Genomic DNA, 72,089 nt, shown 5'->3' with positions numbered 1-72,089 from the left:
AGTCCCCTTCTGTTCAGCGTATTTATTAGATGAACATACACATATTCACACACCTTGAGGAGTTACATTTGGCAGGAATGTTTTTAAGCACTTAGCAAAGTTTATTTCATTTGATAACTGACAATAACACTGTATGACAGGTTTAACACCCTTTTCATTTTATAGATGAGGGAGCTGAGGCACAGATAGGACATGTGTTTTGTCCAAGGCCGTGCTGCAAGGAGATGGAAATACTAGGGTTTGAGTCTAAAAGCCTGTTCGTTTGAACCCAACACTTAATGATGTTGGCAGATGTCAAGATGTTAGGAGAGGCAGTTAAAAATAGTAAACGTCAGATTTACTGGAGTCTTTCATATTTCTAAATCTAGTCCAAGACTACTGAATTACCTCCTTTGTGATGGAAAGGATTTTAGGTTGAACCATGCATGCTGTCTCCCATTTTGCGTTATAACGATGCCTACCAAGCTCTCAAGACTCCTGTGCAGAACTTCTCCAGTGACTTATCTGGCTAATTTGTATAAAGTTTTCTAATAGCTTTTGTGATGTGTGACTTTTCTTGTGGTTTGCCATATTTGTGGAATGATACTTCTCTGCTAAGTAAAATACCCTATTGTTGGTCCTAACAGCAAACTGGGTATCTAATGGATCCAGTGTAAGTGAAGCCCATAAAATTTTCAGTAAATATTTTACAGGGTAAGAATTGTATGCATCGATATTTACATGATAGTAGGTAATGGTTTTAAAAGGCTCTTTCAATGTGCAAATGAGTGATGCAGTCTTAAATTACCTGAGTGCTTGCATTTTGTACATTGTCATTTGGTTAGCAAATAGAAACTGTAGATAAAGAAGTTTTATATATTTAAAATGGCAGAAATCAACTGAGCTGAGTAGATTTTACTTTTAAAATCTCTAGGCTTTACCAATTACTACTATTAAAAATTTACATGGTACCTTGTATTTGCAAATACTTTACAGGCAGCAGTTAACTATTTACCTGGGATAATTGTTGCTGTTATTTTCACCATTTTATATGTTGGTAAAGCTAACAAAAATTAAATCTTCTTGCGGGGTGTATGTGTGTGTGTGAGAGAGAGAGTTTTAAGGACATGGCAAATTCCTGATGAAACTAGTATTATAAATGAGACTTTCTGACTCCTCAAATCACTGTGGCTTTCATGGTAATTCAGTTGAAATGATAGTAATTTGATCAATAAACAACTTCAAATTTCAATAGAATGTGTTGCTGGAACACTCACTTGCAATTCTTGCATGTTTTCAACATTTGAGGGCATATCCATTTCATCCAGGTCTTCAGCCCTTGGGGGAAGATGTTACCTAACTAAATGTCATCTATGGCTAACCCCCTCATTGGCAATGGAATAGTGTGACTGGCATATCTTTTTAAGATTTTTATTCAACAGATACTTATTAATTCCCTATTTGGTTTCTGGCATTGCTCAAGGGACAAAGGACAAAAATTTAAAGGCCAGAGGACCCATTTCATTCTAGGGATACAGATTCATAAGCAACTACAGTTAAAGATGGTGAACTGATTCATAGTGATGTCTGACAAATCAAAAGTTGCTGTAGGAATGTAAGCAACAGAATGATTCTTTCTAAACCACAGAAACAGAGTTTGTATTTGATAAATATGTGTATAATGCTTACTATTTGCCAAGCATTGTGTGAAGCACTTTACTGATGTTGACTCATTTAGCTCTCAGCACTCTCTGAAGTGGACGCTATCAGTATCTCCATTTGTAGTGAGGGTTTTCAAGGCACAGAGAGACTAAGAAACGTGCCCAAGTCAAAAAATTAACAAGTATCAGAGGCAGGATTCCAACTCGGATTCAGCTGCTCACTGCTTGAAAGCTAATACTCGAGAGGCAAGTGCTGGTAGGAATGGAAAGGTTACTTTATTCAGGAGGCCTGCAACCTAGGCAGAAGGTGGACTTGTGTCCCAGAACCAACTCCAAAGACTCTGCTGGACCATGAAAATTTTTCAAGGGAAAAAGGGGAAATGATCTCAGTTAATCACTGAGGTAGGGGGTCAGACTCTTGGCCATCTCCCACTGTGTGCAGGCTTGTCGACTCCTTGCTGTCTTGTTCACACAGTGGGCTTGGGAGATTACTGAAGGGGAAGCTGGGGAAAAAATCTAGTCATCTGTTAATTATTTATTCTTCGTTTCTACTTCTTTAATCTAAGGAAAGAATCAACAGGTTAGGCGAGGCTTTGTGTGATCAAAAAATTTGAAAGGTGTGTTTGGGCTGGGGTTTAGTTAAAAATAGCTTGCTAAAGTGACAAGACAGAGGGCCTCCTGCAGACAGCTGTTTCCTGCAGAGAGCTGCTTACAAGGCTGTTCGGTTTAATTGTCCTTACTCCTAACCAGTACTCTACGTTATCTAAGTATTTGTGAGGTGAACACAAGAATGCAATTTATTTTCATCATATTTCTCAGTTACAGATGTATAATACATATTTTACTTTGATTTGAAATAAAATTTTTGAATTTTATATTAACCAAGTAGATGACTTGAAGATACCCCCAGAATGTCTTCAAATAGATGTTAGGAATCAAATAGAGCAAAGTTGATATCTTTAATGTGCACTGGGCCTAGACCAGTAACAAAAATGAGTGAAGTAGTTCAGGTACAAAAATTCGTCTTCACTTCCACAAAGAAATCCAGTCCCTCTCATTTTTCTTGAAGACTGTGGCCTTCCTGGTCTCTCCATCATATTCCCACTTCATGCAGAGAAATGAGTGTGAGAAATATTTCAGTGTCCTCTTGATTCTACAAGAGAAGCAGCAGCGCAGGTATGATGCTGAATGGCAGCCTGTGCTCAGAATCAGTGTCGGGAAATGACAGAGTGACAGAGGCACCTTGGCTCTGTAGATTTTTGCAGTGGGCAGATACGGCCTGAATGTAGATTTCCTGAGTTCTAAAAGAGGAGACAGAAATGAACTACATATACACACAACACACAGAGACACACACAGACACTCACAACTTAAATACATATCTTGAACCTTGATTTTCTTTATTTAGCAATAACTTAAGAAAACAAACAGAAACGACAATAAACCCACTGTTATGAGCAATACCATTATGACCAATACAAACGTGACTGCAGGCTGAACTTCAAAATCTAGACCATGTCACAGCAAGAGTGAAATCAAGGAAGTGAAATTGGGGGCACACACCAGGCCCCTCAGGTTGAAGTGAATGGAATGCTTCTGCTTTCTCTTTTGCCAGGAGCCCCTGACTAATGACTCAGCCCTCAGGGTTTGAAAAGTCAAATATCTTCCTCTTCCTCTCAGTGTCAGTCTATCACAATGGGCTAGTCTGTGGCAAGAAAACAATCCCAAATTGGCACTTTGAACAAGGGCTTATTTATTTATTTATTTATTATCATTAAAAAAAAGTTTTATTGAAGTGTAATTGATGTACAATGTTATATATTATAGGTGTACAATATAGTGATTCGCACATTTTAAAGGTTATACTCCATTTATAGTTTTTATAAAATATTGGTTATATTCCCCATGTTCCTACTAGAGAATGGACTTGAGGATGTGGGGGGTGGGCAGGAAGGGTAAGCTGTGACTAAGTGGGAGGGTGGCATGGACATATATACACTACCAAACGTAAAATAGATAGCTAGTGGGAAGCAGCCGCATAGCACAGGGAGATCAGCTCGGTGCTTTGTGACCACCTAGAGGGGTGGGATAGGGAGGGTGGGAGGGAGACGCAAGAGGGAGGAGATACGAGTATATATGTATATGTAGCTGACTCACTTTGTTATAAAGCAGAAACTAACACACCATCATAACGCAATTATACTCCAATAAAGATGTTAAAAAGAAAAAAAGCATTTGCAAAAATGTAAAAAGAAAAAGGCTTATTTCTTGTTAAGCCGTTTGTGGTTCGTCGGCTAGATTATGGAGCAGCAACCATTGCTCAAATATTGCGGGTCACTGTCATGGGGGCAGAGAGCTGGAGAGGACCTTTCTTCTCAGTTAAGTGTTCTGGCATTTACTTGGTCCAAACTAGACACACAGCACTTTCTAGCTACAAAAAAAAAAACAAAAACAAAACCAAAGCAAACCAACCCAGGGGAAAGGGAATTCTTGTGTAGAGAAGGGGAAAAAATAGACATATTTGGGTAAGAACTCAATTACTATTAGATTTTCCATTAAATATTTAAAAGACAGGCTACTCCTGATCAATGAACAAGCCAAACACATTTACTGAATATTGATTATGTTATGGTTTTCATTTTGATTGCCTGGGTTAAGCTTAAAGAAAGTCACGTGCAGTTTCTACCTCCCTTTAGTAAATATGGTCTGTAATTACTCTAGTAGCAGTTAATCTATCCTAATGCTTGCAGTGGGTGTGAGAGGAACTTTTTTACAGTGCTGCTTGTTTGCCCTCTTTTCCCCCCTAAAAGTTGGTACTATCAGAATCACAATATATTCATTACTGTAAGAGGCATCACCTCTAAAAGAGAAATGAGAAAAAGGCCAATATTAACTGGATAAGAAGGTATTTAACATCAGAAATTACATTCAAATAGGGCTTTGGAAACATTTACTGCCGTCTGTAAAGGACTTCTTATTAGGTATTTATCGAAACATATTATTTGTATACAAAATAGGCAGTTGTGTTTATTTAATGACATAGGGTCAAAGAAAATCATACCATAATCAGACCATACTAGTGGTGTGAACCACATAAAATGATAGACACATACAAAAAAGTAGGAAAGCAAAGTAAAAGAGAGGTGGTTGTGCAATGCTGTGTAGACCCAGAGATGGAATAGTAGCAAGAAATTAAAGCTTTTGCCTGATACAGCAACAGTGAAGTAAGCTCTTGGTGTATGTAATATTAAGAAAAACTCCCTTAAACACATAATCCATGTCTGTATGGCAAGGCAAACAAGGTCGTAAAAATTTGAAATGTACTCAGTGTTCAGCTGACAAGACAATTTTACTTATCATTTAAGTCTCATTCCAGATGCCATCTGTAGGGCACCTTGCCTGGAAGCCTTCAGTAAAATTTCTTAATTTTCTGTTCCTTAGAGTAAATATTTTCTCTTTTTTCAGTATTGCCCCAGCACTTGTTTATGTTTCTGCCAGAGTGCCTGTCAAATCTAACTTGGGTTGTGGTTATTTGTGCCTGTATCTCCCGAAAAAAATGCCAGCTCTGAGAGCACAGGTGTGTACCTGATTTGTTTTTGGGATTACCCACATTGACTATCATATTATGTGCTCTAAATAACTGTTAGGAATGCAGCTGAGTGTCTATATAATCTCCTCCTCCACCAGGGGCAACACATTGTTTTAGTACTCTGAAATGGTAAATATGAATTATATTTTATTTAGTTCTAAGTTCATCAGTTTACACATATGATGGAAATATAGCAATGAGTGTAATTGACAAGAATTTACCTAAGTACCACACATAACCTATTCATGAATAAATTCTAAATACAGAGGGAACAGCTTTTTCAAAAGTGTTAGCCTTTCCCAGTGAAATAGACCCTGTGGAGTAATAAAGCATAGTTAGCACTTGAAAGTAGAGAAGAGATGTGAAGTCATTTATTTTTCCCTGGAACTAAAGTGCTTTAATACATTTCTGATTCTTTAACAGACTGTTCAGTTAAAGAGTTTCTGTAGCAGAAGAAAAATCTGATCTTCAGGTTATACATTTTGTTTACTTTAAAAATACACTGGGTTGACCAAAAAGTGCCTTTGGTTTTTAAGTAAAAATAAAAGCCACATTTTTCATTTTCACTGAGAACTTTACTGAACAACGTATTCACCCTTTTGTTCCACTACCTTCTGCCATTTTTCAGGCAACTTCGTAATTCCATCTTCCCAAAACTTTTTATCCTTTTGAGCAAAGAACTGTTCCAGGTGCCTTTTACGGTCTTTCAGGGAATTGAAATTTTTTCCATTAAGAGAATTTTGTAAAGACCTCAATAAGTGGAAATCCGAAGATGCAATGTCTGGTGAATACAACGGATGAATCAGAACTTGCCAGCCAAGCTGTAACAGTTTTTGCCTGGCCATCAAAGAAACGTGCAGTCTTCCGTTATCCTGATGGAAGATTATGCGTTTTCTGTTGACAAATTCTGGACTCTTTTCATCGAGTGCTGCTTTCAGTTGGTCCAATTGGGAGCAGTACTTGTTGGAATTAATCGTTTGGTTTTCCGGAAGGAGCTCATAGTAGAGGACTCCCTTCCGATCCCACCATGTATACAACATCACCTTCTTTGGATGAAGACTGGCCTTTGGTGTGGTTGGTGGTGGTTCATTTCACTCACCCCACGATCTCTTCCATTCCACATTATTGTACAGTATCCACTTTTCATTGGCCATCACAATTTGTTTTAAAAACGGAACATTTTCATTATGTTTAAGTAGAGAATAGCACATGGAAACGCGGTCAAGAAGTTTTTTTCCCCTTAACTTAGGTTGAACCCGAACATCAAAGCGATTCACATAACGAAGCTGGTGCAAATTATTTTCAACGCTTGATTTGGATATTTTGAGTATGTCGGCTATCTGCCGGATGGTATAACGTTGATTGTTCTCAACTAATGTCTTGATTTGATCGCTATTAACTTCAACTGGTCTACCCGACCGTGGAGCATCATCCAGGGAAAAATCTCCAGCACTAAACTTCGCAAACCACTTTTGACATGTTCAATCAGTCACAGCACCTTCTCCATACATTGCACAAATCTTTTTTTGCATTTCAGTTGCGTTTTACCTTTCTTGAAGTAATAAAGCATAATATGCCAAAAATGTTGCTTTTTTCTTCCATCTTCAATATTAAAATGGCTATACAAAAGTTCACCACTTTGATGTCTTTTTTTTAAATGCATGCTGATATGACAGCTGTCACATGCAATCTAACAAAATTGTTTCGAATGAAGTTAAAGACAGTTAAGAGCTACTAGAGCCATCTTACAGAAAAAACCGAATGAACCTTTTGGCCAACCCAATATATGTATTCTACATGATTATCAAGAAGCTTAATTTTAAGAATCCATTTTCTGCTATGGAATAATGGATATTCAGTAAGAGTCAATGGGCATGAGGAGAAACTCCCCATTTAATTATGTTCCACAATGAGTCATCACTTAAGAATCCATTAGTTTGACTTTTGTGTTCTTGGTTTTCATAATCCAGAGAAATTAAAGTTTTCATTTTGGTGGTATTTATGATTGTTTATTATAAGTGTTATTTTAATCAAAGTAGTATGTGCCAATCATTAAAAATTAAATTGTCCTGAAGTATAGGAAGTGCTACTAATATACAACCAAGTAGAAGAAATGGAGTTTTCAATCTCTTTCAGTTGTTTCTACTGGAATAAGCTTTCTAATTCTAAGTAATAATAACATGCTTAGTTCAAAGTTGCCTTTATAAAAAAATGATACATATGATTATATATAATTTATATTGACTTCATATTTTCATAAATGGGATTTTTCTTTATATTCCATCTCTACCCTCCCTCCTCCAACTTCAGATAAATTGTATCATAATGTTGAGGTCAGTTAAATGTTCATGTTTAATTTATTATGTTACCTATATCTTGCTCACTACAAAGTGAGTGGCATACAATAATCACTTTATATATTTTTTCTTTTTCTGAGACTTAGCAATTGCCTTGGGTTTTTTTTTTTCTATCTACATTACCAAACATAATATTCAACCTGTTGAACACATCACAGTGTGATTTTCCAAATTCTTGAATATATAGGAAAATCAATTAATTGATTAACTTTCTTGATTGGATTCTTCCTTTCCAGAGTACTCTTTGCACCTGCTCCAAGGTAAACAACTCTTTGAGCCTATTGCCCACTTTTGTACTGGAAATCTTCTTCATTGACACTTCTCTTCTGTGTTGAAACCCCTTTTTCCTTGGTTCCATATGATCTTTTCTGTTGCATGATCATTTTTCTTGAGCAAATCCTCAATAGCTCCTAAGAATAAAGTGAAACAAGAGTATTTCTTTTCACTTCAACTTTTAAAATGTCTTCATACTTAACTGATAGTTGGACTCTTCAACCAAGTTCAAAATACCTTTTCTTCAGCTTTTTAGAGACATTTCCTTTTTATCTTAAATATTGCAAAATTACTGATAAGAAGTCCAATGCCATTGTGAGTCCTGCTCTTTTGTTTTTCTTTTACTTTATAGACATTCTGGAATCTTTATTTCTTTGTGATGAATTGCCTTGAGTAAATTACCGTTCATTCATTGTGTGAAGGACTTGATTAGAATTTCTAATCCAGAAAATTTTAAGTGTAGGAAGAAATTGTTTGTGTGTGTATGTGTGTAACAAATATATCTTACCCTTAGAAAAAGGTCCATAATTATATGTATAATTTAGAGCAAAGTAATAATAAAAGTAACAAATATCATCTGCTTATAGGAAGAAATCATTTTCCATAGTTTAGAAGTATCTGAGTACTCCAGTTTAGTCACATACCTCTTATTCCACCAGAGTAACTATTATCCTAATCTTTGTGCTGATTATATCCTTGTATTTCTTTGTAAGTTCACTGTCCATGTATATGTCAATAAACAATATATTGTTTAGTTTTGAAAAGATGGATACTAAGCACAAGCCTAGATGTGTTAAGAAGGGCAATGATAATAGTATTAATTGAAGGGTAGCAGGAAAAGATAAGTTAGATGAGCAGAGCCCCTGTGTCTTGGTGGCATTTCCTTGAAAATGTTTTAAAAGCCTTCCCTGTAGAAGCCAGTGACCAAGGACAGGAGTCCAGACTAATTTGCAAATGATTCATGGCCTTCAGGTCACCTGCTCAGGTATAGTGCATTGGCAGCTTCCAGAAGTAAGTTGAAACAGAACACCTCTGTGGAGTAAAGATGAATGTTTTTAGCTCTTCCAGAAGACAGATCATAGAGGGAAGAGGAGAAATTCATTTGCATATGGTCAAGACAAGCCAAATGTAGATAAGATTCTGGACCCAACTAACCAGGATATTCTCAGCTCAGGCTAAAAATGATTTAATGGCAACTTTCCATGTGTGTTTCTTTTGAGTCTGTCCACATGATTTTTCTTAGTTTACTCACTCATGCTGTTAGAACCTGGTCTCCTGGAGCATCTTGAGAAAGAGTACATGGGAGGCAAATTTTGAGACCTGACTGGTCTACTTACTTGCCTGATAATTTCACTAGATGGGAATTAGTTTTCCTTTAGCATGATGAAGGTATTGCTTCCAGCTTTATTGTTTAGAAGTCTGAAGACATTCTGCTCTTCTTTGTATATGACTTGTTCCCCTCCACCCTTAGTACTTCAGTGATATATAATTTCCTGATTATGGGCATGGGTGTTTGTTTGTTCACATCCATTGTTCTATGTGCTCTGTAGGCCTATTCAATTTGGTAACATTGATTTTTATGTCCTGGGACTATTAAAAAAGATTTTAGTGATTGTTTTTTTTCCATTTTTTTAATTCTTTCTTTCTGGAATTCTGTTATTTTCAATTTGGATATCCAGGAATGGTACTCCAATTTACTTATATTTTCTATGCTCATTTAATCTCTCTCTCTTTCTCTATTTTATTCTTCATATGAAATCCCCTTATTTAGTTTTTCTGTTTTTTGTTTGTTTGGTTTTTTCTTCCAGTTTTATTGAGATATAATTGACATATAGTACTGTATAAGTGTAAAGTGTACAGCATAATGATTTGAGTTATATACGTGATGTAATTATTGCCACAATAAGTCTAGTGAACACCCAGCATGTCATATAGATACAAAATCAAAGAAAAAGAAAAAATACTTTTCTTGTGATGACAACTCCCGGGATCCACTTGCTTAACAACTTTCTTATATATAACATACAGCAGTGCTAATTATATTTATCATGTTGTACATTACATCCCTAGTACTTATTTATCTTATTACTGAAACTTTGTAGCTTTTTACTACTACCTTCAGAGTATGTTTTTTTTAAGGGAAAAAGTGCAATTTTGCTCTAACAAAGAATGAGTGTTTTATCCATATGAGAAAGAGGACAAGAGTGAGACAAAAATTGAATGGATATAAGAAAAAAATTTATAGGAATTGTGGGGAAGGAATCATGGAAAAGAAATCATTTATTTTTTTAAGTTGAAAACTATATATATTTTTTTGGGGGGGTTCAAATTTTTATTCTTTTATCTTTAATTTTTTTAACATCATTATTGGAGTATAATTGCTTTACAATGTTGTGTTAATTTCTGCTGTATAAAAAAGTGAATCAGCTATACATATACATATATCCCCATATCCCCTCCCTCTTGCATCTCCCTCCCAACCTCCCTATCCCGCCCCTTCAGGTGGACACAAAGCACCGAGCTCATCTCCCTGTGCTATGTGGCTGCTTCCCACTAGCTATCTGTTTTACATTTTGTAGTGTATATATGTCAATGCCACTCTCTCACTTCCGCCCAGCTTACCTTACCCCCTCCCAGTGTCCTCAAGTCCATTCTATTTGTCTGCATCTTTATTCATGTCCTGCCCCTAGGTTCTTCAGAACGACTTTTTTTTTTTTTTAGATTTCATATATATGTGTTAGCATACGGTATTTGTTTTTCTCTTTCTGACTTACTTCACTCTGTATGACAGATTCTAGGTCCATCCACCTCACTACAAATAACTCAATTTTGTGTTTTTTTTATGGCTGAGTAATATTCTATTGAATATATGTGCCTCATCTTCTTTATCCATTCATCTGTCGATGGATACTTAGGTTGCTTCCATGTCCTGGCTATTGTAAATAGAGCTGCAATAAACATTGTGGTACACGACTGTTTTTGAATTATGGTTTCCTCAGGGTATATGCCCAGTAGTGGGATTGCTGGGTCATATGGTAGTTCTATTTTTAGTCTTTTAAGGAACCTCCATACTGTCCTCCATAGTGGCTGTATCAACTTACATTCCCACCAACAGTGCAAGAGCATTCCCTTTTTTCCACACCCTCTCCAGCATTTATTGTTTGTAAAGTTTTTGATGATGGCCATTCTGACTGGTGTGAGGTAATACCTCATTGTAGTTTTGATTTGCATTTCTCTAATGACTAGTGATGTTGAGCATCCTTTCATGTGTTGTTGGCAATCTGTATATCTTCTTTGGAGAAATGTCTATTTAGGTCTTCTGCCCATTTTTGGATTGAGTTTTTATTTTTATGATATTGAGCTGCATGAGCTGCTTGTATATTTTGGAGATTAAACCTTTGTTAGTTGCTTCGTTTGCAAATATTTTCTCCCATTCTAAGGGTTGTCTTTTTATCTTGTTTATGGTTTCCTTTGCTGTGCAAAAGCTTTTAAGTTTCATTAGGTCCCATTTGTTTATTTTTATTTCCATTTCTCTAGGAGGTGGGTCAAAAAGGATCTTGCTGTGATTTATGTCATAGAGTGTTCTGCCTATGTTTTCCTCTAAGAGTTTTATAGTGTTTGACCTTACATTTAAGTCTTTAATCCATTTTGAGTTTATTTGTGTGTATGGTGTGAGGGAGTGTTCTAATTTCATTCTTTTACATGTAGCTGTCCAGTTTTCCCAGCACCACTTATTGAAGAGGCTGTCTTTTCTCCATTGTATATTCTTTCCTTCATATAAAAGATAAAGTGACCATATGTGCGTGGGTTTATCTCTGGGCTTTCTATCCTGTTCCCCTTGTCTATATTTCTGTGTTATTGCCAGTACCATTCTGTCTTGATTATTGTAGCTTAGTAGTATAATCTGAAGTCAGGGAGCCTGATTCCTCCAGCTCCGTTTTTCGTTCTCAAAATTGCTTTGGTTATTCGGGGTTTTTGTGTTTCCATAGAAATTGTGAAATTTTTTGTCCTAGTTCTGTGAAGAATGCCATTGGTAGTTTGATAGGGATTGCACTGAATCTGTAGATTACTTTGGGTAGTATAGTCTTATTCACAATGTTAATTCTTCCAATCCAAGAACATGGTGTATCTCTCCATCTGTTTGTATCATCTTTAATTTCTTTCATCAGTGTCTTATAGTTTTCTGCATACAGGTCTTTTGTCTCCTTAGGTAGGTTTATTCCTAGGTATTTTATTCTTTTTCTTGCAGTGGTAAATAGAAGTGTTTCCTTAATTTCTCTTTCAGGTTTTTCATTATTAATGTATAGGAATGCAAGAGATTTCTGTGCATTAATTTTGTATCCTGCTACTTTACCAAATTCATTGATTAGCTCTAGTAGTTTTCTGGTGGCATCTTTAGGATGCTCTATGTATAGTATCATGTCATCTGCAAACAGTGACAGCTTTACTTCTTCTTTTCCGATTTGGATTCCTTTTTCTTCTCTGATTGCTGTGGCTAAAAATTCCAAAGCTATGTTGAATAATAATGGTGAGAGTGGGCAACCGTGTCTTGTTCCTGGTCTTAGTGAAAATGGTTTCAGTTTTTCACCATTGAGAACAATGTTGGCTGTGGGTTTGTCATATATGGCCTTTATTATGTTGAGGTAAGTTTCCTCTATGCCTACTTTCTGGAGGGTTTTTATCATAAATGGGTGTTAAATTTTGTCAAAAGCTTTTTCTGCATCTATTGAGATGATCATATGGTTTTTATCCTTCAATTTGTTAATGTGGTGTATCAAATTGATTGATTTGCATATATTGGAGAATCCTTACGTTCCTGAGATAAACCCCATTTGATCATGGTGTATGACCATTTTAATGTGCTGTTGGATTCTGTTTGCTAGTATTTTGATGAGGATTTTTGCATCTATGTTCATCAGTGATATTGGCCTATAGTTTTCTTTTTTTGTGACATATTTGTCTCGTTTTGGTATCAGGGTGATGGTGGCCTCATAGAATGAGTTTGAGAGTGTTCCTCCCTCTGTTATATTTTGGAAGAGTTTGAGAAGGATAGGTTTTAGCTCTTCTCTAAATGTTTGATAGAATTCACCTGTGAAGCCAACTGGTCCTGGGCTCTTGTTTTTTGGAAGATTGTTAATCACAGTTTCAATTTCAGTGCTTGTGATTGGTCTGTTTATATTTCTATTTCTTCCTGGTTCAGTCTCAGAAGGTTGTGCTTTTCTAAGAATTTGTCCACTTCTTCCAGGTTGTCCATTTTACTGGCATATAGTTGCTTGTAGTAATCTCTCATGATCCTTTGTATTTCTGCCGTGTCAGTTGTTACTTCTCCTTTTTCATTTCTTTTTTTTTAAAATTAATTATTTAATTAATTTAGTTTTGGCTGCATTGCGTCTTCATTGCTGCATTTGGGCTTTTCTATAGTTGCGGCGAATGGGGGCTACTCTTCATTGCAGTGCGCAGGCTTCTCATTGCGGTGTGCAAGCTGCTTATTGCAGTGGCTTCTCTTGTTGAAGAGCTTGTTGATGGGCTCTAGGCGCACGGGCTTCCACAGTTCTGGCACACGGGCTCAGTAGTTGTGGCTTGTGGGCTCTAGAGTGAAGGCTTAGTAGCCATAGCACACAGGCTTAGTTGCTTTGTGGCATGTGAGATCTTCCTGGACCAGTACTCGAACCCATGTCTCCTGCATTGGCAGGTGGATTCTTAACCACTGCACCACCAGGGAAGCTCTCCCTTTTTATTTCTAATTCTGTTGATTTGAGTCTTTTCCCTTTTTTTCTTGATGAGTCTGGCTAATGGTTTATCAATTTTGTTTATCTTCTCAAAGAACCAGCTTTTATTTATTTTATTTTCATTTTTTTGAATTTTTGAATTTTATTTTATTCATTTTTTTATATAGCAGGTTCTTATTAGTTATCCATCTTTACAAATCATTGTATATATGTGAATCCCAATCTCCCAATTCATCACCGCAACCCCCCCCCCCACATTTCCCACTTGGTGTCCATATGTTTGTTCTCTACATCTGTGTCGCTACCTCTGCCCTGCAGACCAGTCAAAGAACCAGCTTTTAGTTTTATTGATCTTTGCTATTGTTTCCTTCATTTCTTTATCATTTATTTATGATCTGATTTTTATGATTCTTTCATTCTGCTAACTTTTGAGGTTTTTTTGTTCTTCTTTCTCTAATTCCTTTAGGTGTAAGGTCCGGTTGTTTTTTTTTTTTTAAAGAGTTCATTAAACAGAGTTCTTTTTTTTTTTTTTTTTGATTTATTTATGGCTGTGTTGGGTCTTCGTTTCTGTGCGAGGGCTTTCTCTAGTTGCAGCAAGCGGGGGCCACTCTTCATTTCAGTGTGCGGGCCTCTCATTATCGTGGCCTCCCTTGTTGCGGAGCACAGGCTCCAGACGCGCAGGCTCAGTAATTGTGGCTCACGGGCCTAGTTGCTCCGTGGCATGTGGGATCTCCCCAGACCAGGGCTCGAACCCATGTCCCCTGCATTGTCAGGCAGATTCTCAACCACTGCACCACCAGGGAAGCCCGGTTCGGTTGTTTGTTTCAGATTTTTTTTATTTCTTAAGGTAGGATTGTGTTGCTATAAACTTCCCTCTTAGACTGCTTTTGATGCATCCCATAGGTTTTGGGTCATTGTGTTTTCATTGTCATTTGTTTCTAGGTATTTATTGATTTCCTCTTTGATTTCTTCAGTGATCTCTTGGTTATTTAGTAATGTATTGTTTAGCCTCCATGTGTTTGTATTTTTATCCCTGTAATTGATATCTAGTCTAATAGTTTTGTGGTCAGAAAAGATACTTGATTCGATTTTGATTTTCTTAAATTTACCCAGGCTTGATTTGTGACCCAAGATATGATCTATCCTGGAGAATATTCCATGAGCACTTGAGAAGAAAGTATATTTTGTTGTTTTGGGATGGAATGTTCTATAAATATCAATTAAATCCATCTTGTTTAATGTGTCATTTAAAGCTTCTGTTTCCTGATTTATTTTCATTTTGGATGATTTGTCCATAGGCGAAAATGGGGTGTTAAAGTCCCCTACTATGATCGTGTTACTGTTGATTTCCCCTTTTATGGCTGTTAGCAGTTGCCTTATGTATTGAGGTGCTCCTATGTGGGGTGCAGAAATATTTACAATTGTCATATCTTCTTCTTGGATTGATCCCTTGATCATTATGTAGTGTCCTTCTTTGTCTCTTGTAATAGTCTTTATTTAAAAGTCTATTTTGTCTGATATGAGAATTACTACTCCAGGTTTCTTTTGATTTCCATTTGGATGGAATATCTTTTTCTATCCCCTCACTTTCAGTCTGTATGTGTCCCTAGGCCTGATGTCGGTCTCTTGTAGCCAGCATATATACAGGTCTTGTTTTTGTATCCATTCAGCCAGTCTGTGTCTTTGGTTGGAGCATTTAATCCATTTACCTTTAAGGTAATTATCGATATGTATGTTCCTGTTACCATTTTCTTAATTGTTTTGGGTTTGTTATTGTAGGTCTTTTCCCTCTCTTGTGTTTCCTGCCTAGAGAAGTTAGTTTAGCATTTGTTGTAAAGCTGGTTTGGTGGTGCTGAATTCTCTTAGCTTTTGCTTGTCTGTAAAGGTTTCAATTTCTCCATCGAATCTGAATGTGATCTTTGCTGGGTACAGTAAGCTTGGTTGTCGGTTTTTCCCTTTCATCACATTAAATATGTCCTGCCACTCCCTTCTGGCTTGCAGAGTTTCTACTGAAAGATCAGCTGTTAACCTTATGGGGATTCCCTTGTATGTTATTTGTTGCTTTTCCCTTGGTGCTTTTAATATTTTTTCTTTGTATTTAATTTTTGATAGCTTGATTAATATGTGTCTTGGCGTGTTTCTCCTTGGGTTTATCCCGTATGGCACTCTCTGCACTTCGTGGACTTGATTAACTATTTCTTTTCCCATATTAGAGAAGTTTTCAACTATAACTCTTGAAATATTTTCTCAGTCCCTTTCTTTTTCTCTTCTTCTTCTGGGACCCCTATAATTTGAATGTTGGTGCGTTTAATGTTGTCCCAGAGGTCTCTGAGACTGTCCTCAATTCTTTTCATTCTTTTTTCTTTATTCTGCTCTGCAGTAGATATTTCCACTATTTTATCTTCCAGGTCACTTATCTGTTCTTCTGCCTCAGTTATTCTGCTTTTGATTCCTTTGAAAGAATTTTTAACTGCATTTATTGTGTTGTTCATCATTGTTTTTTTGCCCTTTAGTTCTTCTAGGTTCTTGTTAAACGTCTCTTGTATTTTCTCCATTCTGTTTCCAAGATTGTGGATCATCTTTACTATCATTACTCTGAATTCTTTTTCAGGTAGACTGCCTATTTCCTCTTTATTTGTTTGGTCTGGTGGGTTTTTGCCTTGCTCCTTCATCTGCTGTGTGTTTCTCTGTCTTCTCATTTTGCTTAACTTACTGTGTTTGGGATCTCCTTTTCGCAGGCTGCAGGTTTGTAGTTCCCATTGTTTCTGATGTCTGCCCCCAGGGGCTAAGGTTGGTTCAGTGGGTTTTGTAGGCTTCCTGGTGGAGGGGACTGGTGCTTGTGTTCCGGTGGATGCGGTTGTATCTTGTCTTTCTGGTGGGCAGGACCACATCCGGTGGTGTGTTTTGGGGTGTCTGTGGCCTTATTATGATTTTAGGCAGCCTCTCTGCTAATGTGTGGGGTTTTGTTCCTGTCTTGCTAGTTGTTTGGCATGGGGTGTCCAGCACTGGAGCTTGCTGGTCATTGAGTGGAGCTGGGTCTTCACGTTGAGATGGAGATCTCTGGGAGAGCTTTTGCCATTTCATTTTAGGTGGAGCCAGGAGATCTCTGGTGGACCAATGTCCTGAACTCCACTCTCCCACCTCAGAGGCACAGGCCTGACACCCGGCCGGAGCACCAAGACCCTGTCAGCCACACAGCTCAAAAGAAAAGGGAGAAAAAAAGAGAGAAAGAAAATAATAAAATAAAATAAAGTTATTATAATAGAAAAATTATTAAAAATTAAAAAATTAAAAAGTAATAAAAAAGGAAAAAAAGAAAAAAAAGTTGACTGTGGAGATTTAATCTGCTGCTCCTGAGGCTGCTGGGAGAAATTTCCCTTTCTCTTCTTTGCACAGCTCCTGGGGTTCAGCTTTGGATTTGGCAATGCATCTGCATGTAGTTCACCCTCTGACATCTCTTCTTCACCCAGACAAGAGGGTGTTAAAGGAGCAGCTGATTAGGGGGCTGTGGCTCACTCAGGCTGCACGGAGGGAGGGGTACAGTATGTAGGGCGAGCCTGCGGCAGCAGAGGCCAGTGTGACATTGCAACAGCCTGAACCGCGCCGTGCGTTCTCCTGGGGAAGTTGTCCCTGTATCACAGGACCCTGGCAGTGGCGGGCTGCACAGTCTCCCAGGAGGGGAGGTGTGGATAGTAACCTGTGCTTGCACACAGGATTCTTGGTGCCTGCAGCAGCAGCCTTAGCATTCATGCCTGTCTCTGGTGTCTGCACTGATAGCCGTGGCTTGCACCCGTCTCTGGAGCTTGTTTAGGCAGTGCTCTGAATCCCCTCTCTTTGCGCACCTGGAATCAATGGTCTCTTGCCTCTTATGCAGTTCCAGACTTTTTCCCGGACTCCCTCCCGGCTAGCTGTGGCGCGCTAGCCCCCTTCAGGCTGTGTTCACGCTGCCAACCCCAGTCCTCTCCCTGGGATCCGACCTCTGAAGCCGGATCCTCAGCTCCCAGACCCCGCCCACCCCGGCGGGTGAGCAGACAAGCCTCTCGGGCTGGTGAGTGCTGCTCGGCACCGATCCTCTGTGCGGGAATCTCTCCGCTCTGCCCTCCGCACCCCTGTTGCTGTGCTCTCCTCCGTGGCTTTGAAGCTCCACCCCCGCCCCTCGTCTACCCCCGTCTCTGCCAGTGAAGGGGCTTCCTAGTGTGTGGAAACTTTTCCTCCTTCACAGTTCCCTCCCAGAGGTGCAGGTCCCACCCCTATTCTTTTGTCTCTGTTTTTTCTTTTTTCTTTTGCCCTACCCAGGTATGTGGAGATTTTCTTGCCTTTTGGGGAGTCTGAGGTCTTCTGCCAGCATTCAGTAGGTGCTCTGTAGGACTTGTTACACGTGTAGATGTATTTCTGATGTATTTGTGGGGAGGAAGGTGATCTCCACATCTTACTCCTCCACCATCTTGAAGGTCCTCCTCCCCTTATTTAGTTTTCTGGAGGTTTAAATTCCTATCATACGTTTAATTCCCAAGAGCTATTTTTTGTTGTCAAATACTCCTTTATTTTTAGTACTCTATTCTTGTTTCATATATACATTACCTTGTTTATTTGTCTGAGTGCACTACATATGTGTATATATGTATGGGTGTGTGTTTAAAATATCTATGTTTTAAACTTCTTTTATATAGTATATGTTTTTCACAAGTTGATTTTTTTATATTTTACCTCTGTCTTTCCTCACAAGTCTGATGGCCCTTTACTGTCTGTGCAAGATTAATAATTGCGGATTTGAAAAACCTGATCTTGGAATTTCCCTATTTGAGACATAGAATCAACCATTTCTTCAAGGATGCCTCATTTCTTTTAGTAGCAAATTTAGGAAATTATATTAGAAGTCACATCTGGTTACTAGAAATTTTCATTTTTCATGGGATGACTTTGTTTCTAGGTCATTGCAGTGGAGAAGGTTAGAAAATATTGTTGAGTTCAGATATTTTGTTATGCCAGAAAGCAAGAAAGCTTTCAATAAATAAGAGATCAACTTAAAAGGGCAAGACTCAGCTTGAAGAATCTCACAGTGGCCAAATGTTGACTGTTAGAGTGTCATAAAGAAAAATATTGTAGAATATATAGACATATTAAATAAATGAAAACTTAGGAGTCTATAATAATAATAACAAAAAGAGAAAGCCAGAAGAATTATACTTGCCATTATTTATGGTGGTTAATAAACAAAACACTCATTTTCAAAATTAGTTATTAATAGAAAAGTGTTACCATTCAGTTTCCTAACTTCGTGGAAGAATGAAATTTCTGGGTAGCCAATTAATCCTAGTTGATGACTAAAAACTGTGCTGAAGAATGCCAACTTAAATGATTTGAAGAAATGATACATTGTGGAAATCATTTTCAAATATCGATTCAGGTAAGAAGTATCAATTGGTTCTTAAGACATAAGGTAGAAGATTAATGAAGATTTCTGCACTCCTTATATTGTAAAATTTTATAAAGGCTATGAATATTTTATATAGGAATGAACATGCTAACAAAAGAAAGATGACGCTAATATTACTGAACACCAATTTTATGGCAGACATTACTAGTTGCTTTAATTATGTTTTCTCATTAATCTTCTTAACAATACCATGATGTAGTGGCAATATGGTTTAAAAGGGGAAAAAAATTAAGATCACAGTAGTTAAGTAACTTGGCAAGAGTTATATAGTAGGAAGTGACAGAGTTAAAATTCAAACTCTAATCATGCTGATTACTTACTGTGTCCTGTAAGCCTCAAAAGTAGGTTATATAATACTTATATTTTTGCTTGAATTTATCAATCTAAATTTAGTATTGTAGAATGGTATCATAGATTTTGTATGATATCTGGAAAGGACTTTAATTTTTAAAAGATTATGTTCTAAGACAGTTTGGACTCAGCCTCACTTGTGACCTGGGGCACAAAGCCAGGTAGTTTATTTTGTTGAGGATAACATGTACATTTTTTGACACTTTTCCTCTTTACAAATATTTAAAACAAAACAAACCACAAACATGTAAATTAAACTTTAAAATTTAAAAGTAGTTCTGAATAATTTTCATTGAGGAAATGCTAGAAAGTGGAATGATGTGTTAAGGTTTTATACACATGTGTATTAGTATCAGAGGTACAAAATACAGTGTTTCCTTATCCAGCACTGCATGTATTAAATTATTTACTTGATAGAAGAACCATCTACATATATTTTTATGTTAATGTTCAACTTTACTTCCCTCAAGTTAAACTTATAAGGTATTATTTCTAATAGTTGCCTCAGATAACCTGAGCTATTTTGCAAATGATATGTCCAATAAGGGGTTAATATGTAAACTATGTAAAGAACTTATACAACTCAATAGCAAAAAATACAAACAATCTGCCTAAAAAATAGGCAGAGGACGTAAATAGACATTTTTCCAAAGAAGACATACACATGGCCAACAGGCACAGGAAAAGATGTTCAACATCACTAATCATCAGGGGAATGCAAATCAAAACCATAATGAGATATTACCTCACACCTGGCAGAATGGCCATTGTCAAAAAGACAGCAGAAACTAACACAACACTGTAAAGCAATTATACTCCAATAAAGATGTTAAAAACAAACAAAACAAAACACAAAACAAAAAAACAACTGTTGGAGAGGGTGTGGAGAAAAGAGAACCCTTGTACGCTATTGATGGGAATGTAAATTGGTGTGACCACTCTGAAAAACAGTATGGAGGTTGCTCAAAACATTAGAACTAGAACCACCATATGCTCCAGCAGATTACTCCTGGGTATTCATCCAAAGATAATGAAAACACTAATTTGAAAATATATATGCACCCAGTGTTTATAGCTACATTATTTAGCTGAGATATGGAAGCAACCTAAGTGTCCATCAACAGATGAATGGATAAAGAAAATGTGGTATATACATATATAATGTACTTTTCACTCAGCCATTAAAGAGAATGAAATTTTGCGATTGGAAACAACACAGATATACCTAAAGGGTATTATATTTAGTGAAATAAGTCAGATAGTGAAAGACAAATACTGTATGTTTCACTTATATGTGGAATCTAAAAAATAAAACCAAGAGCAAATATAGCAAAACAGATATAGACTCACAGATACAAAGAACAAACTAGTGGTTACCAGAGGGTAGTGGGGTGGGGGAGTGGCAAAATAGGTGAAGGGGATTAAGAGACATAAACTATTATGTCTAAAATAAATAAGTTACAAGGATGTAATGTACAACATATGGAATATAGTCAATATTTTATAATAACTTTGTATAGCGTGTAATCTATAAAAATATCAAGTTATTATGTTGCACACCTGAAACTAATATAGCATTGTAAATCAGCTATACTTCAGTTAAAAAGAAAAAGGTCTCAGAGTAGAATGTAGTTGTCTACCTTTCCCCAGTGTGGGATCCTCAAGTCTATAAGCCCCATAGTTCTCTTATCTGACATCACCAAAGAGTTGACATACCAAGTGAGAAAGATGAAACATATATACTACTAATAATTTTATTACACAGCAGATGTTCTCTCCTCAGGCAAAATGGGAATACTTTTCCATAAATATAGTCCTCCCCACCTTAATGACATTGTCAGCCTGCTTGCAACCCATCATTCTCTACCTCCTCCCAGTTCCTGTTCCACATAGTAGAAGAAATATGACAGTGGGGAGCAGTTCTATATTGGACTGAGAATATTGTTATATATAATAGTTCATCTGTTTTATTATAAGCTAATTTTTTATCTCTATTATTAGTATCTGTACCACTTTCCTTAGAAGTTTATTAAATGTCAAAATGCTTACTGTTTTGATGGAAAATTGATAAAACCAAAAGTTATAGTATTAACAGCAAAGTTTGACAAAAATGTTTTTGCTTTTCTTTATGCTTTAAGAAAACAAATGGTTAAAAATTTGAAAAGGCAACATCAAACATGGCTTGCCATTTTGCTATGCCAGTTCCTGCTTCAAAAATTATTTATTTATTCGTTCATCCATTTATTTATTATTAATTCTTCAATAAACAGTTATTGAGCCCTGCCATGGGCCAGACATTTATCTAGGCCTTGCGGGTTCGTCAGTGAAGAGACAGATATCTGTTGTGGTGTGGGTCCATGGAGATTATGTTCTAGCAGATCCCCTTTTGTGTGTCTGCCCCAGTCCATGGGATGGCATATACCATCTTCCCAGAATCTGGCACAAAGCTTCCACTTCCAGACATGAATCAAATCTGGATTCGAGTATCAATACCAAGTAGCTGGATCAACTTTGACAATTTCTTTCACTTCTCTGATCCTTGCAGCTTGCAGTTAATAAAAGAGAATAAAATATCTGGCAGCACTGAAATAATCAAGCGAAGTAACATGTGCAGAATATTCTGTAAAAATGTTAGTATCCCTCCTGTGATCTAACATGACTAGAATTTTAGATTTAAAAAAAAACTCTATTATTTTTCTTCCTAAGAATCTTTGGTCTACTATGGAATGCTAATCCTAATGATTCATATTCTATCTTTTTTCAGGATAGAACCCCCTTTTTTCAAAATGTGACAATCTATTTATATCGAAAAAGATACTGTCTGACTCTTTCCCTCCATCACCCCCAAATCTCAAAGGATATGAAAGGATCTCAAGTTTAAAACCAGAAGAAAGGAAAACATGGGAACATCTCTTTCAATGCAACCAAGCACATTGTATTTTCCTCCAAAACTAAAGTTACAGTTCCTAATGGCCCGTTGTCTGGATTAATATAAAGAACGGTGACTTTGTAAGCACCTGCTAGGCAGCTCTGTAATGAGTAGCAGTCCTTGCAGTCAGATACAAAGACAAATAAAATTGGACGACAGAATTTCGCTTCTTCAAAGTTACTTAACCCATTGGAAGTCTTTTATATGACAGTCTGCAGCTGTTGACACCTCCCTCTGAGGCAGGCTTCCCTAGGTAGTGCAGAGCTACTTGCCAGAGAATCTGTCTCACTGCTGGTTTCTTCTCTCCTACTGCAATAATTGTGTTCCAAGCTGGGATCCATATACAGATATCCCAGCTGGAAGGGGAAACCATGAGAGAGAAAGAAGAACGTATTAGGCTGTTGATTCTGATTTTTCCATGAATTTTCTTAAACTGTAATGCCAAACTATATATGGGTCTCAGAGTTTTGTTTAATTAATTTATGATATTCAGTGGGGGCCTATAGAGAGTAAATAAGTTTAGAGGCTTTAGAAAACAAGCAGAAAATGCCTCCAAGCTGTTGCTTAGTCCAAACAGGCGGTCACAAGACAGGAAAATGGGTGAGAGTCAGGGCCCAACTGGGAGAAATTCAGCTGCTGACCCAGTGGTGCTCAGGATTACTGAGTCAACATCCCAGTCTACTTCATAGAATTTAAGGGACAATGTGGCTTGTCTCATGAGCAAGGCAAAGGAAGGGAAGTGCCTCTTTAAATATAGCAAATAATTTTCAGGCTAGCAGGAGCAGACGCTCTCTCAGTTGTGAAAGGGGCTGAGATACAAAGTCTTAAAGCAGGCGGGGCAGTCTTTCTTGCAGGAAGTCTGATTCCACAGACACATTGGTAAGAGATTGTTTGCATGTGTTCTCAGAGTCTGGAAAAGTAATTCAGCACAGCTTTAACTGTGACCTTTGATTATCTCCCTAATCCTTGCTTACCCAAGATGAGTAATAAAACTGTCCTTTGCAGAATCCGTATCTCCAGTAGAAACCTCAGATGCCAACTTCAAAGGTGAGGAAGAATCAGACTGTGATAGAATTTAATGATTTATTTTCACTCTCAAGTGGGAGAGAAAGATATTCAGAAGAAAAACAAGAATGAAAATGGAATTTTGAATGCAGCAGTCTGCTAATTAATTTGCAAAGTGTCCTGAGAACATCAAAATAAATAATGACCAGCAAAACTGAGCAGGAAGCCATGTATGAGATGCAGTGTGGAACAAATATTTGAATACGTTTTTATTTATGTTCATATTAAAGAATGCGAGACCTGGCTGGAAAACACAGCCTACGTGTTTTTGAGAATTATGTTTTATATACACCATGTCATTTAATTTGTCCTGCAACTTTGATTAGCACGTTTGTTTTCTTCTTTTCACTGACGAAATGTGAGGTGTAGAGTGGCAGGACCTTGTGTAAGGACTTACCAGTAGCAAGTGAAAGAACCAGAATGTGAACATCATGCCGTTTATAAGCAAAAGGATAGAAAAGGATAGCTGTGTGAACCGCTGCTTCTCAGTCTCCACCATGGAGGTACCTGGGCCTTTAGTACTCACTTTCCAAGAGGGCTGTGGAGAGCTTGGTTTCAGCACAGATAGTGAGATCCGAAAAGAAATGCATTGCTTCAAACACTGGGCTACAGCCAGAGCCTAGGCGTAGTGCAGTTCAGAGTCAGAGCGGCAGTAGCTCCCCACTGCCAGATTATTGATATGAGGTGACTAAGAGAATTTTCCCTGCAGTTCAGGGTTTGAATCCTACCCTGCGTAGCTGTATGACTAAGCAAATTACTAACATTTCTGTGTTTTCTAGGCTTTTTATAAGGATTAAATGAGTTAATATATGAGAGGGGTTTACACATGAGAAGAGTTAATATGTAAGAGGAGTCCTTGTTCTCTTTTCTGTTATTATCAGTGCTTTCATAGGAGGAACTCAGAAGTGTACAGGAAATAAGAAATCTGATACCAAGACCTGGGCAATAATGACCAGTGGTAGCCTAGACTAGCCTTCAGCTTAGACTAGGCTGCAACTGTGCAGAATAAGAGAGAGCCCTCACTTGTTAGTTGTGTCTTCTCACCTGCAGGTGTCCTTAGGCCAGACACTCTGCCTTCTGCAGAAAGCGTCCCTGTGGTGTCCCCAGCTCACGGCCACAGACGCTTGCAGTGCTGGAGAGTGGACGGTGCTGCACTGCCGGGTGCAGGAGCTTCCTGCCTGCGTCTACGAGGAACGAGACACGGCCCGGGCTGGTGATGGCTCCAAACACCCAGTATGCAGTGACGTTTTATCAGATTGAGTCCAAAGGCTCTTAGGGCTGTCTCATCAGGAGTTGAATTTATTACCATTGGACACATTTTCAGGGACTATTTGGTTGCCAGAGAAAGATGACTTCGATCAGTCTGTAGTAAAAGGAGAAACGTTAGAAAGGATACAGGACTCTCTCACAGAACTTTCGGCCTAGGAGTATATCTGGGACTCACACAGCCCTGAACAAAAGCACTGGAAACCTCGGAGGAGCCCATATATTTTCATCCCAGAGGACATATGGTCTCTGAAAATCTGCTGTAGACTTTGTTACTTATTTTATCTTCACAGAGTGGATTTTACACATTTGTAATCTGACAACAAGAGCCCCAGCCCAGCTTTACTTGATGTCTTCGTTCAAGAGCTGGTGGAGGTTAATTAATTCTACTTCCAGCTTTCTGGATGGAAGAAGAACAAGTCTGATGGGCTAGGGCTTCACCATTTCTACATTTTATCCAATCAGCAAGGAGGAGGATTTTTTTTTTCTTATAAAGACATGGAAATAGATTCTTTTAAACTTAAATAGATTCTCTTAATCTTAAATAGATTCTCTGAGAAGAGAGTGTGAGATGGGAAGGAAATCTTCATCAGAAAAGATAAAAAAATGTTTAAATTCAGTTTAAAGTTAGAGTTATATTCTGCAGAGCCTTCCAAAATTTCACGAAAGTCATTCTCTACCAGGTGGATGGGACCAGTTTTCCAAACAACCAAACTCTGATATTTTTTTGACCAGGCAATGAACTTTCTCTCTTCCATTTCCTATTTAAAATATATGATTATGGTTATCACCATGAATTATAATTTCTGATAATTAAAATCACATAAATAAACAGATTGACTCATAATTCTCCAATATACTTAGATATAGTGCTGAAACACTCCTGTTCTCAAACAGGGCAGTTAATAAGGAAAAAGGGACAGTAGAGTAGTTATACCTAGATCAAGAGATAGCTCCTCCCTCAGTTAGTAGGTGATAATGTGACAAAATAATGGCATGGGATCAATTCATGTTGGCAGGATCAGCATTTTAAAAGATAAAGAATTTGGGGTATGAATATGTGAGGTGATCAATACTAGTGAAATGCTCTTGTGATACAACGTGGTAAGTAGGCATGTTTAATAATTTTATTAGTTATAAGTTTAACTTTCTCCTCTGTGATGCATAACATTTTCCATCCATCTAATTGCCAGCATCTTTTTAGATTAACCAGGTCTTTCACCTTGTTATTCTCCTTAGTGTGGTTATCTCTAATCTAGGCATGTGAACTTTTGTCTATTAAACAAGGTAAAATAACTTTCAGAAAACAATGTAAAATATGTTTAAATTTAATTCTTCATTAGTGAGAAGAGAATATAAATGTGTTCCAGATGATGTAAACCCATAAGAGTGAGATGCCAGATGTTCCTGTGATGAGTTTAGTCAAAGGGATAACTATATAATTCAGCATCACTGGCTGTTACCCTTTTAACTACTAATAGCACTTATAATGTATAGCATTCTTTTAACTCCTTGTTTTGTGCATTAAAAATAACTGTGTTATTTTTACCTATGTTCACCAAAAGTTATACTCTGGGATATTCTTAAACTCAATTATTACAAAGTGCAAATAACGAGATGCCTATCAGCAGTAGGATGGGTAAATTGTAGCATGTCCACAAATAGACTTGTATACAGCAATAAGAATAAGTGGATGAATCTCAGTACTGTGTTGAGTGAAAGAAACCAGACTCAAACAATTGCATGCTGTATAATTCATCCAAATAAATTACAGAACTAATAGATGATTTTGGAAGTCAGAAAAATGGTTTCCCTTAGATGGAATATTATCAGTGGAAAGTAGCACAAAAAAGGGGTACTCTGTGCTAGTGTTGACTATTCTCAGTATTGGTGCTGGTTACATGGACTTGTTCAATTTATGAAAATAACTGAATTGTGCACTTACGGTAATAATTTTTCATGAAACATTTTTTTAAAAGCATACAGAATGTTTAAAAGTGATTATTGATAATCTAAGAATGTAAGAAAATAAATATTAATTCTCTAGTGAAAAAGATGACTTTACTTTGAATTTACACTGAACAAGGTAAAATAAAGTGTCATGTCTTATACATTAGATTCTAGAGGAAAAGAAAGGTTTTCAGACAAGCTCAGTGGTAAAGGTTGTTTAATTAGAGAGAAAATAAAATAGAGCAACATTTCTCAGGGGAAATGAGACAACTCAATGGTCCATTTCACACTGATTAAGTAGGGACTGAATTGCATACACTTGCTTAAAAGATAGAGTGCATAATTAAATAAAAGTGGCTGATTAGGAAATGTGTTATCAACCTTGACAAACAAGAAAGTTGTAGTTAGTTCTAAGTTGGGATATGAGTATACTAGTTAAAAGAAATGAATGCAATTATTATTTTTATGAGGTACGCAATATATTTAATATTGGAAAAAAGACATGAGTGCAAAGAAGAATTATTTTTTGAATGTCAAGTAGGAATTTAATAGTAAGAGTTGGGATTCTACAGTTCCCTTTCATAATACTAATTATACTATACACTGTTTATTATTCATCGTCTGTTTTACCTAAGGTTAGTCTACCTAAGCCTCCTGTATTTGGCTTTTTCTCTTTGATGCCCAGCACATGTAATAATATGCATTAAAAATTGTCACTATGCTAGAATGGTAGTTACCAGGGCCTGGGTTAATGGGGAGAGGTTGATGGGGAGATACTGTTCAAAGAGTATAAATTTCCAGTTATAAGATGAGTAAGTTCTGGGGATCTAATGTATAACATGGTGATTATAGTTAATAATACTGAATTGTATGCTTGAGAGTTTCTAAGAAAGTAGATCTTAAATCTCACCACAAAAAAGAAATGGTAATTATATGATGTGATGTTATGGAGGTGTTAGCTAACACTATGGTTGTAATCATTTCAGAGTATATAAGTATCAAATCAACAGATTTTCACCTTAAGCTTATACAATATTATATGTCAATTATATCTTAATAAAGCTGGAAAAAATCATCATAATAAAAAGGCACTAAAATATTAAGGGAGTAAACAATGTTAGTTCAAAGCAAGATACCTGCAATGAATAACCACTAATAAACATTGATTATTGAGGGCTATGAATGTCAAATAATCTGATCCTTTTCTTATACATATATATCTGATAGAGCTAAATATGCACAGCTGCTCTGAATCCAATGATCAGGTGACTATCAAGCTAACTAAGCAGAAACTTCAGTGGCCACAAATGACAAAGAACACAGTCCTTAGAAAACAAATTTAAGATGGTATTCACAAAACAAACCACCACTACCACCGCAAATAGCAATAACAACAAACCCTTAGTGGAGGGCAATCGAAAATTAAAATAACTGAAATGAAAAGTTTACTACAGGGACTCTATATTAGATTTCAACTGGTAAAGAAAGGATCAATTAACTTGAAGATAGGTCAATTGAGATTATCTAGGCTGAGAAACATAAAGAATGAGGAAACATGAACAGAGCCTCGGAGACCTGTATATTTATTTACAAGATGAAGTGTACCAGCATAAGCACAATGGAAGTCATAGAAAGAGAGGAGACAGGGGAAAAAAAGTGTGTGTGTGTGGGGGGGGGGAGGGATGCATGAATTTGAAGAAAGAATGACTGAAAACTTGCCCAATTTGATGAAAGATGTCAATTTACATATCCAAGAAGCTCAGCAAATTCTGACTGGTGTAAACTCAGAGTTTCACACCTAGACACATCATAATCAAACTATTACAAGCCAGTGCCAGAAACTTTTGAAAGCAGCAAGAGAGAAGAGAATCATCATGAAGGGGCATCCCTAATAAGATCAACAGATGATTTCTCATTAGAAACCATGGAGTCCTGAAAGATGACATATTTAAAGTGCTGAAAGAATAAAACTGTCACCAAAAATTTTATATACAGGAAAACCCTCCCTCAGAAATGAAGTTAAGACATTTGCAGATAAAAAAACGTGAGAGAATGTGCTGCTTTCACACCTGCTCTACAAAAAATACTAATGGACTTGCTCTATGAAAAATACTGATGAGAGTCATTGAAATGAAATGACATTTCAGTCTCTGAAATGAAGAAACACTAGACAGTTACTAGAAACCACCTGAAGAAGTAAAGAGCAGTAAACTACATAGGTAAATATTTTTTAAAACATATAAATATACTTTTTGTTTGTAACTGTTTTTTTCTCCTCTTTGATTCTACAGACTACTGCAAAAGGAATGATTATAAAACTGTATTTATGGGCTTATAACATATAAAGATGTAATTTATATGATAGTAATAGCACAAAGAAGGGGGAGAGAGCTATATAGTAGCAAATTTTTGTATACAATTAAAAATGTCAATAATCTGAACCAGATTGTTATAAATTAAGATGTTAGTTGTAATCCCTAGGGCATCCACTAAGAAAATAACTAAAAATAAAAAGTAAAAGAAATGACAAGGGAATTTAAATAATGAACTAGAGAATATTTATTTACATAAAATAAGGCATCAGTGTAAGGATAGAGGAACAAGAAAAACATAAGATTTATAGAAAAGAATGGCAAAATGACAGACATAAATCATTTTTTATCATAACTACCTCAAACGTAAATGTATTAAACAGTCAATTCAAAAGGCTGCAATTGGAAGAATGGATTAAAAATGATCTAGTTGTATAGTGTCTTTAAGGGACACATTTTTAATTCAAAGACATAAGTAATTGATCACAAAGGAATGTAAAATGATATACTGTGCAAACAAATTTTAAAGAAAGAGCTGGAATGGCTGTACTATCAGAAAATATATACTTTAAGAGAAAATCGTTCTTAAAAACAAATAAAAAAATTTTATAAGAATAAAAGTGCCATTCATCAGGAGATCGTAACAGTGAAAACATGTAAGCAACTAACTGCAGAACTCCATACCACCTGAAGCAACAATGTCAGAATTGAAGGGAAAATAGATAATATACAACAATAATATTTGGAAATTACAACACCCCACTCTAATAATGGATAAAACAACTGGATAGAAGATCTAAAAGGAATAAGATAGTTGAATATCATTATAAGCCAATTAGATCTAACAGACATCTATAGAAGACTTCACCCAATCACAGTAGAATACACATTCTTCTCAAGTGCACATGCTGTATTCTCCAGGATAGTATATACATTATACCATAAAACAAGCCTCAGTGAATTTGAAAGGATTCAAATCATACAAAGTATGTTCTCCAACCATAAAGTAATGAAATTAGAAATCAACAACATAAGGAATTTTGAGAAATTTTTTAAAATGTGGAAATTACATGAAACACTCTTTAACAATGAGTCATGAAGGAAATCACAACAGAAGTAAGGTAATATTTTGAGAATATTGAAGAAGAAGACATGGTATTCAAAATATATTGGATGAAACAAAACACATACCTAGAGGGAATTTCATAGCTGTAAACAATGTATATTAAAAAGAAAAATGATATCAAGTCAATAACCTAACCTCTAACCTTAAGAAACTAGAAAAATAAAAGCAAACTATGTCTAAAGCAAGCAGAAGGAAGAAAAAAATAAAATTTAGAGGGGAAGTAAATGAAATAGAGAATAGAAAAACAAGAGAGAAAAACAATGAAAACAAAAGCTGGTTCTTTGAAATGATTAACAAAATTTACAAAGCTCTGGCTAGACTAATCAAGGGGGAAAAAAACCAATAAAATCATGAATAATGTAGGGGACATTATCATTGACTTAATAGAAATTTTTAAAAGGATTGTAAGGAAATACCATGAACAGTTGTTTACCAACAAGTGATTAACCTAGATGAATTTGAAAAAATCCTAAAAGCACACAGTTTACAAAACTGACTGAAGGAGAAAGAAAATCTGAACATGCCTGTAACAAGTAAAGAGATTTAGTTAGTTTTCAAAAACCTGCTAAGAAGGAAAAGCCAGGAGCCAGATGGTTTCGATGGTGAATTTTACCAAACATATAAAAAAGAATTAACAAAAGTGCTATACTCATTCTTCCAAAAAATGAGACAAGGAAAGAACACTTACCCAAAACTTTTATCAATCCAGTATTATTAGATACCAAAACCTGACAAAGACATCACAAGAAAAGAAAATTACAAACCAGTATTGCTTATGAAAATAGACCTCAAAATCCCCAATAAAAGTAAACCGGATATCTACATGCAAAAATTAAGTTGTACTCTCTACCTCACACCATATAAAAAAATCAACTCAAAATGAATCATAGATCTAGGTATAAGAGCTAAAATTATGAAACCCTTATAAGACATAGGTTTAAATCATAAGTTTTGATTAGGAAATAGTTTTTTAGATATGACACCAAAAATATAAGTGAAAAAAATATATAGATTGTTGGACTTAATCAAACTTAAAAACTTTTGTGCTTTAAAGAACACCATCAAGAAAGTGAAAAGACAACTTACAAAATGTGGAAAATCTTTGCAAATTATATATCTAATAAGAGCTTAGTGTGCAGTTTATATGTAAAATATTATGATGCAAAAATAAAATACAAATTACTTAATTTAAACAATAGGCAAAGGATTTGACTAAACATTTTTCCAAGGAAGGTATAAAAATGATTAATAAGCATTACAAAATAGAAACATACAGACATAGAAAACAAAATTTTGATTACCAAAGGCGAAAGAGGGAGGGATAAATTAGGAGTATGGGATTTACAGATACATGCTACTATATATAAAATAGATAAACAAAAAAGATTTACTGTATAGCACAGGGAACTATATTCAATATCTTGTAATAACCTATAATGGAAAAAAATCTGAAAAAGAACATATATATGTATATATATAAATAAACTGAATGACTTTGCTGTACACCTGAAACTAACACAATATTGTAAGTCAGCTATACTTCAGTGAAGTAAAAAAAGAAGACTAATAAACAAACAAAATATGCTCCACGTCATTAGCGAGTGGAGAAATGCAAACCAAAGCCACAAAGAGCTACCACTTCATACCCACTAGAGTGGGTAATACACGAAAGACAGAAAATAGCGAGTCATGGTGAGGATGTTGAAAAGTGGGAACACTCCTGCATTGCTGGTCGTTTTGTAAAATGGTGCAGCCATTTTGGAAAACAGTTTGGCTGTTCATCAAAATGTTAAACATAGATTTACCCAGATATTACATTCCTTTCTATATACCCAAGATCATTGAAAACTTATCTTCACACAAAAACGTGTACAAGAATAGCCACATCAATTCCAATAACCAAAAAAGTGGAAACAACTCAAATGGTCATCAACTGATGAATAAATAAGCAAAATGTGATATAGTCATACGAAGAATTTTATTTGGCAATAAAATGATAAGAAGTACTGATATGGGCTACAACATGGGTAAACTTTAAAAAGCATTATGATAAAGAAGGGGGCCAGTCACAAAGGCCCCATATTGTATCATTCCATTTACATTAAATGTCCCGAGAAGAAGATTCGTAGAGACAAAGTATATTGGTGGTTGTCAGGGTGTGGCAGAGAGGGGAATGGGAGCAGTTGCTAATGAGAAGGGGGTTTCTTTTGGGGGTGATTAAAATGTTCTTTAGTTACAAAATGGTATGGGTTGCACAAGTCTGAATATATTAAAAGCCACTGAATTGTATACTTTAAGGGGATGAATTTTATGCTATGTGAATTATATCTTATTAAAGCTGTTTTTTAAAAAAATAATCTAGAACTCATGGCCTCGTATGAGGTGTAGTGATTTTTTTATGAAAATTTAGAATAATTGGTAGATGTGTTACATATTTCTGTGTTATTTAATCAGTGTACATGAAGATTTTTCATAGTGTCAGGTCATATCTTTCCCTCTTAGGTCTAGTATCCATCTCTTCCAGCCTTTTCTTGCCGAATGTACTATTCCTGGCTCATTTCATCTCTCAGAATGTGAGGAAAAGGCAGCAATTCCGCTTTTTCTCACAACGTCATGTCTCTTAGGAACCTGTTTTTATTGCAACGATACAGATTTCTTGCTCTGCTGTTCCCTGATACCATTTATTTAATGCTCCTGTGTCATTATTCATGGTGCTGCAGGATCCCTACTGCCACCCACAAATACAGGCTTCCAATGATTCTGTCAAAAGTTGTGACTTTGTTCTTTTGGTGATGACCGAAAGTGTAGGTCTTACTCAGAGCATGCAGGAAAATATAAGCAATGGTTTGTTTCCTGGTCACATTGTACTTACCATTTGGAGTTTTACATCATAAATGCAAAATAACACATGTTCCACCTTGTCTTGTACAGAACACTTCAGGCCCTAAACCACCGCATCCTAGAATGTGAACTTTTCCCAATATTAACCATACTCTGGTCTGCCAAACACCACCATCAAGTGGAAGGACAGGGGAGGGACTGTTGGTAGATTGAGAAGGACAGTTATATTTATACAAAGGACATCCTTTCCTCATCTGGCTGGGCCTAAAATTGACCCAGCAGAATGTGATATCTGCATATCAGTTGGAGGCAAGAGAGGATGTCGCTTGGAACCCTCTAAAACCCTTTGAAGAGGCAGACACAGCCACCACTGGAGGGCTGCCTGACATGTGCTCTAGAGCCTTTAAGAATGTGATGACTGTCCTTTGTCCAACGGCAGAGGGCACAGGAAGTAAAGGCCTCTTACCACCCATTCTGCCACCTTTGAGTGCTTGGATCAAAGTGGGTACTGCAGTAGTGACATGGGCAGGTGAGCATTGACAGACCAGCAAAAGTTGACGCATGGGTCTGTCCTCCAGCTCAAGACCAAGCTGCAGTGGATAGTTGGTAGCCCAGAGCCCTGAACTCATAGCCAATATAAGTGAGAATCAACCAAAATCAGCATGGCTACACCATTCTGGAGGGCCAATTTTGTACAACCTTGAAAAAGAAATGCACTATAAGGCAGAGGAAATTATTCACTTGCCAGGCCACTCTCTTGGAAGTGAGCATGGCTTGGGGTCCCAGGATGACTTCACAGGCATGAGTCCTAGAGCTTGTTAGAGCATCTGGTGAACTTCACATGTGGAATTGGGGAATTAAGAGGCTTAGAGAGAGTTCTCAAGGACTGAAATGGTGACCAGGGTCCACACGGTGCTGGTCTGGGTTTCGATCACCAAGCTTAAATGGCAGGGCCAACCTCATCCCATCTCAGGCACTGGAAGGAGACTTAGAAATTTTTGAGAAAGGCAGTCCGAAGAGTAGGGTAATTGAAGTGAGGGGCCTGGGACAAGATTCTGGTGCAGTTCTTAGGAAAATTTTGTCTAAAGTATATGTATTCCCGACGAAGTTCTGATATAGCTATTTTAATTTTCCTTTTGCTTAGAGCACTAGACAAGTGTAACCAGGATTGTGAGGGCAAGGTCTATGGCATGTGTGATTCAGATTGTAATGCTTCTCTCTTAGATGTTTGGTTAGGTCTGACTGCGTTATAGGCCTGATGAGTAGGTGAACTGGTGCGGTGTGATTTTAACATTTAATACAGAGTTCTTAACATTTTTGGTTTTTTGTCATGGAATACTTTGGTCAAGGATTCATTTGTGGATCTGATTAAAAAAAAACCAATAAAACAAGAGGTCCTGTTCTGGAATAAAATAAGCATTTCCTGGTATAAAATTTCAGAAGGGGGTTGAACTCTTAAAGTCTCTCCTTGAACCCTAAACTTTACCTTAAGAATCTCAACATTTATGGGGAGTTGTGATTTCTGTTACAATATTTGCCTCCAGCACTTGTTGGTGAGAAACTTAAATTCTTTGTCCCTCAATACCTTAACTTTTCTTCATTTCATTATTTTTTAATCTATTCTTTTGCCTATGTTTAGAAAGGATGGGTTCACCAGACCAGTTTAATATTAAATTGCATCTAATGTATATTCAAAATGATTGAGAGAAGTGTTATTATCTGATAAATTCTGATTTCTTCCTCTGTCAGTCCTATGGCCTTTGGGATTCTAGTCAACATATGGTTACCAGGTACACAGGATCACTTTAAGTAAGGATACCCCTATTTTTTCTTGTTTCTATGTCAACCACTCTACATAAATCTCCTATCTATAATAGAGGTAGAATTAGCACATAATAAACTCTGATTTTTACTAAATATCATTTAAAAAGTTTTTTTCTATACTACTTGTTTTAAGAAAAAAAATCAATTTTTCTTATAAAATCATTTAAGTGTAAATTAACACAAGAAACATGGTATCTTTAAAACACAGAAAATGATTTCCTTAATAACAAAAAAAAATCTTTGGAAAGTTGAGAATATTTCTTCTGAGGAACAGCTTTTCATTTAGGCCTTGGAAAATAATCTTAGCTAGTGAAAAACAGTGTGTATGGAACAAATAGAAGGCAGAATTGGTGATAATAAGGAAGTTCATATATTGAGTTTGTAAGTTTTATTTCAAGAGCTTGGAGGTGAATAAGAATGAGTAAGATAGAAGATCAATGGTAAATTTTAGTTCTAACTATGAATCATTCATCAATTTAGCCAACAATATCAATTGCATCTCAGTGCATGGCAAGTCCTATGCTAACAGTGGGGGAAACAATATCATGGAAATTATAACCTAAAAACAGGAGATATTCTTTTTTAAAAAAATTCAAAGATTTCAAGTATGATAAATGAAGTGTTGGCAGGGTTCACAATCTTTATGTGAAGGCATTTGACATAGGTCCTATACTACTGTGAGATGGGCATAAAAATCTGTGGAAATATAACCTAAGAGCTGAAAGTTGATTGATGAGAATGGAGTACCTAAGTCCAAAGGGGAATGGAAGGTTTTTCAATTATAAGCAATTGCAAGGTCTGATATGATCTCAGAAGTGGATAAAATGAGTGGAAGGATAGGTCCTTGGATGCTTGATTTATGAGAGCAGTGAAAATCCAGGGTGATGGCAGTAGCTGAGGTGAAGATGTTGTGCCTTATCCCAAAGACTTCAGTAAGGAGGATGTGGTACACAGATTCTAAAGGTGACCCCCCAGTCACCTCCACCTCACTCATACCCTTGTGTATTCCCCTCACAGGTCTGTTGGTAAGACCTGTGACTTGTTTCTAACCAAGAGAATACAACAAAGGTGATAAGATGTCACCTCCATGATTAACTTGTGGAAGTTTATACCATGGTTTTGCTAGCATCTCATGGGCTGGCTTTATTGAAGCAAACTGCCTTGCTTTGAGCTGCTGTATAGAGAGGTTAATGTGGCAAGGAAATGAGAGTGGTCTCTGGCCAACAACCAGCAAGAAACTGAGACCCTTGGTTCTGTGGTCAGTAAGGAACTGGAATTTGCCAACAATCCCATAAGCTTGGTGGCAGACTCTTCCCTAGGCCTGACTCGAGATGGGACAGCTGACATCTTGATAACAGGCATGTGTGAAGTCCTGAAGACCCAGCTAAGCTGTGCCTGGAATCATGATCCAAAGAAATAGGGAAACAAAACTGTGCGTTATTTTAAGCTATGCAGTTTGTGATAATTTGTTATACAGCATTAGGTAACTAACATAGAGGGTAAGAAATTGGTAGATGATAAAAACAAGAAGGATGAGTCTAGTCATAGCCATGACACTAACAAGGTTTTTGATCTTAGAAAAAATGACTTTACTTCTATAGACCTTGATTCCTCACCATTATATTAAACAAAATGGCTAATTTATGGCAATAAAATATTGGTTTTATATTAAAGTGAGTTCTTGGTAGGGACTGGCTTTTGAGCGGCTTTAAGAAATACACGTTAATATAAGGTATTAAGTGTACTGTCAGTCATCATCATCGTCATTATTCTGTAGTGTATTTCCGGAAACAGCATAGTTGTTGTTTTTTTTTTTAAATCTTTACTGGAGTATAATTGCTTTACAATGGTGTGTTAGTTTCTGCTTTATAACAAAGTGAATCAGCTATACATATACATATGTCCCCATATCTCCTCGCTCTTGTGTCTCCCTCCCACCCTCCCTATCCCACCCCTCTAGGTGGTAACAGAGCACCGAGCTCATCTCCCTGTGCTATGTGGTTGCTTTCCACTACCTATCTATTTTGCATTTGGTAGTGTATAAATGTCCATGCCACTCTCTCACTTCATCCCAGCTTACCCTTCCCCCTCCCCATATCCTCAGGTCTGTTCTCTACATCTGCGTCTTTATTCCTGTTCTGTCGCTACGTTATTCATAACCATTTTTTTCCTTTTTTTTAGATTCCATACATATGTGTTAGCATATGGTATTTGTTTTTCTCTTTCTGACTTACTCACTCTGTATGAAAGAATCTAGGTCCATCCACATCATTACAAATAACTCAGTTTTGTTTCTTTTTATGGCTGAGTAATATTCCATTGTATATACGTGCCACATCTTCTTTATCCATTCATCTGTCGATGGACACTTAGGTTGCTTCCATGTCCTGGCTATTGTAAACAGAGCTGCAATGAACATGTCTCTGGCCAACAAGACATGTGGTACATGACTTTTTGAATTATGGTTTTCTCAGGGTATATGCCCAGTAGTGGGAATGCTGGGTCATATGGTAGTTCAATTTTTAGTGTCTTAAGGAACCTCCATACTGTTCTCCATAGTGGCTGTATCAATTCACATTCCCACCAACAGTGCAAGAGGGTTCACTTTTCTCAAGACACTCTCCAGCATTTATTGTTTGTAGATTTTTTGAAGACGGCCATTCTGACCAGTGTGAGGTGATACCTCATTGTGGTTTTGATTTCCATTTCTCTAATGATTAGTTATGTTCAGCATCCTTTCACATGTTTGTTGGCAATTTGTATATCTTCTTTGGAGAAATGTCTATTTAGGTCTTCTGCCCAGTTTTGGATTGGGTTTTTGCTTTTTTGATATTGAGCTGCATGAGCTGCTGGTATATTTTGGAGATTAATCCTTTGTCAGTTGCTTCATTTGCAAATAATTTCTCCCATTCTGAGGGTTGTCTTTTCATCTTGATTATGGTTTCCTTTGCTGTACAAAAGCTTTTAAGTTTCATTAGGTCCCATTTGTTTATTTTTATTTCCATTTCTCTAGGAGGTGGGTCAAAAAGGATCTTGCTGTGATTTATGTCATAGTGTTCTGCCTGTATTTTCCTCTAAGAGTTTTATAGTGTCTGGCCTTACATTTAGGTCTTTAATCCATTTTGAGTTTCTTTTTGTGTATGGTGTTAAGGACTGTTCTAATTTCATTCTTTTACATGTAGCTGTCCAGTTTTCCCAGCACCATTTATTAGAGAGGCTGTCATTCCTCCATTGTATATTCTTGCCACGTTTATCAAAAATAAGGTGACCGTACGTGCGTGGGTTTACCTCTGGGCTTTCTATCCTGTTCCATTGCTCTGTATTTCTGTTTTTGTGCCAGTACCATAATGTGTTCATTAGTGTAACTTTGTAGTATAGTCTGAAGACTGGGAGCTTGATTCCTTCAGCTACGTTTTTCTTGCTCAAGATTGCTTTGGCTATTCGGGGTCTTTTGTGTTTCCACACAAACTGTGAAATTTTTTGTTCTAGTTTTGTGAAAAAGGCCATTGGTAGTTTGATACGGATTGCAATGAATTTGTAAATTGCTTTGGGTAGTATAGTCATTTCACAATGTTGATTGTTCCAATCCAAGAACATGGTATATCTCTCCATCTGTCTGTATCATCTTTAATTTCTTTCATCAGTGTCTTATAGTTTTCTGCATACAGGTCTTTTGTCTCCTTAGGTAGGTTTATTCCTAGATATTTTATTCTTTTCGTTGCAATGGTAAATAGGAGTGTTTCCTTAATTTCTCACTCAGATTTTTCATCAGTAGTGTATAGGAATGCAAGGGATTTCTCTGCATTAATTTTGTATCCTGCTACTTTACCGAATTCATTGATTAGTCTAGTAGTTTTCTGGTGGCATCTTGAGGATTCTCTATGTATAGTATCATGTTATCTGCAAAGAGTGACAGCTTTACTTCTTCTTTTCCGATTTGGATTCCTTTTGTTTCTTTTTCTTCTCTGATTGCTGTGGGTAAAACTTCCAAAACAATCTTGAATAATAGTGGTGAGAGTGGGCAACCTTATCTTGTTTCTGATCTTAGAGGAAATTGTTTTAGTTTTTCACCATTGAGAATGATGTTGGCTGTGGGTTTGTCATATATGGCTTTTATTATGTTGAGGTAAGTTCCCTCTATGCCTACTTTCTGGAGGGTTTTTATCATAAATGGGTGTTGAACTTTGTCAAGAGCTTTTTCTGCATCTATTGAGATGATCATATGATTTTTCTTCATCATTTTGTTAATATGGTGAATTAAATTGATTGATTTGTGTATATTGAAGAATCCTTGCATTCCTGGGATAAACCCCACTTGATTGTGGTGTATGATCCTTTTAATGTGCTGTTGGATACTGTTTGCTAGTATTTTGTTGAGGGTTTTTGTATCTACGTTCCTCAGTGATATTGGCCTGTATTTTACTTTCTTTGTGACATCTTTGTCTGGTTTTGGTATCAGGGTGATGGTGGCCTCGTAGAATGAGTTTGGGAGTGTTCCTCCCTCTGCTATATTTTGGAAGAGTTTGACAAGGATAGGTGTTAACTCTTCTCTAAATGCTTGTTAGAATTTGCCTGTGAATCCGTCTGGTCCTGGGCTTTTGTTTGTTGGAAGATTTTTAGTCGCAGTCTCAGTTTCAGTGCTTGTGATTGGTCTGTTTATATTTTCTATTTCTTCCTGGGCCAGTCTCGAAAGATTGGGCTTTTCTAAGAACTTGTCCATTTCTTGCAGATTGTCCGTTTTATTGGCATATAGTTGCTTGTAGTAATCTCTCATGATCCTTTGTATTTCTGCAGTGTCAGTTGTTACTTCTCCTTTTTCATTTATAATTCTGTTGATTTGAGTCTTCTCCCTTTTTTTCTTGATGAGTCTGGCTAATGGTTTATTAATTTTGTTTATCTTCTCAAACAACCAGCTTTTAGTTTTATTGATCTTTGCTATCGTTTACTTCATTTCTTTTTCATTTCTGATCTGACGTTTATGATTTCTTTCCTTCTGCTAACTTTGGGGTTTCTTTGTTCTTCTTTCTCTAATTGCTTTAGGTGTAAGGTTAGGTTGTTTATTTGAGATGTTTCTTTTTTCTTGAGGTAGGATTGTATTGCTATAAACTTCCCTCTTGGAACTGATTTTGCTGCATTCCATAGGTTTTTGGTCATCATGTTTTCATTGTCATTTGTTTCTAGGTATGTTTTGATTTCCTCTTTGATGTATTCAGTGATCTCTTGGTTATTTAGTAATGTATTGTTTATCCTCCATGTGTTTGTATTTTTTACAGATTTTTTTTCCTCTGATATCTAGTCTCATAGCGTTGTGGTTGGAAAAGATACTTCATACGATTTCAATTCTCTTAAATTTATCAAAGCTTGATTTGTGACCCAAGATATGATCTATCCTGGAGAATGTTCCATGAGCACTTGAGAAGAAAGTGTATTCTGTTGTTTTTGGATGGAATGTCCTATAAATATCAGTTAAGTCCATCTTGTTTAATGTATCATTTAAAGCTGTGTTTCCTTATATGTTTTCATTTTGGACGCTCTGTCCATTTGTGAAAGTGGGGTGTTAAAGTCCCCTACTATGATTGTGTTACTGTTGATTTTCCCTTTTATGGCTGTTAGCATTTGCCTTATGTATTGAGGTGCTCCTATATGGGATGCATAAATATTTACAATTGTTATATCTTCTTCTTGGACTGATCCCTTGATCATTATGTACTGTCCTTCTTTGTCTCTTGTAATAGTTTTTATTTTAAAGTTGATTTGTCTGATATGAGAAATGCTGCTCCAGCTTTCTCTTGATTTCCATTTTCATGGAATATCTTGTTCCATCCCCTCCCTTACAGTCTGTATGTGTCCCTAGGTCTGAAGTGGGTCTTTTGTAGACAGCATATATACAGGTCTTGCTTTTGTATCTATTCAGCTAGTCTGTGTCTTTTGGTTGGAACATTTAACCCATTTACATTTAAGGTAGTTACTGATATATATGTTTCTATTACCATTTTCTTAATTGTTTTGGGTTTGTTATTGTAGGTCTTTTCCTTCTCTTGTGTTTCCTGCCTAGAGAAATTCCTTTAGCATTTGTTGTACAGCTGGTTTGGTGGTGCTGAATTCTCTTAGCTTTTGCTTGTCTGTAGAGGTTTTAATTTCTCTGTCGAATCTGAATGAGATCCTTGCTGGGTAGAGTAATCTTGGTTGTAGGTTTTTCTCCTTCATCACTTTAACTATGTCCTGCCACTCCCTTCTGGCTTGCAGAGTTTCTGCTGAAAGATCAGCTGTTAACCTTATGGGGATTCCCTTTTATGTTATTTGTTGTTTTTCCCTTGCTGCTTTTAATATTTTGTCTTTGTTTTTAATTTTGATAGTTTGATTAATACGTGTCTCAGCGTGTTTCTCCTTGGTTTTATACTGTATGGGACTCTCTGTGCTTTGTGGACTTGATTGACTATTTCCTTTCCCTTATTAGGGATGTTTTCAACTACAATCTCTTCAAATATATTCTCAGTCCCTTTCTTTTTCTCTTCGTCTTCTGGGACCGTTATATTTCGAATATTGGTGCATTTAATTTTTTCCCAGAGGTGTCTGAGACTGTCTTCAATTCTTTTCATTCTTTTTTCTTTATTCTGGTCTGCAGTAGTTATTTCCACTCTTTTATCTTCCTGGTTACTTATCTGTTCTTCTGCCTCAATTATTCTGCTTTTGATTCCTTCCAGGGAATTTTTAATTTCATTTATTTTGTTGTTCATCATTGTTTGTTTGCTCTTTAGTTCTTCTAGTTTCTTATTAAAAATTTCTTGTATTTTCTCCCTTCTATTTCCAAGATTTTGGATCATTTTTACTAGCATTACTCTGAATTCTTTTTCAGGTAGACTGCCTATTTCCTCTGTATTTGTTTGGTCTTGTGGGTTTTTACCTTGCTCCTTCATCTGCTGTGTATTTCTCTGTCATCTCATTTTGCTTAACTTACTGTGTTTGGGGTCTCCTCTTTACAGGCTGGAGGTTCGTAGTTCCCGTTGTTTTTGGTGTCTGTCTATAGTGGGTAAGGTTGGTTCAGTGGGTTGTGCAGGCTTCCTGGTGGAGGGGACTGGTGCCTGTGTTCCGGTGGATGAAGCTGGATCTTGTGTTTTTGGTGAGCAGGACCATGTCTGATGGTGTGTTTTAGAGTGTGTGTGAACTTATTATGATTTTAGGCAGCTTCTCTGCTAATGGGTGGTGTTGTGTTCCTGTCTTGCTACTTGTTTGGCATAGAGTGTCCAGCACTGGAGCTTGCTGGTCATTGAGTGGAGCTGGGTCTTAGCATTGAGATGGAGATCTCTGGGAGAGCTTTCACTGTTTGATGTTACATGGAGCTGGGAGGTCTCTGGTGGACCAATGTCCTGAACTCGGCTCTCCCACCTCAGAGGCACAGGCCTGACACTTGGCTGGAGCACCAAGACCCTGTCAGCCACACGGCTCAGAAGAAAAGGGAGAAAAAAAGAAAGCAAGCAAGAAAAAAAATGAAACAAAATAAAGTTCTTAAAATAAAAAATAAAAAATTTTAAAAAATAAAACAATTTAAAAGTAATCAAGAAAAAGAAAGAAAGAAAGAAGATTGCAGTGAAACCAAAACACAAATCTGCCAATGATAACAAGTGCTAAAATCTATACTAAAAAAATAAATAAGTAAATATACGGACAGACAGAACCCTCGGACAAATGGTAAGAGCAAACCTATGCAGACAAAATCACACAAAGAAGCGTACACATACACACTCACAAAAAGAGAAAAAGGAAAAATATATATATATCTATATGTAAAAAAAAAAAAAGGAAGAGAGCAACCAAATCAGTAAACAAATCTACTGATGTTAATAAACTCTAAATAACTGAACTAAGATAACCATAAAACCAAAAAGAAATTGGATGCAGAAAGCAAACCCCAAGTCTACAGTTGCTCCCAAAGTCCACTGCCTCAATTTGGGATGATTCGTTGTCTATTCAGGTATTCCACAGATGCAGGGTACATCAACTTGATTGTGGAGATTTAATCCGCTGCTCCTGAGGCTGCTGGGAGAAATTTCCCTTTCTCTTCTTTGTTCGCACAGCTCCCGGGATTCAGCTTTGGATTTGGCCCCGCCTCTGCGTGTAGGTCCCCTGAGGGCATCTGTTTCTTCGCTCAGACAGGACGGGGTTAAAGGAGCAGCTGATTAGGGGGCTCTGCCTCACTCAGGCCGTGGGGAGGGAAGGGTACAGAATGCGGGGCGAGCCTGCGGCGGCAGAGGCCAACGTGACGTTGCACCAGCCTGAGGCGCACCGTGTGTTCTCCTGGGGAAGTTGTCCCTGGATCACGGGAGCCTGGCAGTGGCGGGCTGCACAGGCTCCCTCCCACTGGTGCAGGTCCCGTCCCTATTCTTTTGTCTCTGTTTTTCCTTTTTTCTTTTGCCCTACCCAGGTATGTCGGGAGTTTCTTGCCTTTTGGGAAGTCTGAGGTCTTCTGCCAGCGTCAGTGGTGTTCTGTAGGAGTTTTTCCACGTGTAGATGTATTTCTGATGTATTTGTGGGGAGGAAGGTGATCTCCACATCTTACTCCTCTGCCATCTTATAGGTCTTCACTTTTGACAGCATGGTTTTTTATATAGTCATAGAGCTAATACTTACAGAATGCCTAGCACATTGCCTGAATCTCATGTGATGATAATTATCATTATTATTTCCAAAGGGAAGGAGTCTGTCAAAATTTGAAGACTGTTAAACAAACTACAAAATGAAAATTTTGTCTGAATTCTTGTTAAGCTCACAACATCAAGCAAGTATATTTTGATAAATGCTATGCCCCTCATTAAGAGGTTATGCTTTCTAACATCTGCTTTCCATAAATCTCATATGCCTCATTAAAACATGCTACCACTAAAAATTAATACAATCACAATTTTGCAAAATGTTTATCTTCTCTTGTAAAACTAGTATGTAATTATTACCATTTCACAGCTTAAGGTTAAAACAGCATTTACTGATTTTGCTATAGGGGTGATTTAATAGTATGTCAAATCTCTGGAATGGTAAAGTACCTTCATGTAGGCAGTACCTTTCATGTACAAGTCTCTGCTATTTACAGCTATCAAAACATAATCATTACAAGCAAAAGGTAGGGAGATAGAAGTGAACGAATACATGCATTATTCATAAACTGTTTTTCTCTTCTGCTAGCTTTCTCAAAACTGTCTTTTCTTTAGGAGATGCCCAGAAGCATGCTTTTAGATTAGTTTATTAATAAGATCATTAGTCAGGAATCTGTGTTCAAATGTCTTGTTGATCAGCAAGTAAAGAAAAAACAGATGCCTGTAGGGAGATGTGGAATCTCATATAGTTGCAATATAGTAGTAATTTCCCCAGTCATGATTTATTAATTTAATAATTCAACAAATTAAAAATATATAATATACACATAATTAATATGTACTTTATAAACCAAAATACATATTCTGATATATCATAAAGCTTTGCATGTGTCCATCTCAGGAAAAAGTAGCAGTTTCATTGATATTTCAAAGTGATTTTATATTTATGATCATTATATCTCCTATTAAAGATTGGCAAATGAGATAGGAAATATTTTAATCCTAGTTTATGGATGAGAAAACTGAGGCCAAAAGATTCGCCGAAGATTGAAAAGGACTGTGTGTTTCATCTTTGAATGCTAAAAATGATATTTTCTCATCAACTGCTTTAGATTGCCTCATACCTCGTGAGCTCAGAAAAAATTATACTTTTTTTGAACCTAGTTTCTGTGTCTGTAGGTTGAAAAGGACAATACTCGTTATCCAACTGACAGTATCGCAAGGAAAGTCACTAGACCTAAAGAAATTCAGAGAACATACACATTTTAAATATTGGTATCACTGACACCATAGTCCTCACATTATAATAATAGTAAATTTCATTATTACTGTTCCATGCTGTTATGTATAAAAATTCCATCAAAACTAGTGCCCTACAAGATGTGAAAGTTACTGATTTTATAGGTCAGTCTTCATCATAATCCATGTCTGAATTCAGAGTTTCTGGTTTCAAGAAAAGATGCATATAATTAGAATTAAAAAATATTTTTTTTCCAAAAATGTAGTGTAATTACATTTTCTACATTAAATACGTTATCTGAAAAGTAAAATTATATGGTATACATAAATCATATTTGATAGTAATGTGAAAGTGGAGGAATCAATAGCTCTTCCTGCTTTCCTTAAAAGAATATAATTGATTTCACATCTTTCAATAAAGAACCTAAGATTCAAACTGTATTACTCATGATATGGTTGCTTATTAAAATGTTACACTAATTATTTGCAAAATCCTTGATAATTATTACACAATCGTTTAGATATTTCTTAAGAAATTCCTTTAGAAACTTCTGCAAAACATGTTTAATCATCGCAATAATTTTTAAATTCTTATTTATGAATCATACATTGTAGTTTTTGTTTTCAATGATAAGAAAAATCTTTGCAGTTTCCATTGCAATTACACACTTCAAAGACCTAGGGAAGGAATGAAAAATTTCCCAGGAGCTGATATAGCCAGAAAGATAGAAAGATGAAAGTGAGCAAGTTGATCTTATTATTTTCCATTTCAAGGCTGCCTGTACATTTGTTACTTTGCCAAAAATCCGTGATATGATCAGCTTCTTATCCAGAAACCTGAAAAATAATTCATTCTAACAGTAATTCTATATTTCTCCAAAGTATGCCTATTATTTGTCCATTTGTGAGTAAATTTATTATTATCATTGTTATTATTATTATTATCAGGAAAGGCAAATACAGTGGTCAAAATATCTGAGATGAACATTTTCCTTTAGAGTAATAAGACCAGAGGAACAGAGAGTAAGGAGACCAAGAATTGGATATAAGACACAAGATAGCAATTTAATATTTGAAAGGACCCAATTTCTAAAGGCTTCAACATTTTGTCTTTAAAATGGGATACTTATCTCTAATGCCCTTCATCTCTAACGAAGATTCTATGATCTAAAACATAATAAGAAGTATTTGTCCTGAAAGGTCAGCAACTAAAAATTTTCCAAGTTTCACTGCAAATGTCTCCCACATAATACTTAATAAGAAAATGTTTCTTCTTAACCACTTGAATAATACCCCACCCCGAAAGATATCCATCTTCTAATCCTTGGAACCTGTGAATGTTACCTTAAATGGTAACAGGGATTTTGCAGATGTAATTACGTTTTGGGTTGAGATGGAGAATATCCTGGATTATTCAGGTAGGCCCAATGTAATCATAAGGGTCTTTATAAGAGGGAGGCAGGAGGATCAGAAACAGAGAAAAAGGCAAAGTGATGATGGAAGAGGAAAGAGAGTTTGGAAAATGCTATGCTGCTTGCTTTGAAGACAGAGGAAGTGACACACAAGCCAAGGGATTCAGGTAGTTTCTATACACTAGAAAAGGCAAGAAAGTATTTTCTCCCCCAAATCCTGAGGAGTGAATGCCGTTCTGCTGACACCTTGAATTTAGACTTCTGACCTCCAGAACTCTAACAGAATAAATTTGGGTTGTTTTAAGCCATTGTATTTGTGGTAATTTGTTATGGCAGCATTAGGATATACACCTACCCTAATGTGGTGATATAGACATTCCAAAGATGGATGAATTCCGTGATTTGAAAAATGGTAATTTTCACGTGGACTGTCTAGAACTATAATGATACCTAATTGTGATTTTTGAACCACTTTTTTTTTCTAAAATAAATATTTATTTTGTGAGAGTTTGAAACAGAAGCTACAATTTGAGTTCACTTTGTTTATTTCCAAACCTATTTTCCCAAAATTGTTTATTAATATTTTATAAATTGAAGTGTGAAAAGTACATGGATGAGAGGAGTTCAGCCATATTATGGAATAATATCTCCAGTGTTTGAGTTTGCATAAATGGTTTATTGAGTGTTAACAAAGTCTGCAAAAATATTTTTAAAAGGATATACAAAAACTATAAGCCATGTATTGCTTACCTTAAAGTAACTGTTGATAGTTTGTCTGCTTTTATTTTTTAGTAAGAAATATATCATGAAAGTGCTGTAATTTTCACTCAACAAAAGAACCTTTTAATTGATACAAGATGCAGTATTTATTAGCATGTTCAGCAGCATAGAGTCTGGATCTGGACTGTCACCAAATCCAAGCTCCACGACTTACTGAGTAGGTGACTTAAGTTGTTCTATGCTGTATTTACTCTTCTGTAAAATAGAGTTTGGAATAGTACCTTGTTGCAAAAATTACAAGAATTCATGTATATAGCACTTTGATTAGTATCTGATACAAAGGAAATAAAGTTTAAATTTGTTCTTTTCATCGCCGCTGTTCTTATTTGATCCCTGAGTAGTCCACGTGGCAAGAAGTTTTTACTTTATTATTTACAGAATACAGTGTTGTATACCATTATGAGACCCATACCATACGTTTGTTCCATTTACAAATGAATGAATACATTTCTTAATCACTAAAATCTGTAGAACCGGCCCTCTGCTCCCAATTTCTATCACACTTTATTTAGAGGAGTTTTAATAAAAAATGATTGATCCATGCAGAAGGATTTATGGAAGTGTTAAGAGCTTTTACCCCGTGTTTTATAGTAGCTGGTGCTGTAAAGACGGTATTTTTAAAACAACTGATCTGAATTCTTGAAAGAGGATTTCAACTTTGAAACAAAAATTTCCTGACTACATAGATTTCATAATTGGTAAGTTTTTAAATTTAAGAGAGTCAATGAGCAGCTTCCTCAGCCAGTTTAAATTTTGACTTTTTAGTGAAAATTACTCTTAAATATTTGTAATATGAGGGTTTTCAAGAATTTCATTTTTAACCCATCTCAAACAAGTCATACTATTGTTGCATGTAGATTTCAAACTAGGAGATTCAGTTTCGTACATCACAATCATGTAATGACATATGTGAGATGGTGTTCCAGTACAACCTATGATTATCTGGGGTTCACTATTAGGAAATCCATTTGTCTCCACATATAAGCCATATAATAAAGGTAATATTTTTGGCATCCACATTCCTGATTCCTCTCTACCCTCATTTTGTTACAAATTCATGCAGCAAATATAACAATGATAGTACTGAACTGGATAGCCTGTAGACTTTTGTATGTCAGGAACTGTTCTAAGCACTTTAACATAATAACATTTCTATCCATATTATCATCCCCATTTTTGAACAGGAGGAAACAGACATACACATGCTAATTAGGGTATCCAAGATTACATAGTGAGCAGTGGGGCTGGGATTCAAACCCAGGAACCTGAGCTCCAGTTGGCACATATGCTATAAGTCTTGTAGGTGTTCTGTTTAAAGTACCCTCAAATTCTAGTATTATGGAAGCAATAGACTTGTCGTGGACAGGAAAGGTAGCCCAGATATGGCCTGAATAGCAGTGTTCTGGAAGAAGCTTTATGACTGGGAAGAGGAATATGAAAATGGAATGTGTCCACACCCCGTACCCATGCTTTCATATTAAATTTCCCCCATAATTAAATGCAACCTTTTGGGAAGTGGGTAGAACCCCTGAAATTAGTGGGAGCTTGTTATAAGCATTAATATAAGTTATAGAAAAATACACTTACATTTCTTGCCCATCTGGATTCACGGGCTGAGATTTGTATCTGCTACGTAAGAGTGGTAACTCACATCTCTGCAATATTTACTTGAGCTTATTTAGTCAATTAAACATATCACTAAGCCATGCATGCTGCTGTAACCATATTTAATGAGATAGACATTCAGATTTGCTGGCAAAAGATTAAGGTGATTCAGTGTTTTGTCTGAAATATTAATCATAGACTTTCAAATTGCTTCAGTATTTTAAATAGATAGATGGATAGATAGAAATTCCCAAATACATTACCTATTTGATTACACATAAGTCTAAATACTGAGATATATGTGGCATTAAGTTAAACTTTTTTGAAAGCCGTTGCAATCTTTATGACAGCTAGTGCTTTCAGTGTTAACAAAGATGGCATGAGTACATTTTGACAGCAGCTTTTATGTGAGCTACTCTTTCTGTAGTTTTTCTTGCTGTTGCAGTCAGGCATCATTGCTTATCACTTAATAGTATGTTAATAAATGATTTAAGCACACTTTTATCTACTTTTGTTTATCACATGTTTTAAAAAGGTATTTTTTTTTCATATTCACCATTGCACGTTATTTGAAGCCAATACATGGAGAGAATCAAAATATCTCTACATTGAATTGCAATTATTTCAAATAAATTCAAATTCAATCTTACAACTCTGGAAATTACATATTTTTCAGCAATCTGTTATCTATTATATTTGTTTAACTAACACTAACATTTATTTATGTATTTTTCACTCAAGAACGTTAAGTAACTGCTGTATACCAGGGGTTGATCTAAATACTGAGGACACAGCGTTAAGAAATTTCCTTCTATAATGAAATTTATATTTTAGCTCTGAGTTTAGTAAGTGGTGAGAGTAGGCTTTCTTGCCTCATTTGTGACCTTAGGGGAAAAGTATTACATCTTTTCCTCATTAAGTAAGGCATTTAGGTATAGGCTTTTCCTAGTTTTTCATTCATTTATTAAGTTGAGAATGTTCTCTTTTATGGCTGGTTTGCAAAGAGATTTTTTTTAAGTCAGAAATTGGACTTGGATTTTATTCATATTTTTTATTTTGCATCTATGGATAGCACATTTTAAAATTTTGGTTTTTTTTTAATATGGTGAATGACAGGGATTAATTTTCTGTTTTAAGTTTTTCTTTACTTTTTTAAACCACTTTGTTGAGGTATGATTGACATGTATAAATTTCTGCATATTTAATGTATAAAACTGGATGAGTTTGGGGATAAGTATACAACCATTAAACCATCATCACCACCAAAGCCATGAGACATCTATCACCTCCAACCTACTTTTTAAAATTAACAGTATTTTTTTTTGTTATAACAGCACTTAACATGTGCCCTCTTAGCAAATTTTATGTATACAATACAGTATTGTTAACTGTAGACATTAGGCTGGATAGTGGATCTCCAGAAATTATTTCTCTTGTATAACTGAAAATTTATACCCTTTGACCATCACCTCCCCCATTTTCCCCTTCTGCCAGCACCCTGTAATCACCATTCTATTCTCTGCTTCCATAGTTTGACCCTTTTAAATTCCACATATAGATGAAATCATATGGTATTTCCTTCCTCTATCTGGCTTATTTCACTTAGCATAATGCCCTCTAGTTCCTCCCACCTTGTCCCACATGGCAAAATTTCCTTCTTTTTAAAGGTTGAATGGTATTCCATTGTCTGTATATGTCATATTTTCTTTATTCATTTATCTGTTCATGGACATTTAGAAATGTTAAAGTGTATATTCTTGGGATAAATTCTACTTGGTCATAATGTATTATTTTAAAGTAATTTTGGATTCTATTTACTAAAAATTTTGTCTTAATATTTATGTCTATGTTTATATTGAATACTTGTATTCATGTTTATAGTTTTCCATTTATTTTTGCTTTTGTTTCCCTTACCTTAGGAAACAGATACAAAATAGCTAAGACCTAGGTTAAAGACTGTGCTGCCTATGCTTTCTCCCAGGAGATTTATGGTTTTAGGTGTTACACTTAAGTCTTTAATCCATTTTGAGTTTATTTTTGTATATGATAATGAGAAAATGTTCTACTTTCATCCTTTTATATATAGCTGTTCAGTTTTCCCCACACCACTTACTGAAGAGACAGTATTTTCCCCATTGTATATTCTTGCCTCCTTGGTTGTAGATCAGCTGACCATATGTGCATGGGTTTATTGCTGCGGTCTCTATTCTTTTCCACTAATTTATGTGTCAGTTTTTGTGCCAGTACCATACTGTTTTGCTTACCATAGCTTAGTAGTATAGTCTGAAGCCAGGAAGCGTGATACCTCTAGCTTTATTCTTTTTTTCAGGGAAATAGCTTTGGCTATTTGGGTCTTTTCTGATTCCATACAAATTAAGGATCATTTGTTCTAGTTCCGTGAAAAATGTCATGAGTATTTTGATAGGGGTTGTATTAAATCTACAGGTTGCATTGGGTAGTGTGGACATTTTAACATTATTAATTCTTCCAATCCATAAACATGGGATATCTTTCCATTTATTTGTATTGTCTTCAGTTCCCTTCTTCAGTGTCTTATAGTTTTCTGATTACAGGTCTTTCACCTCCTTGGTTAAGTTTACTTCTAGGTATTTCATTTTTGGTGCGATTGTAAATGAGATTGTTTTGTTCTTTTCTCTCTCTGCTGGTTCATTATTAGTGTATAGAACAATAGATTTCTGTATATTAACACATTACTGACCGGGGGACTTTTGCAGAAACTAATGCCTGTGTGGCAATTTGTTATATAAGTGAATATTGAAACACCTGTGTTTGAGTAAATATCAACTTTTTTTGCACTTAATGTATTTATTTGAAACTTTGTACATGTCTTACTAAAGCATTCTAATATTTCGTTAGAGTATGATAGGCATTATAGCAGGCATCTCTGTGCAGGGGAACAGAACATCTATTACAAATATACAGTGTTTGACTATGCTTTCCCCTGGAAGAGCAGGCTCTACACTTTCTGATGGCATTTTTTTTTTTTTTTTTTTTTAGTCCTGTGGGTATTATTTCCTCTAGAATATGTTCTTTTATTTTACCTGGTAGTCGACAAGGTGGATCTTTGTTGGGGTCTCTTTTAGAAACGCCACAAGAAGGGCCAGGTGTGGGACTACCACTACATTCACCAGAATGGTCAGTTACCCATTCTCTAGCTACTGCTAACAAAAATTGCTTGTAAGACATTTTATTCTGTGCATTAAGGCTATAATGAATTTTAAATGCATTGAGTTAACCGCAAGTACTCAAATAAAAACCCACTATCTTATACCATTTTTGAGTTTTCTGGAGGATATTGAAGTTTGCCAGATATTGATCGGATTGATCAACTCCTTTCATATACATATTATACTCTAATATACAAGTGGGCTTAGTTATCTGATGGCCAGTCCTCCTGTCTTCCCTTCTTGTAGATGCTATGGAGGCATCATGAATAGTTGTCACCATGTGGACTAGCCTCTAGAATCACTTCTCCCTTCTGTAAGAAAGTCATTTCTCCCCTCTATAGATTTTTATATTTCTCCTTTAATTGGTTTGGTAGACCACAATTCTCTCTTATAGTCCCATAAACTCTGGTTTTATTTTTCAACAATATTTCAGATGTGGGCACACTGTTGTAATAATTGTCTTGGTAAATATGGTGTCATGAACCAAGATAAGGTTGTAGGACCAATAATATTATTTCTTGCAGTTTCTTTCCTTCATCCGTGTAAATCTCAAGGTTGCATATATATCCAGTTTCACTTTCACTAACCATCCTGACCAAAATTCCATATTTTGTAAGTTTTCCAGGATTAGAGGTTTTGAATCTGAGTCATCTTCTCCACTTTATCATTGCCTCCTCATGTGATAGCTCTTGTTGGGGTATATAGATTGATTGAAATTTTGATAGAAAATAATCCAAAAGAGGTTTAACTGGAAATTTTGTCTGCGTGAAGTAGAGTTTCTGAGATATCATTGAAGTGAAGAAATGTCACTGTTTGTTCGAACCTTCTTCTCATAATAATCTTTGGAAAGATAGGTGTTTCAAGTAAGGGATCAGTCGACCAGTATTCTTTCCACTGTGACTTTCTTATTTGTCCCATCAAAATTATTAATCCAGGAAACTTCTTCATGTTACTATTGGTTACATCAGTCCATTTTAAAGCCTTATCATACTTTTTATATGATTTTTTATTCTGTTAGTGATACAAATTTGTTTGAGAAGCGACCAACTTGAAAAAGTCATTACCAAAAATTAATTCTGTTATTTCACTAACACTTTGCAGGTTATTACATTCAATAGTTACACCTGATACACCTGTAAAGTCTTCTAATTTTCGTGAAATGTTATCTTCAATCTACTCTTCTGTAGAAGCAAAGTCGTGTTCTCCAGCAATGAGTTTCATTTTCACTTTCCATATCAGAATCAATCACTAAGGTTTTTTGTCTTTTTGTTGGTCTAATATTCACATCATCTGGATCAGAACTATATTCTGAAGAACTATCATCTTCTGAGACCCTAGTATATATGTCGCTGGGACAATCAGAAAAATTATCTGCATGAAATTCACCGAAAAATTCTTCTTCACTCGAAATTTCACAATGTGTCATTTTTGAAAATTTTACAGTAATAAACTTGAGTTTATAATATAAACAAGGTTGAAACAAAAACCTAACAGAGCAAAATGTGAATGATAATGACAATCATAAGTTGTATAATGAATCCTTGATCAATTTTAAGTTCTAACAACTTCACATGGTGATGTTAATTGTATCACTCTCTAAAAATGTATTGATACCTCTCCAGTCAATAATGTTCGGGTAACAAAAGACATATTAATACATTTCCCATCAATAAATTGTTAATCTCGTATCCTGAAACTTTACTGAAGTAATTTATTAGTTCTAGTAGTCTTTGGTGGCATCTTAGGTTTTTCTATATATAGTATTGTGTCATCTGCAAGTAGTGACAGTTTTACTTTTTCCCTCCCAATTTGGGTGCCTTTTATTTATTTTATTTGTCTGATTGCTGTGGCTAGGATTTCCAATACTATGTTAAATAGAAGTGGTAAGAGTGGGCATCCTTATCTTGTTCCTGGTCTTAGAGGAAAAGCTTTCAGCTTTTCACCATTGAGTATGATGTTAACTGTAAGTTCATCATAAACAGCCTTTATTATGTTGAGGTATGTTCCCTCTATACAAACTTTATTTAGAGTTTGTATCATGAATGGATGTTGAATTTTGTCAAATGCTTTTTCTGCATCTATTGAGATGATCATGTGATTTTTATTCTTCGTTTTGTTAATATGGTGTATTAAGTTGATTGATATTGAAGCATCTTTGCATCCCTGGAATAAATCCCACTTGATTGTGATGTAGGATCCTTTTAGTGTATTGTTGAATTTGGTTTGCTAACATTTTTTTGAGGATTTTTGCATCTATTGTATATTCATCAGAGATATTGTCCTGTATACAGGGTATACAGCTAATATTTTATAATAACTTTTTTTAAAATAGGACTTTTCCATTTTTTTAAAAATTAATTAATTTATTTGTTTTTAGCCGCATTGGGTCTTTGTTGCTGCGTGCAGACTTTCTCTAGTTGCAGTGAGTGGGGGCTACTCTTCGTTACGGTGCACGGGCTTCTCATTGCGGTGGCTTCTCTTGTTGCGGAGAATGGGCTCTAAGTGTGTGGGCTTCAATAGTCGTGGAAGGTGGGCTCAGTAGTTGTGGCTCGCGAGCTCTAGAGCACAGGTTCAGTAGTTGTGGAGCATGGGCTTAGTTGCTCCGCAACATGTGGGATCTTCCCGGATCAGGGCTCGAACCCATGTCCCCTGCATTGGCAGGAGGATTCTTAACCACTGTGCCACCAGGGAAGTCCCTATAGTAACTTTATATGGAGTATATTCTATAAAAATATCACATTGCTATGTTGTACACCTGAAGTTATTATTGTAAGTCAACTATACTTCAATTAAAAAAATTTTTTTAAAGATTAAAAACATGTAATTTTCCTGTCTTTGTCTTCTGTATTAGGGAAATGTAAGACTGATAAAATGAGGTGGGAAGTATTCTCTTCCTTTGAATTTTCTGGAATAGTTTGCATCAAGTTAGTGATATTTCTTACCTAATGATGGTTAGGATTGATCAGTAAAGCCATTTGAATCTGGAGTTCTATTTATGAGAAAGATTTTAACTACACATCAGGCAAAAGTTTTGGCTGAAGATATAAAAATTATTATATTTTAGTTAACTGTGTTTTATTTCAAGATAGTTCTTTAATTTGTAGGGAATATAGAACTATTTTGCAAAACCATATATAAAAGCACGTTAAGTCCTAGCACCATCCTTTGGACATTTTGTAAGAGTTTTTGGCTCAATAATTTAATCCTGTTTTTGATTCAGGTTTGTTTGGTATGAGTTCAAATGGCAATTGTTAGTTTATGATTAGTCATTTCTTCTGTAGTGTGATTTTACAAGTAAAATATTAAAAACTAAAAGGTCACAAATTTACAACTCTTTCAAAAATGCAAAGTTAAACTCTAGTACTCTTTGCACCCTCAAATAATTTTAAAAGCTCTAAGTATCCATTGTGTGATAGCAGCACAACTGTTAAACCTTCACGAGCACTGAACAGATATATTTGAATTTTATTTGTTAATAATATAGCATCTCTTAAACATTTTTACCATAGTTGATATATACAATTATTTATTTTTAAAAAGCATCTTAGACGAACAGTATATTTATGTCAAGTTTAAATGCAGACAGACATAGAACGAGAAGGATAATTCTAAAGCCTGGATATACAATGAAATATTGCAGCCAGTGTTTGCAAAGACACTGTGTATTTTTTTCAATTAAAACTTATGAAATATTTACACACTTAAAAATACAATTTTAATCATAACTTTTGAGTAATCTTTGAAATATTTTGGTGAGATCCAATGATTCCACAGATAGTAGATAATAAAATCTCTGACCTTAGCATTTAGAGTCAATTATATAGGGGACTTCCCTGGTGGCTCAGTGGTTAAGAATCTGCCTGCCAATGCAGGGGACATGGGCTTGATCCCTGGACCGGGAAGATCTCACATGCCATGGAGCAACTAAGCCCATGTGCCACAACTACAGAGCCTGCACTCTAGAGCCTGTGAGCCACAACTACTGAAGCCCACATGCCTAGAGCCCATGCTCTGCAACAAGAGAAGCCACCGCAATGAGAAGCCCGTGCACCGTAACGAAGAGTAGCCCCTGCTCGCCACAACTAGATAAAGCCCACACGCAGCAACAAAGACCCAATGCAGCCAATAATAAATAAATAAACAAATACATTTAAAAAATAATAAAGTCAATTATATAATGACTTGTCAGAAAGTTACAGTAAATATCTTAAATCCATTCTGTTATTTTTTAAGCATAATTTGTCCTACATTAGGATGTGTGACTTCAACATTTTTGACATGAGAACAGATAAAAATACCTTCTTAGAAATATTTGAATTAAAGGTAATTATTTATTAAAAAATAAAATACATGAGTTTTGTCAGGAATTATTTCTAATGTTGGAAACCTAACCTTAACTCTTCACCTAATCTTTCACATAGATTTAGTTTGAACATATTTGAGGGTTTAAAAAAATTTTTTAAGAAGGTTATTGGAGGAGAAAGTATTAAAACCAAGATCTCTGAACCTCTGCTGTTAGAGTAGAATAAAAATTTCAGATATTCCTTGGAGACACCTGTCTCATTAACTTCAGTATGGATTTTGTCAGCATGAAGACTGTATGATTAGGCGTTAAAATTAATTTCATAAGAGGCTCAAATGAAATTAAATTTTACATGGGTTTAGTTTGGTAAAGTATTTTTCATCGCAGCTATAGGGTCATTTACAAGAAGTGTATGGATTTTTAAGTGGATGTAACCGATGTACAAAATGAAGAATTTTTACTAAAAAATCATTTGCATGTGTTCATTAAAAGAATCACTGGATACTAACAGGTATTACAGATTCAAAAGAGTACCAGTTGGTCTAAGATCTTAAGAAGCAGAAAAAGAACACGATATTTTTCTCTATCTGCTACCACTTTATTCCTCCTTCCATATTCTAACACGGCACAAAGTATTTAATCTTTGGTGATAGATTGGCAAATTATTATAAATCTCATTATGATTGAGTAATAATCAGGAGTTCTTTTCTAATAATATTAATAAATTTTAACAATAAAAATAGAATAAGTTACTATTTATATGGAAATATGATAAATTTGGTAGGGATTACCAAAAACAGTAAGTTCAAGGCATAATCTGTACTTTGAAGTAGTAAAATAATTAAGATTTAATGAGTTTTAGCATCCGTTAACTTTTTTTAAAAAGTATAATTTGTTGAAGTGTAATTTTTTTAGAAAAATGGCTATTCCACATTGCTTGCAAAATTCCTGAAAATTTAGCAGTCATTTCTTAAAAGCTGATGTAGTCAGTTTGTAGCATACCAGCAATATGTAAGACAGCCATTTTATTGTGCAAAAGCATTTTGTTAGGAAATTCAGAAAGGACAGAGGTGGATCAGCTTTTCTATGTTCCACTTTGTCTGGGTCCTCAGCTAAGGAGTCTCAAATGGCAGAAAAATAGAACAGCTTGGGCTGCAGAGTCCTAATCCAAGATGCTTCTTCACTCACCTGTCTGTGACAGGGGCTGGACTCAACTGGGACTGTCAATCAGAGTGCATTCATGCGGCTTCTCCGTTGTGGCAGTCTCAGGTTAATCTAACTTCTGACATGGCAGTTTAGGAGCATGGCCTTTTCTGACCTAGTCTCAGAACTCAGATGGCATCACTTCCTCCACATTCTATTGGCTGAAGCAGTTACAAGCTTATCCAGATTCAAGAAGATGCGTACTTAGACCTTCCCTCCTGGTGGCAAAAATATTAAAGAATTTGAAGCCGTGTTCTAAAATCACTACACTGTGTATACCATTTTGTGTTCTGCTTTTCCATTTAACATTATACCCTAGACATAAAATGCCTCTCTTGTAAAAATCATTTAATCACCTATTTGGCATGTTCTAGCTTTCCTAGCCAAATTTTTCACTGTAGATGCAAATATCCAATTATAGCATATTGAATGATTTAGGTAGGAAAAAGGTAGTATCTGTTTCTACAAGAGGTATCTTCATAATAAGGAATCATGAGAGAATAAAACTACTTCATTGGTGTTTAGCCAGGTAATATTATTCTGAATGAAAATCTGCATATAGAAATGCATCTTTTAGCATTTCATTGAAAATTGCAGGGCATATTTAATTTCATAAAAGAATGTTAGATGTTGTGTGTGTATTTTAGCAATTGCAACGTGATAATCTTGGATGTACTAAACTGCAAAAATTTCTGCTGCATCAGCCAATCCACGTTTTTATCTATAACTTTGTCAAAAGTCAATAAAACGAAAAAGCTTACTCATCTCGCTAAAGGGTTGTAAGCTCTCTTTATTTAAAACAGGAGTTTGGAGATTGTTTTCTTCCATTTTGATGTGAGTCGTGTATCACTTTCATTTAGTGACATCAAATGTTAAGCCTCAGTAAAACCGCCTTATAGAAGAAAAAATATGGTGTTGACTCAGTGATAACTCCTAGATGAAATAGGATGCTAACACTGGGGTTAGTTGCATAGATTTTAAAAATTAAAAGATATATTCTGGCAATCTGTCTAGAGAAGCTTCTATTTAGCAAAAAATAGTTCCTACTTTGGGATATTCACTGTGATAATGAAGCAGCATCTCAATTAAAAACCTTGGCTGAAGTGTATGTCATACCTGGTAAACTGGAAGGAAACAAGTAACCAATCAAAGACTCCTAAAGTGGACCTCCTTTTAAGGGTTGATCCTCCAAATCCATCATTTGGAGGGAATGCAATCCAAGTTGGGAATGTTGCTATTATCATTGACACATCTCTCATCCTAATCCTCCTTATACAGCCAGTCGTCAGGTCATACTCAGTTTTCCTCTAAAATACCCTTTGTATCCATTTCCTCCTTTTCACTTTACAGTTGCCATCTTGCCATCTTAGAATATATGAGGGGGGTGAATATTGATTTTCTGAGGCTGAAACTGCGTTTTTAATTGAATGTAAACGTTTTTAGGTAGGAGAGCTCCCTCATTAAGTTCTTAGTTTTCCTATACGGTCTAATATATATGATTGTGTATAAATAAGACCCATAAAGGCATTTGAACTTGTGAAGCTTTACTGTCCAAATCATTTTACACATGGTGAGAGCTACCTTTGCAAAATTTCTTGCTTCTACTCACTTCTACTCACTTCTCTGCACTCCCATCCAGACATTTCATACTAATGCACACTGTAGAAAAAGCTGCCATAAACTTCTTTAAAGACCTGCGCTCACATGTCATCCCTTTTCTGTAACTTTCCATGAGTCATGACACACTAGTATCATATATGTTTTATAATCTTGTCCTATTGAACTTATGCAAACATATTTCTGCTTCTATCTCATCATGGCTCCTCTACTCAAATCAGACCGACTGAACAGAAGCTTTATACATGCTTCAATCACAGCCTTAAAATATCTAATTCTGTCTTCACTTGAGGGGATCAAGATAGGCTTATCTACCTTGTTTCAACTGGTGTTCCAGGGACACCTGTTGCAGGAAAAGTCAGACAGTGAGTATAAATTACTTCTTGTAGTATAACGTCACAGATCAAATGTTAGACTGGAAAAGTAATAAAAACAATAGGTTACACTTACGGGGAACGTACAATGTGCCAGTTTTTGTACAAAAAATAATTTACGTGCACTAGCTATTTAATCCTTACAAGGAACCCCTGGAAGAGGTACTATTATCTCCCTTTTATAAGCAGGGAAACTGAACACAGAGGGTTTATGGAGATTGCCCACAATATCATAGTAAGTAAGTGGCAGAACTGGGATTCCAACTCAGCAGCTCTGATGCTAGATAGGCACTCCCAGTCACCATGCGCTATCGCCACTAAAGAAAAAAAGCACATCTGAAAAGATGTGAAGCTGCATAGATACTAAAAAAGAGAGAGGGTTTCATTTCATCACTCACGTTTATTTGAGTGCCTGTATGTACCCATGCAGTCTTCAAGCATTAGACTGTACTGACACACAGCAAACATCCCTGACTTCATGGAGCTTGTATTATAGTGGAAAGGAGCAGAAAACCCAGGTTAGGTGCAAAGCTGGTAAATACATCTTATGTTAACAGGACATTTTTTTAAAGCTCTGAACATGCGAAGTGAATGGTTCAACCTGTTTTAAGTGCACAGGGGTCATAGCAAAGGACTTTACATGAAACATTCTTCAACTTTCAAGTAGTTGGTTAAAATTTGAAGTAAGTTTATCCCCACATAAATAGAAATTCAATGGCAAGAATTAACATCAAACTCAATTTCTTGAAAAGAGATGGTGCCTATTTCTTTTTCAAACGTTATCACACTTGTCATGTATTTTGTGTTCAATAAATATTCACAGTGAATTAATGGATTATGTGATAAATATCAATTATATGTGTGTATGAGAGTGTACTATTTATCAGTTGCAAATATTGTTAACCTTTGATTGGACGTTCCAATTTTATTGGATGGCTCTTCTGAGAATGTTCAAATACCTTGAGAAATAATAATTTTGCATGGATGTCAAATGTTCCCAAGAGTAGTTTTATCGATTTTTCCATTTAAAAATACTCTGAACAAGTTTATGAGTAAGAACCCCAGATAGAATCCTCTATAGTGGCCAGTGCATAATTTTCTTTAATAAGGGTAATGGCAAGCATTGACAGCTTTAGGTATTGTTTTGGGCCAAAAGTAGCTCTTAAGCTTCAATCAGCAATTTATCTTTCATAACAGTAATGATCCCTGAACATCTTCAGAAACTTAAAGAATTCTCCAGTGATTTGGAGGAAGAGAAAATAGAATGATGTGAAGGATCCTAGGAGACGAATTTCTTGCATTGAGGTATGGCAGACAATCATATGTCACAAAACACACATACACACACACAGAATTTTCTTAAAGCACCTTAACTTAGTTAATCCATCTTCTGTGAGTATATCAGTACCATTTACTGGAAAACTGTTACAGACATGGAAATAGTGATGAGTTTTTCAAAAAATTTTAAACCTTAATCTTTTCCCTCCCTAGCATTCTTTCATATTATATATATGTTTTTTAACATCTTTATTGGAGTATAATTGTTTACAAAGTTGTGTTACTTGCTGCTGTATAACGAAGTGAATCAGCTATATGTATACATGTATCCCCATAACTCCTCCCTCTTGCATCTCCCTCCCACCCTCCCTACCCCACCCCTTCAGGTGGACACAAAGCACCGAGGAGCTGATCTCCCTGTGCTATGCGGCTGCTTCCCACTAGCTATCTATTTTACATTTGGTAGTGTATATATGTCCATGCCACTCTCTCACTTCATCCCAGCTTAACACTTCCCCCTCCCCGTCTCCTCAAGTACATTCTCTATGTCTACATCTTTATTCCTGTCCTGCCCCTAGGTTCTTCAGAACCATTTTTTTTTCTTTTAGATTCCATATATATGTGTTAGCATACGGTATTTGTTTTTCTCTTTCTGATTTACTTCACTCTGTATGACAGACTCTAGGTACATCCACCTCACTGCAAATAACTCAATTTCATTTCTTTTTATGGCTGAGTAATATTCCATTGTATATATGTGCCACATCTTCTTTATCCATTCATCTGTCGATGGACACTTAGGTTGCTTCCATGTCCTGGCTATTGTAAATAGAGCTGCAATGAACATTGTGGTACATGACTCTTTTTTGAATTATGGTTTTCTCAGGGTATATGCCCTGTAGTGGGATTGCCAGGTCATATGGTAGTTCTATTTTTAGTGTCTTAAGGAACCTCCATACTGTTCTCCATAGTGGCTGTATCAGTTTACATTCCCACCAACAGTGCAAGAGGGTTCCCTTTTCTCCACACCCTCTCCAGCATTTATTGTTTGTAGATTTTTTAATGATGGCCATTCTGACTGGTGTGAGGTGATACCGCACTGTAGTTTTGATTTGCATTTCTCTAATGATTACTGATGTTGAGCATTCTTTCATGTGTTTGTCGGCAATCTGTATATCTTCTTTGGAGAAATGTCTATTTAGGTCTTCTGCCCAGTTTTGGATTGGGTTGTTTATTTTTTTGATATTGAGTTGCATGAGCTGCTTGTAAATTTTGGAGATTAATCCTTTGTCAGTTGCTTCATTTGCAAATATTTTCTCCCATTCTGAGGGTTGTCTTTTCATCTTGATTATGGTTTCCTTTGCTGTGCAAAAGCTTTTAAGTTTCATTAGGTCCCATTTGTTTATTTTTATTTCCATTTCTCTAGGAGGTGGGTCAAAAAGGATCTTGCTGTGATTTATGTCATAGAGTGTTCTGCCTATATTTTCCTCTAGGAGTTTTACAGTGTCTGGCCTTACATTTAGGTCTTTAATCCATTTTGAGTTTATTTTTGTGTATGGTATTAAGGATTGTTCTAACTTCATTCTTTTACATGTAGTTGTCCAGTTTTCCCACACCACTTATTGAAGAAGCTGTCTTTTCTCCATTGTATATTCTTGCCTCCTTTATCAAAAATAAGGTGACCATACGTGTGTGGGTTTATCTCTGGGCTTTCTATCCTATTCCATTGATCTATATTTCTGTTTTTGTGCTAGTACTGTCTTGATTACTGTAGCTATGTAGTATAGTCTGAAGTCTGGGAGCCTGATTCCTCCAGCTCCGTTTTTCTTTCTCAAGATTGTTTGGCTATTCAGGGTCTTTTGTGTTTCCATACAAATTGTGAAATTTTTTGTTCTAGTTTTGTGAAAAATGCCATTGGTAGTTTGATAGGGATTGCATTGAATCTGTAAATTGCTTTGGGTAGTATAGTCATTTCACAATGTTGATTCTTCCAATCCAACAACATGGTATATCTCTCCGTCTGTTTGTATCATCTTTAATTTCTTTCATCAGTATCTTACAGTTTTCTGCATACAGGTCTTTTGTCTCCTTAGGTAGGCTTATTCCTAAGTATTTTATTCTTTTTGTTGCAATGATAAATAGGAGTGTTTCCTTAATTTCTCACTTAGATTTTTCGTCATTAGTGTATAGGAATGCAAGGGATTTCTGTGCATTAATTTTGTATCCTGCTACTTTACCAGATTCATTGATTAGCTCTAATAGTTTTCTGGTAGCATCTTGAGGATTCTGTATGTATAGTATCATGTCATCAGCGAAGAGTGATAGCTTTATTCTTCTTTTCTGATTTGGATTCCTTTTATTTCTTTTTCTTCTCTGATTGCTGTTGCTAAAACTGCCAAAACTTTGTTGAATAATAGTGGTGAGAGTGGGCAACCTTGTCTTTTTCCTGATCTTAATGGAAGTGGTTTCAGTTTTTCACCATTGAGGACAATGTTGGCTGTGGGTTTGTCATATATGGCCTTCATTATGTTGAGGTAGGTTCCCTCTATACCTACTTTCTGGAGGGTTTTTATCATAAATGGGTGTTGAATTTTGTCAAAAGCTTTTTCTGCATCTGTTGAGATGATAAAATGGTTTTTCTCCTTCAATTTGTTATTATGGTGTATCACATTGATTGATTTGTGTATATTGAAGAATCCTTGCATTCCTGGGATAAATCCCACTTGATCATGGTGTATGATCCGTTTAATGTGCTGTTGGATTCTGTTTGCTAGTGTTTTGTTGAGGATTTTTGCATCTATGTTCATCAGTGATATTGGCCTATAGTTTTCTTTTTTTGTGACATATTTGTCTCGTTTTGGTATCAGGGTGATGGTGGCCTCGTAGAATGAGTTTGGGAGTATTCCTCCCTCTGCTACATTTTGGAAGAGTTTGAGAAGGATAGGTGTTAGCTCTTCTCTAAATGTTTGATAGAATTCACCTGTGAAGTCATCTGGTCCTGGGCTATTGTTTGTTGGAAGATTTTTTAATCACAGTTTCAATTTCAGTGTTTGTGATTGGTCTGTTTGTATTTTCTATTTCTTCCTGGGCCAGTCTCAGAAGGTTGTGCTTTTCTAAGAACTTGTCCCTTTCTTCCAGGTTTTCCATTGTATTGGCATATTGTTGCTTGTAGTAATCTCTCATGATCCTTTGTGTTTCTGCAGTGTCATTTGTTACTTCTCCTTTTTCATTTCTAATCCTATTGATTTGAGTCTTCTCTCTTTTATTCTTGATGAGTCTTGCTAATGGTTTACCAATTTTGATTACCTTCTCAAAGAACCAGCTTTTAGTTTTATTGGTCTTTGCTATCATTTCCTTCATTTCTTTTTCTTTTATTTCTGATCTGATGTTTATGATTTCTTTCCTTCTGCTAACTTCGGGGGTTTTTTGTTCCTCTTTCTCTAATTGCTTTAGGTGTAAGGTTAGGTTGTGTATTTGAGGTGTTTCTTTTTTCTTGAGGTAGGATTGTATTGCTATAAAATTCCCTCTTAGAACGGCTTTTGCTGCATCCCATAGGTTTTGGGTTGTCGTGTTTTCATTGTCATTTGTTTCTAGGTATTTTTTGATTTCCTCTTTGATGTCTTCAATGATCTCTTGGTTATTAAGTAGTGTATTGTTTAGTCTCCATGTGTTTGTGTTTTTTGCAGAGTTTTTCCTGTAATTGATTTCTAGTCTCAGAGCGTGTGGTCAGATAAGATACTTCATACGATTTCAATTCTCTTAAATTTATCAAGGCTTGATTTTTGACCCAAGATATGATCTATCCTGGAGAATGTTCCATGAGCACTTGAGAAGAAAGTGTATTCTCTTGTTATTGGATGGAATGTCCTATAAATATCAGTTAAGTCCATCTTGTTTAATGTATTGTTTAAAGCTTGTGTTTCCTTATTTATTTTCATTTTGGTTGATCTGTCCACTGGTGAAAGTAGGGTGTTAAAAGTCCCCTACTATTACTGTTTTACTGTCAATTTCCCCGTTTATGGGTGTTAGCATTTGCCTTATGTATTGAGGTGCTCCTATGTGGGGTGCATAAATATTTACAATTGTTATATCTTCTTCTTGAATTGATCCCTTGATCATTATGTAGTGTCCTTCTTTGCCTCTTGTTATAGTTTTCATTTTAAAGTTGATTTATCTGATATGAGAGTTACTACTTCAGGCATATATACACCTCTTGTTTTTGTATATATTCAGCCAGTCTATGTCATTTGGTTGGAGCATTTAATCCATTTACATTTAAGGTAGTTATCAATATGTATGTTGCTATACCATTTTCTCAATTGTTTTGGGTTTGTTATTGTAGGTCTTTTCTTTCTCTTGTGTTTCCTGCCTAGAGAAGTTCCTTTAGCATTTGTTGTAAAGCTAGTTTGGTGGTGCTGAATTCTCTTAGCTTTTGCTTGTCTGTAAAGGTTTCAATTTCTCCATCGAATCTGAATGAGATCCGTGTTGGATAGAGTAATCTTGGTTGTAGCTTTTTCGTGTCATCACTTTAAATATGTCCTGCCACTTCCTTCTGTCTTGCAGAGCTTCTGCTGAAAGATCAGCTGTTAACTTTATGGGGATTCCCTTGTATGTTAATTGTTGCTTTTCCCTTGCTGCTTTTATTTTTTCTTTGTTTTTAATTTTGATAGTTTGATTAATATGTGTCTTGGCATGTTTCTCCTTGGATTTATCCTGTATGGGACTCTCTGCGCTTCCTGGACTTGACTGAGTATTTCCTTTCCCATATTAGGGAAGTTTTCAACTATAATCTCTTCAAATATTTTCTCAGTCCCTTTCTTTTTCTCTTCTTCTACTGGGACCCGTTTAATATTGTCCCAGAAGTCTCTGAGACTGTCCTTAATTGTTTTCATTCTTTTTTCTTTGTTCTGCTCTGCAGTAGTTATTTCCACTATTTTATCTTCCAGGTCACTTATGCGTTCTTCTGCCTCAGTTATTCTAATTCTAGAGAATTGCTAATTTCATTTATTTTGTTGTTCTTCATTGTTTGTTTGTTCTTTCGTTCTTCTAGTCTCTTGTTAAAAATTTATTGTATTTTCTCCATTCTATTTCCAAGATTTTGGATCATTTTTACTATCATTACTCTGAATTCTTTTTTAGATAGACTGCCTATTTCCTCTTTATTTGTTTGGTCTTGTGGGTTTTTACCTTGCTCCTTCATCTGCAGTGTATTTCTCTGTCTTCTCATTTTGCTTAACTTAATGTGTTTGGGGTTGCCTCTTTGCAGGCTGCAGGTTCGTAGTTCCTGCTGTTTTTGTTGTCTGCCCCCAGTGGGTAAGGTTGGTTCAGTGGGTTGTGCAGGCTTCCTGGTGGAGGGGACTGGTGCCTGTGTTCTGGTGGATGAGGCTGGATCTTGTGTTTTTGATTGGCAGGACCACATCTGGTGGTGTGTTTTAGAGTGTCTGTGAAGTTGTTGTGATTTTAGGCAGCTTCTCTGCTAATGGGTGGCATTGTGTTCCTGTCTTGCTAGTTGTTTGGCATAGGGTGTCCAGCCCTGGAGCTTGCTTGTCGTTGAGTGGAGCTGGGTCTTAGCATTGAGATGGAGTTCTCTAGGAGAGCGTTTGCCATTTGATAGTATGTGGAGCTGGGAGGTCTCTGCTGGACCATGTCCTGAACTTGGCTCTCCCACCTCAGAGGCTCAGGCCTGACACCCAGCCAGAGCACCAAGACCCTGTCTGCCACACAGCTCAGAAGAAAAGGGAGAAAAAAAGAGAAAGAAAGAAAGAAAAGAAAAGAAAGCTAGTAAAATAAAAAATAAAAAAAATTATTAAAAATTTTAAAATAAAAAAGTAATTAAAAAAAAAAGAGAGAAAGAATGAAGAGAGCAACTAAACCAAAAAACAATCCACCAATGATAAGAAGTGCTAAAAATTAAAACAAAAAACAAAAACCAAAACTGGACAGACACACCCCTAGGACAAATGTAAAAGCAAAGCTATACAGACATAATCATACAAAGAAGCATACACATACACAGTCACTAAAAGAGGAAAAGAAAAATGTATATATATATATAAAAAAAGGAAGAGCGCAACCAAATCAATAATCAAATCTACCAATGATACTAAGCTCTAAATACTTAACTAAGATAAACATAAAACCAGAAACAAATTAGATGCAGAAAGCAAACCCCAAGTCTACAGTTGCTCCCAAAGTCCACAGTCTCAGTTTTGGGGTGATTTGTTGTCTATTTAGGTATTCCACAGATGCAGGGTACATCAGGTTGATTGTGGAGATTTAATCCACTACTCCTGAGGCTGCTGGGACAGATTTCCTTTCTCTTCTTTGTTCGCACAGCTCCTGGGGTTCAGCTTTGGATTTGGCCCCACCTCTGCGTGTAGGTCTCCTGAGGGCGTCTGTTCCTGCCCAGACAGGATGGGGTTAAAGGAGCAGCTGATTAGGCAGCTCTGGCTCACTTAGGCGAGGGGGAGGCAGCGGTACGGAATGAGGGGCAAGCCTGCAGTGGCAGAGGCCGGCGTGACGTTGCACCAGCCTGAGGTACGCCATGTGTTCTCCCACGGAAGTTGTCCCTGGATCATGGGACCCTGGCAGTGGTGGGCTGCACAGGCTCCCGGGAGGGGAGGTGTGGATAGTGACCTGTGCTTGCACACAGGCTTCTTGGTGGCTGCAGCAGCCTTAGCATCTCATGCCCTCTCTGGTGTCCGTGCTGATAGCCAAGGCTCACGCCCATCTCTGGAGCTCTTTTAGACGGTGCTCTGAATCCCCTGTCTTGGCGCACCCCAGAACAGTGGTCTCTTGCCTTTTCGGCAGCTCCAGACCTTTTCCCTGACTCCCTCCCAGCTAGCTGTGGCGCACTAGCCCCCTTTGGGCTGTGTTCACGCAGCCAACCCCAGTCCTCTCCCTGCGATCCGGCCTCCGAAGCCCGAGCCTCAGCTCCCAGCCCCCGCCCTCCCCAGTGGGTGAGCAGACAAGCCTCTCGGGCTGGTTAGTGCTGGTTGGCACCGATCCTCTGTGCGGGAATCTCTCCGCTTTGCCCTCTGCACCCCTGTGGCTGCACTCTCCTCTGTGTCTTCGAAGCTTCCTGCCCCCCACCCCCCACTGCCAGTGAAGGGGCTTCCTAGTGTGTGGGAACTTTTCCTCCTTCACAGCTCCCTCCCAGAGGTGCAGGTCCCGTCCCTATTCTTTTGTCTCTGTTTTTTCTTTTTCCTTTTGCCCTACCCAGGTACCTGGGGAGTTTCTTGCCTTTTGGGAAGTCTGAGGTCTTCTGCAAGCGTTCAGTAGGTGTTTTGTAGGAAGTTGTTCCACATGTAGATGTATTTCTGATGTATTTGTGGGGAGGAAGATGATCTCTACATCTTACTCCTCTGTCATCTTGAAGGTCCCCTCCATACTATATATTTTTAAATGCTAATATTTTATGTGATTTGGACAGGAATTTAGTGAAGTTACATAGGGCCTGAAATCACATCACCTACAGGCAAAACAGTTGTTAAAAATAAATGTAAATATTTTATTTATTTATTTATTTATTTATTTTTGGCTGTGTTGGGTCTTCGTTTCTGTGCGAGGGCTTTCTCTAGTTGCGGCAAGCGGGGGCCACTCTTCATTTCGGTGCGCGGGCCTCTCACTATCGCGGCCTCTCTTGTTGTGGAGCACAGGCTCCAGACGCGCAGGCTCAGTAGTTGTGGCTCACAGGCCTAGTTGCTCCGCGGCACATGGGATCTTCCCAGACCAGGGCTCGAACCCGTGTCCCCTGCATTGGCAGGCAGATTCTCAACCACTGCGCCACCAGGGAAGCCCTAAGTATTTTTTAATAAGAGAATTATAAACTATAAAAAGCAGACACGGTGAGATTTGTCAGCAGCATAGCCCCAGTTCCCTGAAGCAAATACACCCCATTACAGGAAAAGATGTTCTGAAGATGCAGTCCTCACTTTAGGTCTGAGTACTCAGATTACATTTGATAAGTATTTTAGAGGTTGATTTAATTGGCTTTTTTTGTAAGGGTATATTGAAAGAAAGGATATGAGCTTTTTCTCTCCTATTTCTTTCACTTCTTACTTAAATAGTAATAATCTTTGAGCCAAAGAAACATAGTAGAGTTGTTTATGATGATGAACATGGTCCTAAGGCATCCTAAGCAGAGTCAATGCCAAACCAAGCAGCATATAGAATTGGGTCTATCCTAGTCATTCTACACTGGAGCTTCAAAATTCTACTTTATTCTATGCCAAGAGGAGTGTGATTCAGGCTCGTTGCACGTTATGTTCCCGGTCTGATTCATGCACCTGTAATATATTTGTATTCAATATATTTGAAACCTAGACGTAAAATATTTAATACAGGGAAAGACCCACACAATATTGCAGTGGCTTACATTTATTTACCAAACACTTAAGTTGTGTTTCCTAAACAACAGGCACCATTCTAAGGGTGGTTCAAACAATAGTGTTTCTAATCTTTATAACAACTATAAATGGTTGATTTTGTTATTGCTGTTATGTAGGTGAGGAAACTGAGGCATCGGTTGTTGACTCATCCAAAGTCACACAGCTAATGAGTAGCAGAGCTGGGACGTAAACACGGAGTCTAGTTGCAAAATTTGTATCTAGCTACCACTGCTATGCTGAGCTCCTTCTAAAGAATGATGTTGAATACATTCCAGCTTAGTAACTTCATTACTCACTATTATGGCTGAATATATTATAGTGGCCGGTCAGGACCTGAAAATCACTGGTTATCCTTAGAGGGGACAAAATCCCAGGGTAGACATGCCTAGTAGCAATAACCCAGTATTTATTAAGTATTTACTCTATGAAAACTACTGTACAAGCTCTTTTTTTAAATAGTCTCTCATTTATCCCTTACCACAAACTTTTGAAATATATGCTGTTATCTCTCTATGTATCTAATCTACAAAGGGCAGTGATTCTTTGAGAGGTTAACTTGCCAAAGTCATAGAGTTCACAGATGAGTGGGTAAGCACTGAAACACACAGTCTCATACTCCAGTGCCTACATGACAACACAGCACACAACACACGTTCAGTTTTTGTGAATCATCAATAGTGAAACATTTAATCATTCAATTGTCCTATTATTAGATAGTTTTTCTTAGGAATAAAATGTATTCCTTAAAGATGTGTAAAAATAAGTACAAAATATCATGGTTAAACATTACTGTATGTTTTTCCCAGTGGTCAACTGAAGGGACAGGTAAGATTTTCATTCAGATGCCACTATAATTGGTCCCACTGCTCTGGTATGGCCCCACTCCCTCAGAAAGAATATAATAAACATCATAGAAGGAAGATAGCTAACTCTGCCACTCATATGCCTGGTGCAAATAACAAAAATAACCTCAGAATTTGATTAAGTTATTTTAGTAATACTTTCACTAGAGGGAGTGAGACTAAATACACTCATATTTATTAGTCTCTCATATTTTTCTATCAGGAAAGATTTTTACAAACAGTAGTCTATAAATTGAATCAGTGCTAACACTAAAGAATATGATGTCAGAGCCTCCAAATTCACTCGGCTTCTTCATACAACACATGATTGCAGACTTCCCAATTTAATATATTCCCTTTAAATGAACAACATCTCTTTCAGCATTCTGTATATAACAATGCCAATAAACATTTTAGCATGAGACTACACAAAGCCAAATATCTGGCAGTCTTATTCTTTTCCTCACAAACGTAATTTTTAGCCGTTATAATATAGAATTCCGAGTCTGTTTTTCAAATCAATGGCATTTTAAAGATAAACATGTGCTTCTGAATAGTGATAACAATATTTATTTAAAGTAATTTACACCGATACAATGGAAGAAAAACTTTGCTATTCCTCCGCTCCCCTTTTTTTCTTTGTGGAAGGACAGAGTTCACTGTCAAATCCAGTGTGTGTGTGTATGTGTGTTTGTGTGTTGGCACATGAATGTGCATGCATGCTAATGAATTTACCTGCATGTGCCAGTACCATGAAATACAATAGAATCTCTAAAACAGTCTGAAATAATTCATGTGAGTTGATTCCAAGGCTGTAACTGACGTGAATCATATTAACTGAGTTATGGCCCTCTTCCACTCTGGATCTCTATGTAGAGCTTAGAGTTAGGCAGAATACATTCTCTGATTCTATTGATAGTTATTATTTCCTGTGAAAATGTCATATCTTTTCAAGCAGATTCAAAGCAAATATTTTGCCTTGTATTTAATGGGAACTTAGTAAACATTTTTAATTAAAAAATAAATGATTATTTTACCTTTGCTGTAAGTTTGAAATTTTCATAATGAATTGTTGGGGAAAAAAATGAAAGCAAAAGAAACTTTTAAATCTTCATAACTAACTTTTGAGGATACAAATACTGCACTAAATTTAAATAAATATATGTTACATATACATATATATATATTTAATGTTGCAGCTCAGAAGAACTAACCTGTTATTGCTTTTTTAATGCATAAGCATAGAGTTAGCTAGTGACAATCCACGAGCAACTTAAACCTACATTAGCCTTTATAAAAAAAGTCTCAAAATTTCTAAATATTTATTTTTATACAAAATATCCCATAATTTGGAAGAGGGCCTCCTATTCGATAAATGTATATTTTCTACAAACTATGATAATCACTTATGTATTTTCTTCTAGGAGAAACTCATTTTCCTTCTTGAAATTTCTAGTGATAATTTTTGCCTAGTATATGTGAAAACCATTGCCTGTTATACTGAAGGGATATGCCAACCTGTATTTTTGAAATGCTGGTGATTGTAAGACCCTTTGGAATTTACATAGACTTACTCATCATTAAAATGAAGTAAGAATCTGTATCAGAAGGCACCAGACCCTGAGAAGGGTAATGTGAAGGATGATGTAGCTTACTTCTTCAGGGAGTTATACACTAAGCTCCCAAAATTAACCAGAATGGGAATAGTAAGCCTGCCAGTTTTTCAAAATTGTAGAGAATAAGTTGCTTCCCGTGGCTATTCTTTAAAAATATTTTTTTTAAAAAATGGGAATACTGTCCCCAGGTGAGCATATTTTGACTTCAGAATTCTACATTGTATGATAAGGCTATAGTTAAAGGAAGGTTGGTTGGTTGGTTGGTTGGTTGGTTTTAAATCAACTAGTAAATGCATTTATTCAGGCTTAATTTCTGAAAGATGTGGGCCAATATAAATCTGCAAGTAGATAAAATTTTATGTCTATCTGTCTTGACACTTTGAGTTTTTAGATAAGGTACAGCAAGAGTGCTAGATAGTATTAATACTTTCCATAGTGTATTAGTCAGGGCTTCTTACCTGGAGTGTATGGATATGTCTCAGGGGGCCCAGAAACACCTAAAATTATAGTCTAAATTATACATGTATGTGTGCCTTTCTAGGGGGAATGTCTGTATCTTTGCAAGTGAAGAAAAGAGTCACAGAGAAAACAATTAAGTAATTTGTCCATGTAACCATAGTTTATCAGTGGCAAAGTCAATTCAGACTCAAGAAGTTTGGTTCTGGGTACTACAATTAACCATTATAGCTTTCTCATAATTTTACTGTCTAGCATGCCTATTATTGACATATATGTAGAATAAATCACATTATGAGAATTCTTAGAAAAATGTACTTATTATGTAGATTATACCAAGGCATGGTTCTTTGTAGTATTGAGAGAATTGCTATTTTTTTTTCCTTGTGTCTTTGGAGAAAATATTTGCTAGCTAATGTTGCTTGTAGACTGTCAGTACCAAATATATTTTCTAAAAGGAACAGTCACATTCACAATCATCCTCTAAACACTTGTGTAGGATTAAATAA

The sequence above is a fragment of the Balaenoptera acutorostrata genome, chromosome 9, assembly GCF_949987535.1.
Source record: "Balaenoptera acutorostrata chromosome 9, mBalAcu1.1, whole genome shotgun sequence".
Lineage (NCBI taxonomy): Eukaryota > Metazoa > Chordata > Mammalia > Artiodactyla > Balaenopteridae > Balaenoptera > Balaenoptera acutorostrata.
This window is presented reverse-complemented; position numbering follows the sequence as displayed.